We start from the raw sequence: 72,089 nt of genomic DNA on the forward strand, positions 1-72,089 counted from the left end.
AAGAAGCAAATTCAAACACACATTTAAGCCTAACCCATTTCCTATGAAAAGGAATCTTGTACACAAATAAATTCATGAAGAACAAAGTGAATAGCATAGGAAGATAAAACACGAGTAACTTCAAAATTCTCAACACAAAGAGGGGAAACTTAATATTATTAAGATGCATATAGCCATGTTTCCCTCTCTCATAATAACTTTCAGTGGCATCATGAAAAAACTCAACAATATAAGTATCACATAAAACATTCTTATTCACATGCATGAAAGTATCATTACTCTCCACATAAGCATAATCAATTTTATTAGTTGTAGTGGGAGCAAATTCAACAAAGTAGCTATCATTATTATTCTCATCAAGTGTAGGAGGCATAGTATAATCATAATAAAATTTACTCTCCATAGTAGGCGGCACCAAAAGACCACTATCATTATAATCATCATAAATAGGAGGCAAAGTGTAACATCCCTGTTTTGCTAAACCCTAATTAGGAATTGTTTGTGCATTCATGAGCATCATCTAAAATGCATTAGGAAAAAAATTGCATTTCTAGATGAAGTGTAAACCTTAAATTCCAAAATTCTACCTCTATTTGAAATGTTTCAAACATTCAAGATCTTATTATGTGGTGTTTATGAATTGTTCAAAGAATGCCACATAATATTTGTATAAAGTTTGGAGGGTTTCTGGGTTTTCAAAATAGTCCAAAACAGCAAAATATAAGTGATTTTGCCCTGTTTTTAAAAATTCCAGAGAAACTCTAAAACCTAGGGGGTTATGGGCAATTTTGCCCTTGTCCTCTTCTTCCTCACACGCAGGCACCTGCGTGGCTGCACCCGAGCAACCTCCACGGCCACCTCATGCTCGCCGCCTGGACGAGGACACCCTGGAGATCCCCTCGTCCCTCCCTCCCTTCGTCCTCATCCTCTCCCCACCCCGGCGCTCTCCTCCTCTCGCTCTGAGCGCGCACGGCCAAACCCTACCCCGGCCGGACTTCACCGCTCGCCGACGTTCTGCTCCTCCCCGCGCCCAGCCGTGACCACCAATCGCTCCGCCCCGCCTCCCTGAGCCTCCTCGTCGAAGGAATCGACGGGGGAGGGCCAGAATCGACGCCATCGCCTCGTTCTTCTCCGCAACCGGCCAAGCTCGCCATGGCCGGAACGGCGCCTCCAGGCCTCCTCCGGCCCCGCCGTCGACTCCACGAGCACCGTGGTGAGCTCCCGGTGCCCCGGCGCCCCTCCGTTCGCTCCCCCTCTCTCTGCAGCATGCCCGCGACGCGCGGCCCCGTCCGCCGCCGTTCGGCCTCGTCGCCGGCCTTGCTCCGGCGGCCAAATCTTGGCGGCGCCACCGCCATGTGGTCGCCCGCGCTCGTGCGCGTCTGCCGCGCCGAACAGCGCCTCCAGGGACGCCCTGGAGCGTCCACTCCGTCGGTCGCCGGCGCCGGTCCGCCGTGGTCAACCACCGGCGGTTGACTCCGGTGGGACCCGGTTGCCAGGTGTCTTTTCTTTTCTTTTCTTTTATTTTTGTTTTATCATTTTCCGTAATTCAAATTAATATGACAGGTGGGGTCCGTTCGTCAGAAATTTAATCATTTCCAGTATTTTAGATAAAGAATAAAACTATGACAGTGGGCCCCTATGTCAGAATTTTAATAATTACTAGAATTTCAGAAAATGGATAAAACTTGTAAAATCCATAACTATTTCATTTTAATTCAGAAAAATGTGTATAATATATCAAAATCTTCAGAAAAATGAGATCTACACTTTAGTATCAAAAGCATGCATTGATAAACAACTTCAAATCCTATTTGTTTTAGAAGAACTAATTGTACCCCTCTGAGGTCTCCGGAACTGCTAACCCTAGTTCCGTCAAACCCCAGTTAATCTGATGATCATGTCTTAGGATTAATTCAATATCTTTAACACGTCATATCATCATTCTTGTATGCGCATTGCATCGATGCCATGTATTGAATGTTATTTCTCTCTTTCTAGTATCTGCTTCTTCGCGATCGATAGAACGCGAGTCCGAGACGATGAAGATCGACATCACCGAAGGTCAATAATTGTCCACCGACGAACAAGTCAAGCATGGGATCTTCGAAGATCCACATTGGTTTGTCAGGGACAAAGGCAAGCCCTAGCCTGGTTCATATTAGTTTTACAAATGCTTTTACTCTGGTTCCTACATATTGCATACGATTCAACTGTCTTTTATCGATAGGTAGAGTTATCCTATCTATTGCATGTTCCACCCTTGTAGCCTCAAATACTTGATCCACTGCTCCTAGCATAACTAGGTTTGGCACGTGTGCGTCACGAGAGCCTTTATCTCTTTATGCTTAGCCATGCTTAGTTTGTTACGCTACTACTCCGGTCTTCGGACTGGAGCCTTACAATGAAATGAAAATAGCATGACAGGTTGACGTGGTAAATATAGAGATGTTGATAAACATGATTAAAGGCTCAGACGAGAGGCCACATTGGGATGTGGTGGGTTGTTTCGTTTCTGCCGACCCTAGGAACCGAGTTCTCGCCTCTTGAACCAAGACTGAGCGTACAACCACGCGAGGCCCTATTATGGTACCCTCTCGACTCACTAACTTGCCTAGTAGATTCCATGAGTCACATAGTTTGCGTGTTATTTGGACATATGCATCGAAAACGTTTGTGAAAAGGTGCATAGCATACAGGTAGGTAAGCGTGGCCGTGGTGGCTGGGGTTAGAGTCCCTGGGGAAACCCACCTCGCCTCACATCGTTAAGGACCGACTTCGGGACTTGACCCGTTACGGCGGAACAATCCTTAGCGCGTGACTCATGGTCTCGGCGACAGCAAGGTAAAGGTCGTGGTCAACCACTCTCTGCCGGCTTTCCAAGGAAGAGAGCTAATGTACTGGCACTAAGAATCGGTTGGCGCGTGTGGGTAAAGTTGTGCACCCCTGCAGGGTAATGAATCTTTTCGAAAAGCCGTGTCCACGGTTATGGACGACTTGGGAACGGACGTGGAGATCATAGAGAACTTTAACCTGATCGTAAAACTTGGCAACCAATGTGTGTTTACGGATACCTTCTTCGGGTGTTGAGGGGGTAATCCGAGGATAGTGGTTCGAGATGATGAAGATTGGTGGATACAATATGATGATCAGTAGAGCTAGAGATGTCGCTCTCTTATCCCCTTTCAAAGGTTCTGAGTAGTCGAGCTTCTCCTCTCTCTCGTCTTACAAAGGAAAACTAGCTTTACGCAAAAGAAGCTCCACAGAAAGCCTGCATACCCGCTTTGCTAAAAGGTTGTACTAAGTCTTGCTGAGTCCCTGTACTCAGCTTTGCATGCTTTTGTTTCGCACGAAGTCGCTCCAAAGAGATGGTGGTTTCTAGTCGACATCGACGAGTAGCTTGGGGTTCCTGTGTGGCAGCACGGAATCTATGGGCTGGGACGTCGCCGTTATGCTCCTGGCCTCTTAGGCCTTTTGCTATCTTGCTATGTCTAATAGCATAACTTCGCTTCCGTTGATTGATGTTTGCCAGGTCAGTGACCTCTGCTTGTAATACTTTGGTTCTTCGCTCAGGTATGAGCTTGTATTACTTTTTGAGTCGTAGAGTCACTGTTGTGTTACCGATTCTCTCACTGTATTCTCTCGAGCTCTAGGTTAGGCTTTTGTCAGACGAAGATCTGGTATTTGTCTAACCCTGATCCCGGGGGTGCCACAGGTTTTGGTATCAGAGCAGGACTGCCTGTAGGAAAACCCTCTCTAATGGTCGATGTTGAGTCTAGTGTTTGCGAAAATTATTTGAAAGCTAAAAGTATTTGCAAAAATCTGATTAGGCTTCTTTTTACTCCTTATCTGGTATCGCTCTAATTCTAAGGTGCCTTACCTTGTGTTGATTTGAAAGTTTTTCTATCTCTTCTAGTCTTTCAAACTTAGGTGCCTCAAAGGCATGTCGTTTCTAAACCAGTTGACCTAGTGCAGAGCTCTCTAGAGTCGTGTGTGTTCTGTGCTTCCTCTTTGTTTTGTTTTGTTTTGTTTTGTTTTGTTTCAACAGAGAGATTTCTTTCCATCCTGATCTCTCTATTTTGTGGGTTCCACATCATTCTGTTCTAGGCTTCGAGGTTTCCTTTCGCCTTGTATGCCCCCTTCTGATTTGCTTGGGTAGTTTGGAAGTTTTGTGTCGCTTCTAAAAGCTACATCGTGATTACTACCTCGTAGTGTCCTTTGTGTCACTCATTTAGTAGTTACTCCTTTTTCGGTTTTTAACTCTTGGACTTGAACCGAAGGTCCCCGATTGTGCTGGATTCTACTGAATCTTAGTACATGAAGCTGGCCTTTAACCCAAGATCCATTCCATTAAACACTGGTGTTAATGTTCAAACATTACATCAGGATGGTTAAATTCAAATCAAGCTAGCCTTAAAGCTTGTGCTTATTGTCGTGTTGAATTGCGGCAATAAAGATCTTTCCCTTCAACTAGCTATCACAGAGGTTCTTTCATCAAACCAAAGGGATCACGACAAGAGTGCTCTCTAAGAGTCTCATATCTATGTCGGTGACTCCACCACACCTCCCTTTTTAGCATGAGTTTCCCTAAAGTGTTATCTTGTGCATCTACATCTCAGGAATTCTGATCCTGATAGTGTTCTTTCTCTTTAGTTGCTTTTCGACCTTTGTCTACTAGCTATCAGCCAAGTTGTAAATGTGCATTGGTGTTCTCCAGTGTATATTACTCTTGTGGTTCGTCAAGACATTCCACTTCAGTATGTCAGGAGAAACAAACTCCAGTACCTCGTCTATTTCTAAGACTTGGTCAAAGTTTTGTAATCCGCAGATTAAGAAGTCTCGTTAGCTTCTGTTCTGTTCTACCTTAGACTATCACCCTCTTCTATATCATGAGATCGTGTTGTATCATGACCTTATTGATGAAGTGATAATCTTACATATCTTTACTCACCCTTTCTCCGAGCTGTCTATGCTTGGGAATGTTGGGGTGTTTGTATTGATGTGGCTATCCGAGATTCTTAGCAATTGATATTGCTTCGAGATTCAAGGACATTTGTGTCATTCTTAGCAGGAATTGTTCGCCAATTATTAAGTGAAGTTTTATTGTGCTGCCAAGTCCATTCGTTCAGGCGCACATCTTCGGTCAAAGAGTTAGGTTTATGCCGAAGCTCTCAAGACCATATCATATTGCTTTGTAAAGCAAGATCCCCTCTCGAACTCAGTGATATCGGTGGTTCGTGATATTCTAGTTGTCTTGCTAGAAGTATTACCATGTTGTTACATGACCGTGTTATGGAGTTCATGAGTTAGTTAGTTCTGTGAACTACTCCTTTCTCCAAGAAACCGTACTGGATATCCTGGACTATTTGGTTGAGCTTAAACAACAACTTGGAGAGTTGAAAGACAAAAGCTCCATCGAACTTTGTTCCTTCATAAAGGGATGTCTAGTGTTGTTTGTGTTGAAGTCAGGAAGTATCTCCTTTATGGATATGCTACCTTTCCCATATTTGATTTGAGTTTGGGCTATCGTCAAATCATACTCAGTTCCAAGGACTATCTGGATGATGTTTATACTCATGGTGTCTCGTCTGAGTATACCTTCATGTCCTTTGATCTGACCAATACTTCTGCCTCGTTCATGCAAAATATGAGTTCCTCATTGGAGTATCTTGATAAGTTTGTTATTGAGCCCCTCAATGATATTCTTATTTCCTCCATGTTCAAAGAGGTTCATATTGAACAATTGGCACTAATGTTGGAAACTTTTGAGAACCATATTCGTGTTATCATGAAGTATGTGTTCTGGATGTTGGAAGTGACCTTCTCTAGTTCACGTGCACTTTCTGAAAGATGTCGTCGTGGATGTGAGTCGAGTTCCCTTTGTTATCCTCGGGAATCATCATAAGTCGGTCAGGCATGTGCGAAGTATTCTTGAGATGGAAGGTTGTTACCTCCATTCCTTGAAAAGTTTCTCGATGCCCACCAAGCCACTGATTGGTTTATTAAAAGAAAAGAAGCTTAATAACTTCATTATCTTCTTTGATGTCCCCACAATGACTTAAAGGTGTTACATTGCAAGTTCATATGCGCGCAATTTCCTTTGGTAGTCGCAACCATATGGATTACGCAATTTGGCTCAATCTTTTGGAGCTCGATATTATAGTCTATATCTTGAGAATCTAGCAACTTTACCTTGGTGGTAGTTGTTGCAATTTCTATTCATACATTCTGAGTCTGAAATATCTTTACACCTAACCTAAGCTTAATCTCAAGCGGCAATGATGGTTAGTGTTTCTCAAGGATTTTTGACATAGGTCGCTTGGTAAATCCGACAAGATTGATGTCGTGGTTAACACAATTAGTCGGAAGGCCTAATGCCATAATCTCTTGAATCATCAAGAATAACCACTCTCCATAAGGATCTGGTGCGACTTATTCTAGGAGTTGCCCTTATGATGTCTTTTCAATTCCGAAGTCTAACCTTCACTTGATGACCTATTGAAGGCTAGTCAATAGCCTAATATTGGTGTCTAGAACATCAAGAAGAACCTTATAATCGGAGTTGCTAAATATCTCCCGGTCAATCCCTCGAAATCATTACTCCGGTGACAGCAACTTGTTCGGAGAAATTTCACTCACCGGTGATCATTGACACTTGACTAGCTAGTTCTCCTCCCCTTCCTGTTGTTTGTACCTGAAGGTCCAATCGATTCATACGTTGTGTGAATTCGTCAGTCATCTAGGCCACAACCTTTTGAGTAGACTCTAATCATTTCTTGTCCTATGCCAAAAAAGTGACTATGATTCTTAAATCCAAAGTTGCTATGGTTGGATAATCCTTTTTGCTTCCACGAGTCACCCTCTCTAAGAGTGCCACGTCATGGTATAAAAGGAAGTTTAACTCTTCGCTACCTTGTCTCTTCATAATTCTGTCAAGCATGGAGAAAATTGCCTACCAAATTTTGAAACTTCTTTTGTCTCTGCCATTACCTTGATGTGTCTCATGTTTTTCAGCTCAAGAGTTGTTTCCGAACACTCCTTCATGAGTTGATCATGAGATACTCGATCTTTGTAAAGATCCATCGTCCAGAGTTATTCCCTCTTTTCTTTAGATTGAAGAAAGCAAAATGAAGAGTTCTTCATGGTGATGTGGGCCCACTTCTTCATGGTGTCGTGGATGAACTTCCTCAACAAAGAAGATCGGCGTGGTATCAACAAGCTCGTTGAAGACCATCGTAGTCCTTGTTACCTTCTCTTTTCCTACCTAAGGAATCTCGGGGACGAGATTCTTGTAAGGGGGATAGAGTTGTAACATCCCTGTTTTGCTAAACCCTAATTAGGAATTGTTTGTGCATTCATGAGCATCATCTAAAATGCATTAGGAAAAAAATTGCATTTCTAGATGAAGTGTAAACCTTAAATTCCAAAATTCTACCTCTATTTGAAATGTTTCAAACATTCAAGATCTTATTATGTGGTGTTTATGAATTGTTCAAAGAATGCCACATAATATTTGTATAAAGTTTGGAGGGTTTCTGGGTTTTCAAAATAGTCCAAAACAGCAAAATATAAGTGATTTTGCCCTGTTTTTAAAAATTCCAGAGAAACTCTAAAACCTAGGGGGTTATGGGCAATTTTGCCCTTGTCCTCTTCTTCCTCACACGCAGGCACCTGCGTGGCCGCACCCGAGCAACCTCCACGGCCACCTCATGCTCGCCGCCTGGACGAGGACACCCTGGAGATCCCCTCGTCCCTCCCTCCCTTCGTCCTCATCCTCTCCCCACCCCGGCGCTCTCCTCCTCTCGCTCTGAGCGCGCACGGCCAAACCCTACCCCGGCCGGACTTCACCGCTCGCCGACGTTCTGCTCCTCCCCGCGCCCAGCCGTGACCACCAATCGCTCCGCCTCGCCTCCCTGAGCCTCCTCGTCGAAGGAATCGACGGGGGAGGGCCAGAATCGACGCCATCGCCTCGTTCTTCTCCGCAACCGGCCAAGCTCGCCATGGCCGGAACGGCGTCTCCAGGCCTCCTCCGGCCCCGCCGTCGACTCCACGAGCACCGTGGTGAGCTCCCGGTGCCCCGGCGCCCCTCCGTTCGCTCCCCCTCTCTCTGCAGCATGCCCGCGACGCGCGGCCCCGTCCGCTGCCGTTCGGCCTCGTCGCCGGCCTTGCTCCGGCGGCCAAATCTTGGCGGCGCCACCGCCATGTGGTCGCCCGCGCTCGTGCGCGTCTGCCGCGCCGAACGGCGCCTCCAGGGACGCCCTGGAGCGTCCACTCCGTCGGTCGCCGGCGCCGGTCCGCCGTGGTCAACCACCGGCGGTTGACTCCGGTGGGACCCGGTTGCCAGGTGTCTTTTCTTTTCTTTTCTTTTCTTTTATTTTTGTTTTATCATTTTCTGTAATTCAAATTAATATGACAGGTGGGGTCCGTTCGTCAGAAATTTAATCATTTCCAGTATTTTAGATAAAGAATAAAACTATGACAGTGGGCCCCTATGTCAGAATTTTAATAATTACTAGAATTTCAGAAAATGGATAAAACTTGTAAAATCCATAACTATTTCATTTTAATTCAGAAAAATGTGTATAATATATCAAAATCTTCAGAAAAATGAGATCTACACTTTAGTATCAAAAGCATGCATTGATAAACAACTTCAAATCCTATTTGTTTTAGAAGAACTAATTGTACCCCTCTGAGGTCTCCGGAACTGCTAACCCTAGTTCCGTCAAACCCCAGTTAATCTGATGATCATGTCTTAGGATTAATTCAATATCTTTAACACGTCATATCATCATTCTTGTATGCGCATTGCATCGATGCCATGTATTGAATGTTATTTCTCTCTTTCTAGTATCTGCTTCTTCGCGATCGATAGAACGCGAGTCCGAGACGATGAAGATCGACATCACCGAAGGTCAATAATTGTCCACCGACGAACAAGTCAAGCATGGGATCTTCGAAGATCCACATTGGTTTGTCAGGGACAAAGGCAAGCCCTAGCCTGGTTCATATTAGTTTTACAAATGCTTTTACTCTGGTTCCTACATATTGCATACGATTCAACTGTCTTTTATCGATAGGTAGAGTTATCCTATCTATTGCATGTTCCACCCTTGTAGCCTCAAATACTTGATCCACTGCTCCTAGCATAACTAGGTTTGGCATGTGTGCGTCGCGAGAGCCTTTATCTCTTTATGCTTAGCCATGCTTAGTTTGTTACGCTACTACTCCGGTCTTCGGACTGGAGCCTTACAATGAAATGAAAATAGCATGACAGGTTGACGTGGTAAATATAGAGATGTTGATAAACATGATTAAAGGCTCAGACGAGAGGCCACATTGGGATGTGGTGGGTTGTTTCGTTTCTGCCGACCCTAGGAACCGAGTTCTCGCCTCTTGAACCAAGACTGAGCGTACAACCACGCGAGGCCCTATTATGGTACCCTCTCGACTCACTAACTTGCCTAGTAGATTCCATGAGTCACATAGTTTGCGTGTTATTTGGACATATGCATCGAAAACGTTTGTGAAAAGGTGCATAGCATACAGGTAGGTAAGCGTGGCCGTGGTGGCTGGGGTTAGAGTCCCTGGGGAAACCCACCTCGCCTCACATCGTTAAGGACCGACTTCGGGACTTGACCCGTTACGGCGGAACAATCCTTAGCGCGTGACTCATGGTCTCGGCGACAGCAAGGTAAAGGTCGTGGTCAACCACTCTCTGCCGGCTTTCCAAGGAAGAGAGCTAATGTACTGGCACTAAGAATCGGTTGGCGCGTGTGGGTAAAGTTGTGCACCCCTGCAGGGTAATGAATCTTTTCGAAAAGCCGTGTCCACGGTTATGGACGACTTGGGAACGGACGTGGAGATCATAGAGAACTTTAACCTGATCGTAAAACTTGGCAACCAATGTGTGTTTACGGATACCTTCTTCGGGTGTTGAGGGGGTAATCCGAGGATAGTGGTTCGAGATGATGAAGATTGGTGGATACAATATGATGATCAGTAGAGCTAGAGATGTCGCTCTCTTATCCCCTTTCAAAGGTTCTGAGTAGTCGAGCTTCTCCTCTCTCTCGTCTTACAAAGGAAAACTAGCTTTACGCAAAAGAAGCTCCACAGAAAGCCTGCATACCCGCTTTGCTAAAAGGTTGTACTAAGTCTTGCTGAGTCCCTGTACTCAGCTTTGCATGCTTTTGTTTCAGACGAAGTCGCTCCAGCAGATGGTGGTTTCTAGTCGACATCGACGAGTAGCTTGGGGTTCCCAGGTGGCAGCCTGGAATCTATGGGCTGGGACGTCGCCGTTATGCTCCTGGCCTCTTAGGCCTTTTGCTATCTTGCTATGTCTAATAGCATAACTTCGCTTCCGTTGATTGATGTTTGCCAGGTCAGTGACCTCTGCTTGTAATACTTTGGTTCTTCGCTCAGGTATGAGCTTGTATTACTTTTTGAGTCGTAGAGTCACTGTTGTGTTACCGATTCTCTCACTGTATTCTCTCGAGCTCTAGGTTAGGCTTTTGTCAGACGAAGATCTGGTATTTGTCTAACCCTGATCCCGGGGGTGCCACACAAAGTATCATCAAAGAAAATTTTCTCCTCAATGCTTGGGGGACTAAAAATGTCATGCTCATCAAAACCAGCTTCCCCAAGCTTAGAAATTTCCATAGCATTAGCAAAATGGTGTTCAAAGCATTCATACTAATAACATTCCCATTAGCATGCATATAAAGTTCCATGGGTTTTTTAATTCTCTCTTCAAACACATCATGTCCTAATTCAAGATAAATACTATAAAGATCTCTAATATTTTTGTTGTTTTCCATTAAGCCTAACTAGTGAAGTCACACAACTTAGTGTTCTCAGGAGTATTGATTTTAACAGTAGTAAATAAAGCAAACTAAATAAAGTAAGTGCAAGTAACTAATTTTTTTTATGTTTTTAATATAGAGAACGCAAAGAAGACAGTAAATAAAGTAAAACTAGCAACTAATTTTTTTGTGTTTTGTTTTAGTGCAGCAAACAAAGTAGTAAATAAAGCAAGACAAAAACAAAGTAAAGAGATTGGAAGTGGAGACTCCCCTTGCAGCGTGTCTTGATCTCCCCGGCAACGGCGCCAGAAATTTAGCTTGATACGCGTAAAGCACACGTCCGTTGGGAACCCCAAGTGGAAGGTATGATGCGTATAGAAGCAAGTTTCCCTCAGTAAGAAACCAAGGTTTATCGAACCAGTAGGAGCCAAGAAGCACGTTGAAGGTTGATCGTGGCGGAGTGTAGTGCGGCGCAACACCAGGGATTCCGGCGCCAACGTGGAACCTGCACAACACAATCACAGTACTTTGCCCCAATGTAACAGTGAGGTTGTCAATCTCACCGGCTTGCTGTAAACAAAGGATTAGATGTATAGTGTGGATGATGATGTTTGTTTGCGAAGAACAGTAAAGAACAATTGCAGTAGATTGTATTTCAGATGTAAAGAATAGGACCGGGGTCCACAGTTCACTAGTGGTGTCTCTCCCATAAGATAAACAGATGTTGGGTGAACAAATTACAGTTGGGCAATTGACAAATAAAGAAGGCATAACAATGCACATACAAATATCATGATGAGTACTATGAGATTTAATCAGGGCATTACGATAAAGTACATAGACCGCTATCCAGCATGCATCTATGCCTAAAAAGTCCACTTTCAGGTTATCATCCGAACCCCTTCCGGTATTAAGTTGCAAGCAACAGACAATTGCATTAAGTATGGTGCGTAATGTAATCAACACAAATATCCTTAGACAAAGCATCGATGTTTTATCCCTAGTGGCAACAGCACATCCACAACCTTAGAACTTTCTGTCACTGTCCCAGATTTAATGGAGGCATGAACCCGCTATCGAGCATAAATACTCCCTCTTGGAGTCACAAGTATCAACTTGGCCAGAGCCTCTACTAGCAACGGAGAGCATGCAAGAACATAAACAACATATATGATAGATTGATAATCAACTTGACATAGTATTCAATATTCATCGGATCCCAACAAACACAACATGTAGCATTACAAATAGATGATCTTGATCATGATAGGCAGCTCACAAGATCTAACATGATAGCACAATGAGGAGAAGACAACCATCTAGCTACTGCTATGGACCCATAGTCCAGGGGTGGACTACTCACACATCGATCCGGAGGCGATCATGGCGATGAAGAGACCTCCGGGAGATGATTCCCCTCTCCGGCAGGGTGCCGGAGGCGATCTCCTGAATCCCCCGAGATGGGATTGGCGGCGGCTGCGTCTCTGGAAGGTTTTCCGTATCGTGGCTCTCGGTACAGGGGGTTTCGCGACGAAGACTATATGTAGGCGGAAGGGCAGGCCAGGGGGCGTCACGAGGGGCCCACACAGTAGGCCGGCGCGGCCAGGGCTTGGGCCGCGCCGCCCTGTTGTGTGGCCACCTCGTGGCCCCACTTCGTTTCCTCTTCGGACTTCTGGAAGCTTCGTGGAAAAATAGGCCCCTGGGCGTTGATTTCGTCCAATTCCGAGAATATTTCCTTACTAGGATTTCTGAAACCAAAAACAGCAGAAACAAAGAATCGGCTCTTCGGCATCTCGTCAATAGGTTAGTGCCGGAAAATGCATAATAATGACATATAATGTGTATAAAACATGTGAGTATCATCATAAAAGTAGCATGGAACATAGGAAATTATAGATACGTTTGGGACGTATCAATGTCTCGCAACAACAATATTCCTGGGATTGCGATGTATGGCATAACAGGCATCTGGACTTAAAAATCCGGGTGTTGACAAGTTGGTATCAGAGCCATTATTTGACCTTAGGAGACCCTAGTTAGAATGGACGTCTAAAAAACTTAGTTTCCAAAACAAATGAAGGGAATATTTATGAAAACTTATTCTCACTCTTAGCTTTGAGATCCTTTTTGAAATAAGAAGCCATGCTCTTCCTTATGAACCTACATAAAATTTTGTCACACTTGTTCACATCTCTAACTTACTCATCCAATTCTCTTTCAGATGGCGTTGCCCCACAACACCAAGTTTTACCGGTTGGGGAATGGTGGCAACATGCGCTTCGAGCAGGACTTAGACGCTTTGTCTGAGTATCTAGGACGCCCGCACCCGGAGTTCCTTGGAACTCAAATGGACCACCAGCCCGGAAGGGAACTGCAGTGGGTTATCACTGCGGATCTCAGAGGCAAGAAGGAGTCTCCTATTTCTATGAGGATCCATTTCTCTGTCATGGAAAGCAACTGGCTAGATGGACTAGCTAGAGCCATGCAGGAAGCACTTGCCCGTCTGTGTGAGCAGCATGTGACTGCGCTTTATGGGACTCGCTTTGCTCACTTTGCAAGGCATGACTCCATTGGAGGACCCAGGGCACTGTCACCCCACCCGGAGCTGAAATATCACGTGGAGCACCTGGATACTATGCTGCACGACACCCAGAAGGAGCTGGACAACTATCGCATCTACGCCAACCAGATTCGCGTCCACCTAGCACGGCGGACTGATACCGTCAGGATCCTTGCCTATGAGCGCAAGACACTTTGCAAGCAGCGTGCCAAGAAGGACGCTACCATTGTGCGCCTCCGCGCAAAGATAGTATCCTTGGAGGCAATTGTCAAGGCCCAAGAGGACCAGCTGATGGAGCTAGCAGAAGAAGGTGAAGACATTCAGGGAGGAGCAACCTTCCTGAGTGATGAGGAGGACTTCGAAGAAGATGAGAACACGGATATGGAAGACTACGAGTTTCTGGAAGCCGGAGAGGATGACCACATCCCGATAGAGGTGGATGATGAGTAGTAGTTTCACTTGATCACTTGAGTAGGTGTGAGTTTGTATCAGGATCCCCTTGTATCGTAGAGCGAATGAATGGTTCTTAAAACCAACGGTGTGTTAGCTTTGTAATGTGTCATGTTTGGTATGAATGAAAAAGTGTTGCTGGTTTTTACCCCCTCAACACTACTCAAGTTTTCAAGTTTTGAACTTTTTGAACGTTAAACCAAACAAACCCTAGAAATTTCCCTCTTATCTTATCATCTACCTCGATGTTCAGATGGCCCCACCAACCCGCAACAACTCCCGTGCCCAGGCCAACCAGCTGCACATTGAGCACGCCAAGATCATTGACACCATCAACATTCTTGCAATGGAGCGCAAGGCACTTTGCCATCAGCACGCCAAGAAGGACTACTTCATTGCTCGCCTCCGCGTGAGGATAGCAACCCTGGAGCAGCTCATCCCAATACCCAACCATGCCCCCAGAGACAAGTCCATGGTGACTTGCTATGCATGTGGTGTTACTGGTCATTACTCTAAAAAGTGCCCGATGAAAGCCGCCAACAATGCCCCAAGGACTGGAAGCAATGCTGTACCCATTGCCCAAAAGGACAAGTCAACGGTAACCTGCTATGAATGTGGAACTGTAGGTCATTACTCCAATGAATGCCCCAAGAAGTTAGCCAAGATTGCCGCCAACACCGCTACACCTGCTCAGAACCAGCGCCGCTTTGCCGCAAGAAGGAACCAGAACAACAACAACGGCCGCCTCTACAACATGACTGCCACAGAAGCCCAAGAAGCACCTCAGGCCATGCCAAGTATGTTTTTCTGTTCAATCATATCGCCCAATCTCTCTTAGGAACCTAACTTTTCTTAAAATCTCGGGACGAGATTTTTTTAAGGGGGAAGGGTTTGTAACACCCCAAATTTTAAAACAAAGAGAAAATGAATTTCCTTTTTTCCAAAAATGAGAACCAACAAAAACTTTTCTTACATAGAGTGCTCATACCTAATACTTGTGTTTTGCCATGATGAGTGTTATTATGCTTATGTGCTAAACCCTAAAACCCTAAAGTGATCAAGTGAAGATCACCAACCAAATAAAATAAAAGAGAAAGAAATCAAATAAGAAAAAACCTAAACCCTAACCTTCTCAAAAAAATCTTTTGGATCTATGTTGAGAAACCAAAATAAAAAGACATATGTGGGCATGTAGCCTTAATGTGTAAATTTTTAACCCTACCTTTCTTACTTTGCTAAATGGTGGTGAACCATTGCAAAACTTACCAAACCCTAAACCTCATCCCCCTTGTCACCAATCTTTGAAAAACAAAGTAAAAAAAGAAATGGTCTTAATTAAGAAAAAGGCATATGCAAGCCTATGGCTATGTTTTTTGCAAATGCTAAAACTTTGTTTGTCTACCTTGGTAGATGGTTTGGAAATACCTCAACACACTCAATCAAGTACTTACCAACCAATTCAAGTGAGAAACAAAATAAAATCAAACATATGCATAGAGGTATATGTGGCACTTAGCCAAAATATCAAATATTAACCTAGGCACCCCCATTGTCCTAAATTGGTTTGAACCTTTTACCCAACTCAATCTAACACCAACTAAACCTCACTCTTTTCAAAGAGAAGACAAGGAGAAGAAAAGAATAAAAGTTAGAAAATCACAAAACCCTCACATATGGCTTATGCCATCTTTCCAAATCTTGGACTTAGACCAATTTGGCCTTCACCATTAGTTGTATTATGCTACTAAACACATATTACAACTTTTGGAATCAAAGAAACACAAATCAAATCAAATTCAAATTCAAAATTGGCTCACATACAATAATAGTCAAATCTGCCATTTATATTCTGGTCACTACTTTGAGCCCTTGCATTTCAAGTTTTTCAAACTAAACTTTCCCAATTCTTTGCATGTCATCCAAGAACACATCAAGGTGAACAACTTTGGTAAAGACCACCATGCCAAATTCATCTTGGATCAAATTCTGTACTCATGCAAAGTTGAGACTTTTTATCAACTACAACAATCTCACTTTGCCAATTTTTGCTATTCTTTGATTTTTTAAAATTCCACCACCACACATGTTTGTCTCTGGTCAATTGCAACTTATCCAAATCCTCCATTTTCAAATTTTTGAACCAAAGTGCACAAACCAAATTTTGACAAAACTTGCAATTTGCAAATAGGCATAATTGCAAACACTATTTGAAATAGTGTTTCTTGTCCAACCTTGACCACCACTAGGCCCCTACCTGTTCCCCTGTCCCCTCTCTCCCTACACCATGCACAGAAACCCTAAGAGGAGGCCACACCTAGCCATGTCCATGCCATGCCGGCCCCCTTGCAAGTGCACATGCCTCTCTCCCTCTCCCTCACCACCAAACCCTGCCACCATGTCAATTTGACTCCCCTTGATCCCCTGATCGTGCTCATGGGCGCCAAACATCAAATGGTGGACCACAATGCCCATGCCCGCGATGTCCTGGCGCGACACGAGCGGCATGGCCATGCCATCCCGTGTCTGCCGGCGCGCACCACGGCCACGCGCCGCCCCATCCCTTTGCGCCTCCCCCGGACCCCCATGTTGCACGTCGAGCTTCGCCGCAGCGACACAAGACCGCCAGACACGCGCCCGTGCTCTCGCGCCGCCTGGCGCCGACGACCACATCGCCGTTTCTCCCGCGCCCGTGCCGCTAGAGATCGTCATCACGCTCGCTCGCCAGACCGTCCCCCACCTAGCTAGCTAGCGCCCTAGCACCGCCCTGACATCGTCTACCTAGCGCTGATCTCGCCGACCCCCTTCCCTCGCCGGAGCCGCCGCGCCGCTGTTGACCACGCCGCACACCCCACGGCCACCTTGCGCACCTATAAAAGGAGGACGATCCCACCTCCATTTCTCACACCAATCAATCTCCCTCCTCTCTCTGATCCTCCTCCACCCCTTACCTCACCGCATTGTCGCCGGTAGCTCCTCAATTCCTCGCTCAAGTCCGCGGCGGAGCTGCAGAGGGCGCCGTCGATTTCGTCCATCCCCGGAGCTCCCACGACCACCGTTGAGCTCGCCGTCGTCGACAACGTCGCCTCGCGTCAACGCCGCCGCTCGCCGGAGCCCAGGATCGCCGCCGACCCCCTACTCCGCCGTGCCAGCACCGCCCCTCTCGTCGACGACGACGACGACGATCGGCCGTCGGATCTTCCTCTAATCCTACGGCTCACGATCACCGGTACCGTTTCGGTAAGAGTAAGTCGCTGACGTGCGGGCCCCTTTGTCAGCTGGCCCGCAGCGCTACTAGGCTGGTTTCCTCAGTTTCAAACCAAATCGGCCCATTCCTTTTCCCGCCTAGCCCATTAGCAATTTTCAAATTAAATTGTTTCAGTGAGATTTCAATACTGACCTTTTGCCATTTTTTGAATAGTTTCAAATCTACAAGTCCAAATTTAGTAAATCAAAATGTTCTGGATGCCTTATAAATTTATCTAACTAACCCCACTGGATTCAATCTTATAGCTTGTGTAGATTTTGAATAGAAAAAATAACAAGGCAGGGACTTTTGTGACTTCAAATAAATCTTAAAAATCAACCAATTTGAATTTTGAAGTAAATCCAATGGCTATAATTCACATTTCACTTACACTAATTGTTTATGCAAAAATATGGTATGGTTACCTTGAGTGATCATGGCCCAAATTAAATAAAGGACTATATGGCTATTTTAGTTAGTTGATATTGTCCAAAACTATTATGCAAATTATATGAAGTGTTTCACTTCATTTAAATCTTGTCCCAAGTACTTTCATATGAAGTTTGGACCCCTGGTCGAATACTCTCACATGAAATACTTGGAGATTTTAAATCATATTAAGCATTGTTAAATAGTATGAGGTATTCTACCTCATTTAAATCATTTTCTCAAAGGATGATGATGAATGGTTGACTTAGGTCAACATTATTTCATGCCTGATTGTTTGAGAAATTAAATCTTAAGAAGATTCAATGAGAGGAAATTATTCCTCAAAAACTAAATGGAAACTATCATTTACAAATTATAATGAGAGGAAATTATTCCTCAAAAACTAAATGGAAACTATCATTTACAAATTATAATGAGAGGAAATTATTTTTCTTTAAAATAAAACAAAGTAAATCACCATGCTAATGAGATGTGATGCTAGCATAGGTTTGTGTGAATCTTTAGTGTGTTTAGTCTAGCATGCAAGTTTTGTGTGGTGATTGTATCCTCGTATTCGTTTATAGACGCTAGTACCGAAGGCTACGAAGGAGACGACGAGAACATCTACGGAGAAGAAGGAGGAACATTTTGATCATTACACCAACCAAGGCAAGCTAACATCATTGCAAGCTCTATTGTTGTAAGCTAATATTCTTGCAAAGTGCAAAGCCCTTTGGGGCAAGGCACCATGATTCTTACCTTTCTTACCACAAGCCCATCCCAAGTTTTTACTTACAAGTTTTACTTTACAAGTTTTATTTGGTTTTAATTTATCAAAGTTACTTTTTGATTCATGATTCACTTGGTCTAGAGTAGAACAAGATCATCAAGGTTAGCCTATGGCCATCAAAGCTAGTTAGCACCCCTCATGACTAGTTGCTAGTGCTAACAAATAAAATTGACTACTCTAGATGGGAACAGGTGAAAGGAAATGACTTTGAAAACCTTGGAATGATGATTCATTCTATTGAAAGATTTTGAAGGTGAATATGACTGGTGAATGACATGGTGAACTTTACAAAAACTGATGGTTGGGTTCGGATGCGATACCATTCCAATTTACAAGTACCCCCACAATACCTGATTATGGGTAGGGCTTAACTGGAAGTTTATGTATCTTAGTATGGGTTCCCTCTAAACAAGCGTCATCGGGGTTATGCCGAAAGCTGCCTCTACAACAAAAGAAATGATGAGAAATGATGTGAAACGAGGTGAATGTCCGGCCCAAGCCCTGTGCAGTTCCCAGGTTGACAGTTGGTCTTCACTGGGAGGCCAAGCTCATGGGGAGAGGTGCCTATACTAGGATATGTAAGTGAAAGGTTATGGTTGATGATCCGCGTACTGAGTTACGATTATTCAGGGTTATTCCTGACGGATGTAATCAAATGTTGTTGCACAAGTGTGCAACCTCTGCAGAGTGTAAAACTATTCGAATAGCCGCGTCCACGGTTATGGACAGTTGGAAAGGCCATACTGTTCCGTCATCAGACCATTTTCAAAAATGTGACATATGATTTGTGACTTGAACTGGAAAGGTGAATGGTGAATTTGACTTGAATCACAACAGAGTTGTGGGAATGACACTAATGTTCCCACTTGAGTTAGTTAGCACATGAAGAGTCTTTATTTCAAACACTTGTGAACTAAAATTGGCTTTATGCAAAAGAAACTAGAGCTTAGCACCCCTTTACTAGAATTGATAGTACTTACACTAGTATTAGTTTGCGAGTACTTTAAAGTACTCACGGCTGTGTCCCTGGCTATTCAAATGGCCATACTATGAAGAGGAGCAGCAGTATGAAGATGATGGACAGCAGGACGTCTACGACAACTAGGACTACTCCTGACGTCAAGCGTTGGCCTGTGGACTATAGAGTCCCCTTCTATCTACGCTTCCGCTATGTATTTGTGATGTTCGTTGATCAATAGATCAACTATTGTGTAATATTGAATCATATGATCTATTTGTAAGACGACTATGGTATGTAATGAATGATGACTTATGATATTCAACTGTTATGTCTCGCAACAACAATATTCCTGGGATTGCGATGTATGGCATAACAGGCATCTGGACTTAAAAATCCGGGTGTTGACAACACCTAATACACTTGTCAGATGTATAGGTGCACTAGTTCGGCGAAGAGATAGTGAAATAAAAGTAATATGGATGAATATGAGTGGTAATAGCAATCTGAAATAAAGATGGCAGCGAGTAAACATGCAACAGAACAGTAAATAAACGGAGTTTCAGTGCTTGGAAACAAGGCCTAGGGATCATACTTTCACTAGTGGACACTCTCAACATTGATCACATAACTGAATAAACAAATACTACTTTCTCTACACTCTCTTGTTGGATGACAAACACCATTCATTGTGTAGGGCTACAAGAGCACCTCAATGCCGGAGTTAACAAGCTCCACAACATTCGATGTTCATATTTAAATAACCTTAGAGTGCATAATAGATCATTGCAATTATACCGAGTACTAACATAGCATGCACACCGTCACCGACAGACTATGAAAGGGGGAATAGATCACATCAATACTATCATAGTAATAATTAACTTCATAATCTACAAGAGATCACAATCATAAACTACGCCAAGTACTACATGATGCACACACTGTCACCATTACATCATGAAGGAGGAATAGAGTACTTTAATAACATCACTAGAATAGCACATAGATGAATAGTGATACAAAGCTCATATGAATCTCAATCATGTAAGGCAGCTCATGAGATCATTGTATTGAAGTACATAGGAGAGAGATTAACCACATAGCTACCGGTACAACCCTTAGCCTCGATGGAGAACTACTCCCTCCTCATGGGAGACAACAGCGGTGATGAAGATGGCGGTGGTGTCGATGGAGATGCCTTCCGGGGGCACTTCCCCGTCCCGACGGCGTGCTGGAACAGAGACTCCTGTCCCCCAGATCTTGGCTTCGCAATGGCGGCGGCTCTGGAAGGTTTCAAATTATTCAAGACATTATACTAATTACCACATGCAGCATTTTCCGTTTCCAACCATATCTCAATGAACGAAGTAGTTCAACCTTCGCAATGAACATTAAGAATAAAGCTAAGAACACATGTGTTCATATGCAACAGCGGAGCGTGTCTCTCTCCCACACAAAGAATGCTAAGATCGGATTTTATTCAAACAAAAACAAAAACAAAAACAAACAGACGCTCCAAGTAAAGCACATAAGATGTGACCGAATAAAAATATAGTTTCAAGAGAAGAAACCTGATAAATTGTTGATGAAGAAGGGGATGCCTTGGGCATCCCCAAGCTTAGATGCTTGGGTCTTCTTGAAATATGCAGGGATGAACCACGGGGGCATCCCCAAGCTTAGACTTTTCACTCTTCTTGATCATAGTATATCATCCTCCTCTCTTGACCCTTGAAAACTTCCTCCACACCAAACTTAAAACAAACTCATTAGAGGGTTAGTGCCATACCTGGGCATGTGTCGGGCCGGGCCGGGCCTCGGGCCGGCCCGAGGTAGGCCCGACGCAAAAAAATTCGGCCCAAGCCCGGCCCGGCCCGGCCAAAAACACACCAAGCCCACCGGGCCGTCGGGCCGCGGGCCGGGCCGTAGGCTTAATCTCACTTTTCGGGCTACCCAGGCCCGGCCCAGCCCGGGTCTCGGGCCAACATATCTCGGCCCAGGCCCGAGTTTTTCGGGCCGGGTCGGGCCGGGCCGCTCGGGCCGGGCTGCCCATGGCCAGATCTAGTTAGTGCATAATCAAAAATTCACATGTTCAGAGGTGACACAATCATTCTTAACACTTCTGGTCATTGCCCAAAGCTACTGGAAGTCAGTGGAACAAAGAAATCCATCCAACACAGCAAAAGAGGCAATGCGAAATAAAAGGCAGAATCTATCAAAACAAAACAGTCCGTAAAGACGAATTTTTTAGAGGCACTGGACTTGCTCAGATGAAAATGCTCAAATTGAATGAAAGTTGCGTACATATCTGAGGATAACGCACGTAAATTGGCAGATTTTTCTGAGTTACCTACAGAGAACCCTGCCCAAATTCGTGACAGACAGAAATCTGTTTCTGCGCAATAATCCAAATCTAGTATCAACATTACTATCAAAGACTTTACTTGGCACAACAATGCAATAAAATAAAGATAAGGAGAGGTTTCTACAGTAGTAACAACTTCCAAGACACAACAAAACAGTAGCAAAATAAAGACATGGGTTATCTCCCAAGAAGTGCTTTCTTTATAGCCATTAAGATGGGCTCAGTAATTTTAATGATGCTCTCGCAAGAAATAAGAGTTGAAGCAAAAGAGAGCATCAAAAGCAAATAAGAAACACTTTTAAGTCTAACCCACTTCCTATGAAAAGGAATCTTGTACACAAATAAATTCATGAAGAACAAAGTGACAAGCATAAGAAGGCAAAACACGAGTAACTTCAAGATTCTCAACATAAAGAGGGGAAACTTAATATTATTAAGATGCATATAACCATGTTTCCCTCTCTCATAATAACTTTCAGTGGCATCATGAACAAACTCAACAATATAAGTATCAAATGAAATATTCTTATCATGAGCTATATGCATAAAATTATTACTCTCCACATAAGCATAATCAATTTTATTAGTTGTAGTGGGAGCAAATTCAAACAAAGTAGCTATCATTATTATTCTCATCAAGTGTAGGAGGCATAGTATAATCATAATAAAATTTACTCTCCATAGTAGGCGGCACCAAAAGACCACTATCATTATAATCATCATAAATAGGAGGCAAAGTATCATCAAAGAAAATTTTCTCCTCAATGCTTGGGGGACTAAAAATGTCATGCTCATCAAAACCAGCTTCACCAAGCTTAGAATTTTCCATATCATTAGCAACAATGGTGTTCAAAGCGTTCATACTAATATCATTGCTACTAGCATGCAAATAAGATTCCATAGGTTTTTTAATTTTCGCAGCAAACAATCCATGTCTTAACTCAGGAAATAGAATAAAAAGCTCACTGTTGCTTTCCATTATGCCTAACTAGTGTAAACAAGAAACCAAAAGATGCAATTGCAGGATCTAAAGGAAATAGCTTCGAGCACTCACACACCGGCAACAGTGCTAGGAAATAGCTTAGTAGTCGGAGGATGTGAATACCTTTTACCTTACCTCCCCGGCAACGGCGCCAGAAAAGTGCTTGATGTCTACGTGTGCTTCTATTCATGTAGACAGTGTTGGGCCTCCAAGAGCAGAGGTTTGTATAACAGCAGCAAGTTTCCCTTAAGTGGATCACCCAAGGTTTATCGAACTCAGGGAGGAAGAGGTCAAAGATATCCCTCTCAAGCAACCTTGCAATCACGATACAAGAAGTCTCTTGTGTCCCCAACACACCTAATACACTTGTCAGATGTATAGGTGCACTAGTTCGGCGAAGAGATAGTGAAATACAAGTAATATGGATGAATGAGTGGTAATAGCAATCTGAAATAAAGATGGCAGCGAGTAAACATGCAACAGAACAGTAAATAAACGGAGTTTCAATGCTTGGAAACAAGGCCTAGGGATCATACTTTCACTAGTGGACACTCTCAACATTGATCACATAACTGAATAAACAAATACTACTTTCTCTACACTCTCTTGTTGGATGACAAACACCATTCATTGTGTAGGGCTACAAGAGCACCTCAATGCCGGAGTTAACAAGCTCCACAACATTCGATGTTCATATTTAAATAACCTTAGAGTGCATAATAGATCATTGCAATTATACCGAGTAGTAACATAGCATGCACACCGTCACCGACAGACTATGAAAGGGGGAATAGATCACATCAATACTATCATAGTAAGAATTAACTTCATAATCTACAAAAGATCACAATCACGCCAAGTACTACATGATGCACACACTGTCACCATTACATCATGAAGGAGGAATAGAGTACTTTAATAACATCACTAGAGTAGCACATAGATGAATAGTGATACAAAGCTCATATGAATCTCAATCATGTAAGGCAGCTCATGAGATCATTGTATTGAAGTACATAGGAGAGAGATTAACCACATAGCTACCGGTACAACCCTTAGCCTCGATGGAGAACTACTCCCTCCTCATGGGAGACAGCAGCGGTGATGAAGATGGTGGTGGTGTCGATGGAGATGCCTTCCGGGGGCACTTCCCCGTCCCGGCGGCGTGCCGGAACAGAGACTCCTGTCCCCCAGATCTTGGCTTCGCGATGGCGGTGGCTCTGGAAGGTTTCTCGTACCGTGGCTTTTTTCGTATCGAAGATTTAGGTCAGGGAGGCTTATATAGGCGAAGAGTCAGAGTCGGAAGGGCCACGGGGGACCCACACAGTAGGGGGGCGCCCCCCCCTCTGGTCGTGCCGCCCACACGTGTGCCCCCCCCCCCCCCCAGGGCTCCCCTCTGGTGCCTCTCCGGTGTTCTGGAAGCTTCGTGGGAATATAAGATCTTGGGCCTTGATTTCGTCCAATTCCGAGAATATTTCCTTACTAGGATTTCTGAAACCAAAAACAGCAGAAAACAGGAACTGGCACTTCGGCATCTCGTTAATAGGTTAGTTCCGGAAAACGCATCAAAACGATAAAAAGTGTGAACAAAACATGTAGGTATTGTCATAAAACTAGCATGGAACATAAGAAATTATAGATACGTTTGAGACGTATCACTGTTGCCAAGTGTTGTACTTATGTTGAGAATTTCTTCAATAATTGTAATCTTATTGTAACCACCATTGGTGATTCTTTTAAGAGAAAGGGCTAACTTCTCCAAGACCACCATGAAAAACTTGTGGAGAAATTGGAGACCGGTGAAACTTTTTCAGGAAGAGCAAAAACCCAGCGACAAGTCTTGCAAGGCCCAGTGACACACGATGGGGTACACATCACAAAATTTTGGTTCGTCTTCAAATAATGTGGGCCTAATTATTGGAGGTATCAAAGAATATTTGTGAAGATGGAGAGAGCGAGCAAAAAACTAAAGCATCATGTTTGATAGAAAGGTTGGAACACTTTGAATTTGTTCTTATAATGCAACTTATGATCAGAGTCTTGGGGAAGACCCAAGAATTGTCACAATTCTTACAAAGGAAAAATCAGAATATTGTTCGTGCTATTGGATTGATTGGATCATTATTGACGAATATGAATAATATGAGGGCAAATTATTGTGCCGAATATGGATGATACAATACCACTTAGAGGTAACTGAAGGGGGTCGCGGAGCAAAGTTAGTAAGTTACTATCATCATTTTCATCATGTCATTTTCAGTGTTGTACTTGATTACATTCTATAGTTGACTTAAACCATCGCTTTGCTGAAAAATCAACTTAGTTGTTGAGATGTATTACTTGCATTGATCCTAAGAATTCTTTTGCCAACTTTGATGGAGACAAACTAATTGAGCTTGCCAAGATTTATGCCGCTGATTTCTTAGAATATGAGCGCGTTACCTTAAGGGATCAACTCGCCACATTTGTTGTTGACGTGAGAAGTGATGAAGAGTTCTAAAGGTGTAATGATCTTGGTAATCTTGCTATAAAGATGGTTCAAACTGATAGACACACATGCTACCCATTAGTGTATCACCTCATCAAACTTTCCTTAATTTTGCCTGTTGCCACCGTAATAGTTGAGCGGGTTTTCTCAGCTATGAATATTATCAGACCGAGTTGAGAAATAAGATGAATGATGAGTGGGTGGATCATAGCATCGTGTGCTACATTTAGCGGGGCATTTTTGCGTACATTGAAGATGATACTATTTTTCGGCGCTTTCATGGTTAAAATAACCGTGCATGCCAATTACACAAAGCCATTAATATGCGAGTTGTTGGTGTGTTATTTGTTATCGAAATTTAGTTTAGTACATACCATTTCTCAGTCATATTTATGATGTTTGATTTACATTGCAGATTGATGTCTCAAGTGGATGGTTCATGAATCATGGTGATGAATTGTCAACTACTCAACTACGGGATATCTTAATGTTATGATTGTATTTCTAGGGAGGGTGCAATAATTTGTCTTTTTCCTTCATCAATTACTGAATTAGCTTTTTTTTGTCTACCCTAGCAATTAATGTACTTTTACTGTGGTGAGTTTTGGTTGCAATCGAGTAAAAAAACAGGTATGCGCATTAGTTAGCCCCCCTATTTCTCTGTTTCCGGCTCCGCCACTGCCCCGAATCATCTTCACATCGCTTGAGGCATGATCACCAGATCTCCCGAGCCTGGAGCAAGTCCGATGAAGGTTGGATAAAGATCAATGTAGAGGTAGCTTGAATAATTTCAAGAGAGCCTGGGTTGGTTTTCCCACCCTACAACCATCTTGGCGAGGTGGTAATCGCCGGCGTAAGATCAGTTCAAAACTGTCTGAATATCGAGGAGGCAGAGGCAAGGTCTTGCGCTGTGGGTCTGCAGGTGGTTGCCAGCGACTAGCATAATCCCATTTCCTCGAGTCTGACAACGCCCATGATGGTAGAACTCTCAGGGGGTAAGTGCAACCTGGTTTGGTCATGTACCTAAAACTTTGTATGATCTGATCATAAGTGACTCCGTAAACGCTGGTGTTATGAATGAAACTCCCCATTCCCTCAAAGAAAAATTGAAGCAGCAGGGTCATGTCATCTATGCATGCACCCAACACAAACATTTTCATCTCACATACATCCCTGCATTTCCAAATGATAGCAGGCTAAGCACATAAATAGATGATAAGATAGATACAAATCCATAACAGAGTAGCAGGAACTAAGCAAATCAGCATCCATTACAAATCGACACACTACTATGACCCTGTTATCTCTAGGGTCGGATAGTACGGATACATATTGATTCTTAGGAAAGGAATTTAATAGAAGCTAAGCAAACTCGGAGAGGAGCGCCCTGAGAAACGGAGGGGCTGCAGCTGATGATCATCTGCTCCAAGAGGTAAGGCGGGAAAAGTGTAGGCAGCTATGTTTCTGATTCTGTGAACTCCATGCACTCCTTCAACCAGGAGCAGCGTGTGCGCCGAGCCACGCCAATAATGTCTTGCACAGTGGTCTCACGTATGCAACGACTGGCCAATATCTCTTCACAGATGGACTTAAGCCCTCCGAGACCATACTTTTCCGCGGCTTCAAGCAATTCCAGCAGCCAAGCAGTTTCTCCTTCCACATCTTCCGGTTCATCCACTGCAAAGTTGACCATCTTGAAGTTGGGCATTGCGCCTGTGTATATGAAAGTAAGCAAGCGCATGAAGACACTTGCTTTGATGCCATTTATCTGAACGACGCTTGGCGCAGTAACCCCCTCATCCATTGTGCCAAAGTGCCCTGAAGACCGCAGATCGGGCTGCAAGCACACACCGGTGAGCAGCAAACTTCACTCCGCCAACCTCAAAGGTAATGTCAGAGCCCTCCTTGCTAAGGAGGAGACTGCTGAAATGGCTTTGTATGGTGCCGGCGCTCTGCTCCTTGGTTTTCTGGACGACAGCAACATCACAAGGGATGGTGAAGCTTCCATACAACATATGTCTGGATCTTTCCAAAACATCCACATTTGCGAACAGTTTAAGTCCGTAACGTTGATGTCCTGCGAATTTCTGGCTTCGACGGTTCCTCATTGACTCTCGCAACTCTGGCTGGTCAATGAAACTGAAAACGAACCGAGCGTCCACACTCACTGATTGGTCAAGGACAAGGCAAACCGACATAAAATCCCGCTCCTTATAGTTTCTAGGGTAAAACTCGAGACACGAAAACCCTAGCTCCTGGTGTCGCCCCCGCGGGCGACCTAGGAGCTCCTTGGCGGCGCCCCTCCCTAGCCCCTCCACACCCTTCCTCCTCCTCCTCGCCGCCGCCTGAGGGCGTCGCCGGGCAAAGCCCGCGCGGCGTCGGCGGCGGCGGGGCTCCTCTGCTCCCTCGCGCGGTGGCGGCGGCGCGGGTCGTCGTGGCCGGTGAGGGCGCCGTGCTGGTAGGGCGCGGCGGCGAGGTTGCGCAGCAACAGCGTGGCGACTACGTGGTACCGGCGTGCCCGCGGCGGCGACGGTTCTCCGGAGCGGTCTGAGGCGGGCGGCGCGAGCTCGGAGGTGCGGCAGGCTTGTGGAGGTCGTGGGTGCCGCGGACGAGGCCAGGGGCGGCAGTGCGCGGCCGGTGGCAGCGTTCGCCCACCCCGTCACGGAGGTTCCCGGCGAGGTGCTGGGTAGTGTGGCCCAGATCTCGATCTGGCCACCTCGAATCGGGCCGAGGCAGGGGCCCACGCCCCATTCGACCCCATCCGCCTCCGCCCCAGATCTGTGGGCACCCGCAGCCATGGGGGCTGCTGGTTGCCGATCTGGCTGGTGGTGCCCTCCCGGTGTGGCGGCGGTGCGGCGGCGTTCCGGATCTGGTTAGATGGGCTCTCTGGCCGCCGCGATTGCGGGCCTGGGCAGGGGCCCAGGCTTTGGCCCAATCCATCTCCAGGTTTGGCGTGCCCGGCAGCCACGGGGGTTGTCGGTTTGCAGCTCCTCCCCCTCGCGATGTGGTGCATGTCTTCTTCGGTCTCGCAGCAGGAAGAGCTTGGATGCCGGGGCGGCGGCCCTGGAAAGGTGGGAGCTTCGCTGGTTGGCGGGCGAGCCAGGAGCTCAGGAGCTGGTCGGTGCCACGGTCGTGAGGGCGGCGTGGTACTCGGCGAGCAGTGTTCTGTGGCAGTGGCGCGGGGGCCGTCTGGCGGTGGCCCGTTCCCTGTGCAGGAGGTGTCGAGGTTTACCGAGGGGAAACCCTCGCCCTCTCTTGGGCCGTGGTGTCGGCGTCTGCGGACGTCGTGGCCTTCTTGAAGGCGCCGTCGTGGTAATCTTGACCCTCCTCGTGCTTCGGGTGAAAACCTAAGATCCGAGGATCAGGCGGTGGCGACGCTCTTGTGTCGTGCTCTTCTTGAAGACACCGTCTTGGAGCTCACAGTTCGCGGCTCTCCGTTGGTGGTGGGGAGGCACGGTATTCGTCGACCTTTGTGCTTCGGGTGAAAACCTAAGATCCGCGGATCGGGCGGTGACGGCGCTCTCGCGTCGTGTTCTTCTTGAAGACGCCGCCTTGGAGCTCACTGTGTTTCTGCGAATGATGTTGTCTCTTTGCTTGGCGACCATCGGCAAGGCTTGCGCCGTCCCCTGCGTCTTCGTCGAGTTTCCCGGGTGCTGCTTGTTGGGGTCCGAACGGCGGTGGTCGATGCACAGTGGTGGTCGGTCACTGGTGGCGCTGCCCGCGGCGGGGAGTTCTGTTGACGGCGTGCGTGTTCGATGGCTCTCCCTTGGGTGAGCCCCGGCCCGACACTGTTGCTGTCCGGTGTCTTCTCCGAGTCTTCGTAGGCTTCGTAAGGGTCGTGATCGTCGTTCGAGGTTCCGGTTGTAGCCGTTTGGCAGCTCGTGTGGGTGTGTGGGTGTGTGTTGTAAGCTGGGTTCAGCTCCTTGTACCTTGTCGCCGTTGAGGGCGTTATTAATTTAACGTCGGGCCTTTGGCCTTTGATCTAAAAAAAAAAAACTCGAGACACCAGGTATGGCCTCCCACAATGAAACGACGAGACCGGACACAGTCAGTATATTCTAGGTCTATGAAGCTTTCAACCACGAGCAGGTGGTAGCCGCTGTCGGCTTCAGTTTCGACCGAATCAGACTCGCAACACTTGCCATCAACAATGTGCCACCAGCAAAAGCCATGGTCGGCAAGCCTCTGAGCTGCGAAGACTGTAATGAACATATAAAGGATATATGACAACTGTGAGATGGGTTGCCGTACTGTTAGAGAAAGGACCAAATACCCAGATTTATATATATAGAAAGCTCAAATCTCCTTGCTGGAGATACCAGCTACAAACCAAAACAAGAGAAACACAAAAGGACATGCAATAAGTCTTTCAGCTACAGAAGATAGAAAGAGCTCTTTTACGGTACACACACAAAGTCCTTATGGGCCGTCCGTTTTCTCAATCCATTGGTCAAGATTAATCTCCACAAGTCCTCAACACAAGTAGTGGTACTGGGTCCATGATTAAACCAAGAAACAAGTGTTTCCAAATTACAATCTACTCAGTTATCATCATCCTGGTAGGTTTCAAATGTTATGGAAATTACGTTTTATTATTTATTCATTCTATCTATTATACGCTTTTGCTTCCGTACGCACACTCTCCAAACTCGCCAAGTCGTCAAAACACATGGACGGTCAGGATGCAGCGATACGTGTTCGTGTCTGGGGGCAGGATCGTCCTCCGGAAAACTACTGCGGGTTTGGCTGGGTTCGTACGGCCTACGTAGAAGCCCGTATAACGCGAAACGTTGTGTATTATACGCGTACGTCTACACACGCCCACAACCGAACCGCCGCTCCTATATATTACTCCCTCCATTCCTTTCTATAATGCCTATTGTTTTTTCGCATTTGTTTCATAATATAAGAGTAAAGCTATGTTTTTTTTGCAAAGAACCCCTTCCACCGAACAGGTAAGTCCAGAAAATCGATCTGGTCATGTATTTCTGAGATCTGTTTTTCAGTTTCCTATTTTGTCTGTGATATCGCTAGGGGGTTTTGTGTGAAAAAATGGCTCGCGCTAATTTCCGTGCCAAAAAACAATAGGCACTATAGAAAGGAACGGAGGGAGTACTTTTTTCCCAGTCCTCTTCTGTCGAAACTACTCCCTACCAAATCAATCCCCAAATCGGGAAAAAAATCCTAGGTCACGAATAGCAGAGCACTCTCTTTTGCTTTCGCTCTCGCTCGTCAATGGAGAAGGGGCAGGCGGAGAAGGGAAAGGGGAAGGAGGCGGCGTCTGAGGAGACGAAGTGGGCCGCACCGTCGGCGGCCGGAGCTGCCGCAGATCTGAGCTCCTCTTGGGGCCCGTCGCGATTCGGCTCCGCGGTGGCTGCCCCGGCCAAGAAGAAGCGTCCGTACGAGACGGAGGTGCAGATCCGCCGTCTCAAGAAGAAGAACATGAAGAACAAGGAGAGGCAGGAGAGGAAGGCGGCGGGGCTGAAGATCAACAGCCCGGACGACGTGCCGACGTTCAACGAATCAGACTCCGACGACAGGTCCGAGGTATATTTCTCAACTTCTCAACCAATTTTTTGCTTTAGATCTCAACTCTCTTGCCATGGGGAGGGTTTTTTAGATCCACAGGGGTGCTCAAAGCCGGTTCCATTTCGTGCTTTGTTGGTTCGTCTTAGGGTTTTTTTTTGCTCTAGTGCGTTTTAGTTTAGGGGACGACCACGGTGAGGTATGTTGGAGGATTTATTTGGCTGTGGCTTGGATTGTTTTGTGTTATTGCTAACGTAGCAATGAACTAGTTTATGTTAAATGAAATTGGGGTGCATCCATTTTCATTAATCTTATCATCAGAGCTTATGCTGCATGTATGCAAGGGGTTAGCACTAGGTAAAAAATTATGTAACCATGTGAGTCCCTTTTTTCTCCTTGCATAAGGTTTAAAATTGCTAGCCATGAGCATGGATACTGAATTTGCTAGGTTTGATCAGACAGAGTTGAGCAACAGGGTTGTCATAATAAGGGTTGTCATAATAAGGCACTGCTCCATTGTTTAACACTGTCATGATATGTATAAAAGAATCTTGCTAATTTTGCGCAATTGAACTTTCTGTTTATGACATTCTTCATAGTTGTATTAATTTTTCAACTGAATAAGCATGTTTACTGCGGCCATTAGTTGGTATATGATTTCCAAAAGGAAGGTTAACGAATTTATTTAACCGTGTGATTAAGAGATGCTTATCATATTAATTTAACACTTATTTGCATCAATTCGAACAAAAGTTGTTAACTGGTTAATTCACATTATTGCTATAATGTCATATTTATACAAGTTTTAAATTACAGATGCTATCTACAGTTAGTAACTAATGTGCATTATTGCTTTACTTACTTATTTATACAAGATTTAAATTAGATATGCTATCTATAGTTAGTAACTAATGTGCATTTCTACAAATAACTAATTTGCATTGTTTTCATTCCATTTCTATTTAAAGTCATTACATTGTTTGTATGCAATAGCAGCTAATTAACCTACTTTACTTCATTTAACAGGAGGATCCTTCGGATGATGTTTGTTCAGACCGGGATGTTAGGCACCAGAAGAGCAGGCACGTTCTCCGCAAGCTTAGGGTTGGGGCCATTCCCTACCTTCTTGGTTCAGGGAGGTTCAAGTGCTCCTGGTGCAACCGCAAGGTACTGCTGTCGGACTTCCTCGGCATGTACCAGCATGCCACCTACACCGGTATTGGCAACGAGCAGACAGCCGCACACCTCAGGGCCAAGCATGCCGCCTATGGCCTGTTCCTCAAGAAGTACGTCCCCAGCCAGTAGGAACATAGTTCAGACACAACATAATAAACATCTAGCAGGTAGGCAGGTAGCGGCAACTAAGAGAAGACAGCATCCCCGCATGTTCCTACTTACTGGGGACGTACTTCTTGACAAACAGGCCATAGGCGGCATGCTTGGTCCTGAGGTGTGCGGCTGTCTGCTCGCTGCCAACACCGGTGTAGGTGGCATGCTGGTACATGCCGAGGAAGTCCGACGGCAGTACCTTGCGGTTGCACCAGGGGCACTTGAACCTCCCTGAACCAAGAAGGTAGGGAATGATCCCAGCCCTAAGCTTGCGGAGAACGTGCCTGCTCTTCTGGTCTCTATCCTCCCGGTCAGAACAAACATCATCCGAAGGATCCTCCCGTTAAATGAAATAAAGTAGGTTAATTAGCTGCTATTGCATACAAACAATGCAATAACTTTAAATAGAAATGGAATGAAAACAATGCAAAGTAATTATTTGTAGAAATGCACATTAGTTACTAGCTATAGATAGCATATCTAATTTAAAGCTTGTATAAATAAATAAGTAAAGCAATAATGCACATTAGTTACTAACTGTAGATAGCATCTGTAATTTAAAACTTGTATAAATAAGACATTATAGCAATAATGTGAATTAATCAGTTAACAATTTTTGTTCGAATTGATGCAAATAAGTGTTAAATTAATATGACAAGCATCTTTTAATCACACGGTTAAATAAATTTGTTAACATTCCTTTTGAAAATCATATACAAACTAATGGCCGCAGTAAACACGGTTATTCAGTTGAACAATTAATACAACTATCAAGAATGTCATAAACAGAAAGTTCAAGTGAGCAAAATTAGCAAGATTCTGTTATACATATCATGACAGTGTTAAACAATGGAGCAGTGCCTTATTATGACAACCCTGTTTCTTAAATCTGTCTGATCAAACCTAACAAATTCAGTATCCATGCTCATGGCTAGCAATTTTAAACCTTATGCAACGGGAAAAAAAGAACTCACATGGTTACATAATTTTTTTACCTAGTGCTAACCCCTTGCATACATGCAGCAGAAGCCCTGATGATAAGTTTGATGAAAAGGGATGCACCCCAACTTTATTTAACAGAAACTAGTTCATTGCTACATCAGAAACAGCATAAAACAATCCAAGCCGCAGCCAAATAAATCCTCCAACATACCTCACCGTGGTCGTCCCCTAAACTAAAACGCACTAGAGCCAAAAAAAAAAAACCCTAAGACGAACCAACCAAGCACGAAATGGAACCGGCTTTGAGCACCCCTGTGGATCTAAAAAAAACCTCCCCATGACAATATAGTTGAGATCTAAAGCAAAAAAATTGGTTGAGAAGTTGAGAAATATACCTCGAACCTGTCGTCGGAGTCTGATTCGTCGAAACGTCGGCATGTCGCCCGGGATGTTGATCTTCAGCCCCGCCGCCTGCCCCGCCACCTTCCTCTCCTGCCTCGCCCGGGATGTTGATCGATGAGGAATTTAGGTCGCTATTTATGGGGTGAGATTTCGGAGATATGTGTGGTTCAATTTCTTTTGTGCACATTTGTGGAAGGTTGCTATTACAGGGTTGTCTTATTGCAATACTGGAATTATTTGGTTGCTTTTAGGTGTGAGGAACTAACTTAGCTAAAATGTTTTCTTTGCCATATAGTTTTTTTGTATTCTCTAGCAAGTGTATGTGCTATGAAATTAAAGGTTCTTGATATGTTGATGATACAAGCCATATTCCCCGGTTATATGGTTTACTTCAATTTTCATCAGCCAGGATAAGGTCATATAGATCCTCTCCCACACTAAGATTAGGTTGTTTAGGAGCATGAAATCAAAGTTTAGTAGTCCTTTGCTCTCATCATAGTTTGTGTAGATTAAGTTGTTCCGGGGGTATCCTATAACGTGAAACTAAAGTTAGGAGCATGCATGGGAGCTACCTAAGATTCAGTTTGGGTCACTGAATCTTCTGTTCTAGGTTCAGAGGAAGTGTCAAAACATACTACTAAATTTGTTTTTCATCCTCCAAAATCGACAAATGCCATTCAAAGGATCGCATGCAGTAATAAAAAGGAAACTGTAGTATCTATCTTACCAAATTGTGGGCCAGTGCAGGTCAATGGATGTACAATTTTTCTCCTAGTAATGGTGTTCTCAAGAATGTAAAGTCTGAAGCCACGATTCCTTCAGTTGGGCCTGTTAGCAATGTAAAGGATACTAAAACGATGGTTTCTTCAGCTGGCCCTATCAGCGATGTAAAAAAGACTGAAGCTCCAGTTCCTTCAGCTGGTCCTATGAACATTGTAAAGAAGAGAGGAAACTACGACTCTTTCACCTGCGCCTGCCAAGTATATAAAAACTCCGAGGGTATATATTGGCATGTCAAACAAGAATGTAAAGACTGAAACTGATGTTCACTCACCTTGTCCAATTAACATTGTAGAGAAGACTGAATCATGTCAAGAGTATTAGAAGTTCAACACCACTTGGCATGCCATGGTTATACCATGATGGGATCAAGTGCACACACATCAACAGTTCATCTATGCGAGTAACTGATAATGAGAGCACAAGTGTTTGATGACGTATTATTGTAGCTCAATGTGTGCACTTGACCCTCAAGTCGTACAATCTGAACAAAAGGCAATCATGGAAAGCCTACAAAGTACTTCCTCTGTTCACTAATATAAGACATCATGGAGTAGCTCAATGAGTCTGGCACGAGCTTAAACAGCGAAGTCTATCCTAACAAGCCATTGCTTCTCACAGTTTGAAGAATACATGAAATATATGTTTCCAGAATGCTACTCCCTCCTAATATAAAACGTTTTGTCAGGCTAATTTTGCTAGCCAAAATGTCTTATATTAGTGAACAGAGGAAGTACTTTGTAGGCTTTCCATGATTGCCTTTTCCATGATTGTACTTTGTAGGCTTTCCACTTGGCATGCCATGGTTATACCATGATGGGATCAAGTGCACACACATCAACAGTTCATCTATGCGAGTAACTGATAATGAGAGCACAAGTGTTTGATGACGTATTATTGTAGCTCAATGAGTCTGGCACGAGCTTAAACAGCGAAGTCTATCCTAACAAGCCATTGCTTCTCACAGTTTGAAGAATACATGAAATATATGTTTCCAGAATGCTACTCCCTCCTAATATAAAACGTTTTGTCAGGCTAATTTTGCTAGCCAAAATGTCTTATATTAGTGAACAGAGGAAGTACTTTGTAGGCTTTCCATGATTGCCTTTTGTTCAGATTGTACGACTTGAGGAATCGGAGTATACCCAAGGTACTACTACTAAACGAATATGTTTCATGGTTTGTCTCTGCTTATTTCATTCCTTTGTGTTTTGAATAATGCTTCCATTTTAGGTTGGCCACCCTTGAGTGCGTTTTGTTGACATATTTCATTGACTTTTTTTTCCGAATATTGCCATTTTAGGTTGGTCACCCTACTTTGAGTGTGTTCTTTGAGCTCATCTCTCAATTTGATGTGTTTGATGAATATATGCTCTGCCAAGGTAAGTGTCGTCGAGGTTTTGCCGGGCCATTAGATTTGAACTTAGATTTGTGAACTGTGAATGTTAATTGTTTGGCAGTTCCGATAGTTATGCTTGGTTTGTCCTTGGGTGTTGGTTGTGTCTTTTTCTGAAATTGGCGCTTCTTGCTTGCAGGTTTGGTGTTAAAAGGCTGGTTTTTGGAATCGCTATTTCAGCCACTAGCAATCTAACACTACATTGCTGGATGATCTTTTTTACTCAATTACTCTATTGAACCAATATACAGATCATAATTCAAACGAAGGACGAATTCGAAGTAACAGCCCTCTTGCGTCTACCCAGCGCGCCGCCGGCGCCCGCCCGATCTCCCTGCTCCCACCACCCCGGCGGCCGGCGAGACCAGATCCGGAACCCCCTCCGTCCCCTCTATCCTCTACACCAGCTGGTAGGCCCAGGCTTCGAGCGAGCGGTCGGCTTCATCACCTCCAACCTCATCCTCTACCGGCTTCAACTTCGCCTCCGCCCCCGTGTGGCTCGTCAGGGCTGCAGCGGGGCGTCCCCACTTTGCGTCGCGCTGCCCTCCTGCTCTTGACCTCCTCACCGCCGTCGTCGCTGGCTATCGCCACAGCGGCAGCGGGGCCCGCCCCAAAGGTGGCGTGGTGGTGAGAGCTCCTGAGCGGAGGAGCACCTTTCCTTGGCGTGGGCACGCAGGGGCGGCGGCCCCTAATTCCCTCCTGTCGGCAGGCGGCCCTGGTCGTGGTGGCCGTTGCAGGTGGTTGGTGGCAGCGTCCTGGCCGTGTGGGCGGCAGGGCGTCTGCGGCCGTCGATGGCGGCGGGTGAGGCTCGGGCTCCTTCAGCAGCGCGGAGCGGTGGTCCAAGGCCAAGGCAGAGCTGCTCGGGCATCTGGCGGCTTCGGCTACCATGGCTGCTCGGTGCAGCGTGGCGACGAGTAGGCACGGGCTTCCCCGACGGCTCGTCCGGCTTGGTGTGGTGGGGTGGAGGCCCTCCCTCCAGGCTCTGGTGGTGGCGCTCTACGGTAGTGGCCAGAGTGTAGGGCTCCCGCGGTGGCGCGTCTGTGGGTGGTTTCGAGGGGCCGCCAATCTGGTCGGGGTGCTCGCATTTCTGCGGCCGCTGGCTCTACGTATTGGATCTCCGTGTTGGCGATCATCGAAGCCCCCTCTCTGTGGCGGTTGGCGGCGCCCGTGGCGCTCTGCTTTGGTGAGCTCGGCTGACAGCTGTGGTGTGGCTCGGCTTCAACCCCGCGTGGTGCGGGCGGTGGCAGCGGAGCTCGCTGAGCTCCTCGGTCTGGTTTGGCGGCGGTGGCTCCTGTGTGGCGGTGGCGCTGTTGCCGCACAAGAGGTGTGCATCCGTGGGGTGCGGGCTGGCGGCGCTTCGGTCTCCGTCTTGCTGTCCGGCCGCGTGGGGATGTAGAGGCTCGTTTGCTCCGGGCGAAAGCTTGACCGCGCGACGTCCGTGGATGTCGCCGTCCTTCTTGGGGGCGGTCGTGGAGCTGTTCGACCTTTGCTACCCTCGGTTTCACGGCTCCGGGTGAAAGCCTTGATCCCGCTTTGCAGGATTGGACGACGATGTTGTTTCATCGTCGTTTCCCCTCTTGAGGGCGTCATCTTGAAGCCGGTGATCCTCTTCGCGCGCCCCGGCGGGCTGGACGCACACGACATCTAGGTTGGCAGGAGGTCGACCGGAGATGCGGGGTGGAGGATTGTGAGGCAACGACGATGGTGGTGACCAAGGTTTGGTAGCGGCAAGATCATGTTAGTCGGCTCCGTTCCGGCCTGTTCAAGTGTCTTCGGGTTGGTCTCCTCTCGCTGTGAAGTCGAAGCTGTCTTTGGGTGGTGTACGACGACCTTCTTGGGGCGGTTCGGTGAAGGTCCTCTACTCGACGCAGGTTTGCGCATCTCCTCTCCGGGGCTCGTCTTCAGAATCCAAGCTTCCGGTCTCTCCTCGAAGAGCCATCTATTTGGCATACGCCGACTTGAGCTTCGCCTTTGTGTGGCTTTTGTGGGTAGTCAGGGTGGCTAGGTGTGCCCCTTGTGGCAGAGTGTGTGTGGTTGTGAGTGTGGCTTTGGCCCGGTTGTTGATGGTTTTCGTTTGGTTTTTTCCTAAAAACTGAGCACCTTCTACTTAATTAATGAAAGGCAAAGCTTTAGCCTCGGTTTCAAAAAAAAAAAAAATACAGATCATGTTGGCGCATGTCAAGTAAATCAAGTTTGCAATCTTTATGGTTATAAACTGTAATGTTGTGAGAGTGTCCTAGACATATTATGCCGAGTGCGCCGGCCACGTTGTGTCAGCATCGGATGCAGGCGGCGAGGCGAAGCTCGCCTCTTCATCTAGTATTAGATAACTGCATCAAGTGCAAACGTAAAACAGACCATATGGACACACGACATATAACAGGTTTGATAACTGCATATCTCAACATCCAATCGAAAACTAATACACCAGTCGCTACTAGACCATCATCTAAAAAAAGAAGTAGCTACTAGACCATCGACACATGCACTACTATGACTCTATGATTAAAAAAAAAATACTATGACTCTATGATATCAGGGCTCCGATAGGTATCTTGAGAAGTTCAGGTAGCAAACTTGGAGAGGAGCTCATTCAGAACGGAGGGGCTGCAGGTTCTGATGATCTGGTCCAAGCTATCAACCGTGAAAACGGTGTACAGGCTTGAATGTGATTTGATGAGCTCCACGCACGAATCCTTCAACAAGCGGCATTGTCTCCGCTCAGCCACAACAATAATGTCTGCCACCCTGTCCATGTCTGTGTATTCGACCAACTGCTCGGCACAGATCAACTTTAGCCTTTGGAGAGCATACCTATCTGCAGCTTCAATCAACTGCAGCAGCCACATTGCATATTCATCAGCCAATTCATAACCCTCTTCCTCTTCTCCTGATTCGTCGTCTTCTTCGTCTTCAAGCCGGTCCCAGTCAGGAAACGAGTCGGTGTAGATGAAAACAAGCAATGCATAGAAAATTTCAGCTTCCATGTCATTTATCTCTACAATATTTGACTTTGTCACAGTAGTGGCACCAAAGAGTTGTTCCTTGAAAACGCTAGATCTGGCTGCAAGCACGCAGCGGTGTGCAGGAAACGTCTGGCCGCCAACCTTAAACGTAATGTCAGCGCCCTCGTCGGACAGGAGAAGGTTGCTCAGATGGCTTTGCATATCCGACGGCGGCGTCTCGCCAGCCACCTTGTCGGTGCTGGCGTCCGCAGGCGCATTGATGACAACAACGTCGCACCGGATAATGAAGCTATCGTCCTTAAGATGGCTTGATGCTTCCAAGGTGTCCCTTCTAATGAATTGTTTTTCTCCATGACGACGATGAGCTGGTATCTGGCATTTACGGACGCGTGTTGACATTCGAAACTCAGGCTGGTCAATGAAACTGAAGACAGCCTGAGCCTTCACTTCCTGACCTTCGACATCTTCATCACGGACAAGAAAAACAGCTATAAACTCTTCGTCGTCCTCGTCAAAACCATTAGGGTAGTAATCGATACGCCAACGATGGCCTCCAACCAGGAAAGGACGAGACTTGATGTACTCCCCGGTTGGTGGCGTGTCTTTGCTACGCGAGTAGCCTTCGATGACGAGCATGTGGTACCCTCTGTCCGCACGGGCGTCGATGGGCGCCATGGTTTGGTCGCACAACTCGCCGTCCACGATAAGGGACACGCCGGCGAAAGCCATGTCCGGCAAGCCTCCTTCCGCAGATCTATGAGTACAGGATATCACGACTTTGTCCAGACTCCAGAGGCACAACCTCTCGCGTCCATATATAGGTTGGGCTTATATACACGCCGAACCTGGACAAACCAAGACCTACTCGGTATGCACCTCTAAACGTATGCGGCCATGGCTATTCTTTTGAAGCTGCTGACTCGATTAGACTTAACCTGAAACAAACTATTACTACAGTATTACCTAAAAAAAAACCTAGTACTGCTGAACCCTACTAGGGTACGAGTCGGCCGGCTAACCATACTAGGCTATTAGGCTGACATGGCTGCCTCGTACGTGTAGGACCTGGACACACAAAAGTATTACGTATGCAATGTGGAAACTAACTTGATTATAACTGCTAGAGTCATGATTCATGAATTGACGCCGGAAACAAACCTCTCTTCACATGAGGTATACAATATTGTTGAAGTAAAACAACGGATAATTAAGGGGTGTCTCGAGTGACGTGGTCAAGTAGTGAGTGTTTATTCGCTAGTATGGGGTGTGTACGCTAGTCGTCCTAGACTATTCGAGACTTGACACAACAATATTTTTTTTGAGTATGTTGGGCCTCACTAGTACAAATCAGGCCTTCACATGGTTGAAATGGCTCGTCCCATACGGTAAACCTAACCGGCACAAGGCGAGAGTGGGTGATATGGCAAAACAAATCACACGTTTTGAAATCGTGTGCGATGGGGTCCAATGTTGCACATGGTTCATTAAGCGAAATCGTGTGCGATAGGTTGATTACTCACACACGGTTCTCCCTATTCGACCGTCAACAGACTGGAAGATCGCACACACTGTTGTTAATTTAGGCGTATGCGTTCCACAGAGATGTCACACGTTCATTTTAACCAGCCATTTGGTTTCTTCCAGCATCGCTGATGTTTCATATATGCAACAAGCAATGCACAACTGTCCCCAATAGCCCATAACTCAACATTGCCACGACAAAGTAGCAAAACTCATTTATATTTGATGTACATTTCATACACCACATATACACATGTGTATTTCGACATAGATTAACTGCTAGTTATAGACATGAGAGTTCTATAGAAGTAGTTCTTCGTTACGTCGTTATCTCCATGCAGCAGAAGATTTTGTTGCAAATGGTTAACCTTTATTGAGAACCATCAGTTGTCTTCTTGTCACCTTTGTGATATTCTGGCAACACTGCATATAATGCACTCTTAAATAAAAAAGTGTATTATGCAGTGCACCAAAACATCTCAACATTGACGGTTTGCAAATCCTAACGACAAGATGCTGGTATCTCATTCGAAACAAATTAAACTTCACAAGAAAATCTTTGTAGTTAGAATATGAACATACCAAACACATGGTACCTAGACTTAAACTAGTTAAGAAGAAATGATTTTGGGTTTTACTGACTCGGAGTGAAACATGAGACACCATTGGTCCTAATCACCCAATCAACTTCTTACGCAGTATCGCCAAAATACAATTCCTGTTATAGGATGATAGCTATAGTTAACTATATGAAAGAAAATGAAAAAATAATAATGTGTAGATCTAACAAATGAAATTAATTGTGCTTACACAATGGATCCTGTGAAGCAATGCTATACACATAAACATATAGATCAAACAATACACAATGAACATAAGTGGTGAAAAATGCTACAATTTAACAAAGTATTTAATCCAGTTAGAACATGGTGCATCACCTAGCTAAGAGTAGATCCGACACTACATACAACATAACATATAGAACATGGTATATTACGCATCCGATGACACAACATCCCGGTTTAACAATATTCTAATGAAACCGGACTTGCTAACTGTGGTAGTGATTAAAAAACCAAAACTCACCGATCCCAACACAATATTCTAATGAATCCGGTCTTACTAACTATGTTACACATCAGATCCGTTGTCAACTTAAACAAAAAAAGCATGAGATAGAAGGTATACCTCCAGGAGACGGTGGAGTTGGGCGAGAACGAGACAGCTTGACCGGCATTATCGGAGTTTGATAGAAAGGTTTGGCCGGGGCGAACAATGAAGAAGCCATCGGTGACGTCATCTCCATTCCGGTGAGGCATGACTGCAAAAACTAGTAGCAGCTTCCGCCACGCCGACTAGGAGCTGAAAGGGAGCAAGGTGACATGCGGCTACCTAAATCTCTAGTGGCGGTGTAGTGGTGGAGTCAGTCCGTACAAGGACCTGGTGGTCCTCATATATCCCAAAAATAGGGTAGGGTTGCGTTCGATGAAATGGGCTCCTAAGGGCATCTCCAATAACGGGCGACTCAAATCGGACGAGTTGGCCAGTCTGGATGGGCCGTTTGGGTGGTCGTACGGACACGCGGACAGGCGGACCTGGCCGTCGGTCCGTTTGGGTCGCGCACTCCCCCCAACGCGCGGACGCATTCCAAATGTTAAAATAAAAAGTAAATAAAAAAGGAAAACAAAAATAAATTAAATTAAAACTACAGTTCATTAAACTTAGCCCTATTTTGGGCAATTTTTTTAAAAAAGAAAGCCCTATATGGGCTTTAAAACTAAAAAAAGGACGAAACCCTAGCCAGGGTTTGGGACGCGGTGGCCACTGGTGCACCACCCTATTTCCAGTAGTACTCGTTGTCGTCGCCGTCGATGAGGATGATGCCCCCCGGCAGTGACGCGCTGTTCCGGCTGGACACGCCAGAGGGCGTCAGGGACTCCGGCCAGGGCGACCACTGCGCCCTTTCCCAGGCGGAGTGCGGGTTCAGAGGGCTCGTCGGCCTGCGCAGGAGTGCTAGCCGCGCCGCCTCCTTCTGTCGGTTCTTCGCCGCAACGGCCTGCAGCTCCGCCTTGTGCCGTAGCGCATCCTGGCGCCCCTCCTCCTCCCGGAGCGCGGCCTAGCGCGTGGCCTCCTCCCGGAGCGGGGCCTGGCGCATGGCCTCCTCTTGCCGGCGCGCCATGGCGAGGAACACCCACGCCTCAGCCTCGGCGTCCTCCTGGGCCTTCCTGGCCATCTCCTCCAGCGCGGAGGCGCGCAGCGCGAAGGCGAGGTGTGGCCATTTGGCTAGCTCCTCGAGGTTGTTGAGCTTGCGGGACGCCGCCTGCGCGGCCTGCAGCTCGGGGTCGTCCTCCTCCTAGGGCTGGGGCTGGGGCTGGGCCTGTGGCGCTTGCGCTGGCGCCGCCTCGGGCTCGTCGATGTAGAGGCCGTCAGGGCTGCAGCTAGCCCGCCTAGAAGGCGTGCGTGCAAGGCCTCGCCGCCGCCGAGGTGAAGCATGTGTGTCGGCGCGCATCGTGCTCCACCTCTAACCACAAGTCCCAATTGGGACTTGTGTCACCGTAGGCGGGGTCCTCCCGGAGGTCCGCCAGCAGCTGCGCGCGGTGCCGCCGGATCTCCGCGACGCGGGCGCGGCCGAAGACTGGGATCGGCAGCACCGAAACCCGATCTGGGCTCAGGTGCCAGCCGTGGGGGAGGTACACGTCGCCCCACGGCATTGGGACGCCGGCCTCCCAAAATATTTGCGCCACCGCTACGGTGACGTAGATCCAGTCGCGGATGGGAGGAGCCGGAAGCCCCATGGCGAACGCCGCTGGCGCGGTTCGCCGGCTGCTGTCGGCCTCGTGGGCGTTGGCGGCCGGCTCGAACGCTCGCTTCGGGGCCATGGCGGTGCGGAAGGTCGAGCTCGTGCGGCCGGAGTGGAGAGTGGGGACTGGATAGGGACAGTCCCCCTCCCCACTCCACATTTAATAGGACTCCCGCCCGCCGACAACTGGGCCCAGAGAGGCGAGCAGGCGGACGCGGCCGGACTCGCGTGCCATCCGCGGCCACGCAAACTTGCCCCAGATATGGGCAGGGTTTGGGTCGCCCCGGACACCGCAGCCATCCGCATTTGCGATGTGTGGCTCCATTGGGCCTTGGTTTTGTCCGTTTGGACCCATCTGGACACGCGGACGCGGGATGGGTCGCCGCGTTGGAGATGCCCTAATCGCACACGGTTTGCGAAAGGAAAGTGTGCACCTTCGCACACGGCCATACTGTGCCATGTCATATGGGTTCTTCGCACACAATTGCTTTACACATGCACCTCCACATGCTCTAAACACGATTTATTTAAACTGAGCCGTTCGCTCTACATTTGCACCTACATAAGTTTAGATCTCATACAATTCATCTTTGAAGAAGAGTTCATAATATATTTAGGATTAGACCAGAGGGAAACAAATTAATGAAACATGGTTTCCCTTCTTGTTACGAAAAGACCAGCGTTAACTTCACATTACATACATATATAGTGCCTAATAAAGCTGGTAATAACTATGTCATGTACTAAACATCCTCCTCGTCACCAGAGGAGATGTAGACGACACCGGTGTCTAATGCATCTTCATCGTCGATAGCTATGCCCTCTCCAAAGGCTGATGCCTCGGCAACATCGGTGCACTGGCCGCTAGTGACTGATGCTTTTGCTTCAAAGGCGGCTCTGCGCCTTGTCAGCACGGTCATCCACAGCTCAGCAAGCTCGTCGTAAGGAAATTGTAGAACACGCACTGCACGGCCGGCCTTCTTACCTTTTTTCTTGGCGTGTACCCATGCACGTACCCCGTCCTCGCGGAGATTCTCGAAGGAGTCCTCCACCACGTGATGCACATCTTCTTCCTCATGCTGCACCGCGCCGACTCGGTGGACTTCTCTAGCACCATCTGCTCCTCCATGCCCTCCTCCATCCCGACCAGATCCTCCTCCTCTGCAATGTGCTCCTCCTGCTCTGGAGCATGCTCCTCCACCGAGTCGACCATGTGAGATCGACAATACTTCCCCCAACACCGACGTGCTGTGAGGAATGGTCCTACTCCGCAACTGACAGCGCAAGGTCGATGCAACCTAGAGTGGATTGTCAGGGAGGCATGGTGCAGAGGTGGGTAGGCTGTCGGAGGGAAAAATGAGCGACGCATTTTATAGGAGAGGAGGTAAACGGCACAAAGATTTGTATTTTCTATTTCGAACAAAATCGGTGAACTTGTGGAAATATTTCACGACCAAAATATTCGCAAATGATTTTGCATAAAAAATCGTTTGCGCAGTATAGCTGACACCGTTTGCGGTACCTTCCTCCGCATATGATTTTTTTTGAACAAACCGTTTGCGATATTTGGTAGCTGTCGTGCAGGTATTTGGCAGCCACAACATTGTTGCCCATCTCTACCATGTAGGTTGATAATCCTCCATGTAGAACAATAGATTCTAATTAATGAGAAGGTAAAAATGATAAACTTTATGTTCATAATGATGCACTCATTCATGAGAGTCATATAATATTCTTTAATTCTCCTAGCCCTACCACAGAGGATAAATATGCTTTAAATATATAGAAAATATATGTGTAGTTTACAATTGTCGCTATATCAAAACCCTTGTCACAGCCATGATTTTAAGGTTGATTTTAACTCCAACAACTATTTTGAGAGAGGAAATAATGTTTTTTTATGAAATTGATTGATCATCTTCGTGTGGCAAATATTTGTTTCATCCTTTAAAAGGTTGTATTGCTGAGTTTGATCCTAGTGCTTAAAACTACTATGCCAAACGAGGTGATAGACCCCTTCTTTATTTTTGGATAATTGTAAAGTTCCAAAACCATACTATTTAAATGCACTGGTCCACTCATACTTATTATGATTTTTCCATATAAAAATGCCTATGGTTGCCTTTTTGTGCTTTGTGTTCTCTCTTGCATGGTTGAATGTGTTCATTATTTTGATTGGACTAGGCACACCTTCTGACCCTGGTATTTGGTATAATTTTACCCAATGTTTTTAAATTTGAAAAATATAAAATAAAGTGCCAAGTTTACCCATTTGGATCTTATTTGATGTTCAATGCCATTTTTTTTTCAGCACATTGTTGTTCACTGTAGGATTTATAATTTTATGAAAGGTCCTAAAATCATGAAAAATTCACATATTGAACATATTTTAGTCCTACAGATGTTCAATTTTTTTTTTACATTTCCATGTAGTAAAAAAATCATTTTTTCCTGCTGCTGTTATTTCAAATCAAAATCTGTCTTTTGTTGCAAGAGTCTGCCCTTTAAAGATTAATTTGATTCAGTTTTGGTCCTTAAAATATATTTTGAATGTTAGCCACTTATGCATAACTTCTAGACTTTCAAATAAAAATTGTTTTGCGGATTTGGCGGTAGCATAGGAATATTATCTATGGCACTAATGTCTTCCCATAGAAAATGAATGGAAGAGTTTTTGTGGTAGAATTTCACCGTAGGGAATGAAGGAACACAAAGTTGAGACATATAAGATAGGTGAAAACCTTAAGCTTGGGGATGCCCCACACCCCCTCTAAATCAACAACACCTCGCTTTTCAAAATTTTAAACTTAGTTTGTTTAGCACGATGAAATCTTTAGCACCTCATTTTTTTAAAATTTCGTTGATGTTATTTTGCATCTTTTTTTAGAAGACCAAAATGAATAATGTGCTGTTATTATAATATCTATCAAGAGTTGATCAAAGACATGTAGATTTTTTTTTGAAATATGCATTAAAAGAAAAGGGAAAAGTGATAAATAGCTACTAGTTGAAGTATGATCACCTGTAGTTTATTCTTGATTGTTTTGTGATGGATAGTGAGTAAGTGTAATATTTGGTACTAGTTACCATTATACTGATGTTTTAAAAGTAGCAATTGATATTTTAATATAGGATTGTATTGTGGCATTGGTGCATTCTCTCTTAATTAGTTTGTCAACTTCCGCCCTTTGCTAGACTTTCATGTACCAAGCATGATATATAGTGGTTGTGCATCCAAATCCAGTGAGCTAGTATATTTTCTACATGTGTCCACTATGACTACCTATTATGTGGTATTTCAATAACACTCCAAGTAAATTTTCATGAGCTATATTTGAAAGTTCAAAAAAAATTATGTTTTGTGTCTACCCACAGTTCATGAAGAAGTAGATTATGGGGTGAACCAGGAACTAGAAATGCACAACCACCCTTTAGAATAGAAATAAATGTTTGAACGAAGATGAGAACACAAACCCTACTATATATGTATCAATGGTGGTAAAGAATAATGAAAAATAGAAAATAATAATAATAATAATAATAATAATATGAGGAAAACTTGATATATGAGGAATGAATGTGAGTTTGGAACTAACATAAAGATGCAGTTGTTACTGAATCTATGCTGACATATATGGAAGTGTTCAATTGATGCGAATCAAAGAGCCTGTTAGGCTTTAGGGTTTGGACTATAGTTGCATCCAAAACGATGGTACAGATATATTCGCCTGAAGTTTCATTCTATTTTCTGAACTTGTGAAGTTAAATACTCAATTAAGTCACTAGATGAGCGCGAGAGGATTCTGCGCATTTTCTTGTATATCTTTTGTTGAAGTCATACTAGCTAGTTGCTACCTTTAGATTAAAAATCCATTAGTTTCAAAGCTAGTACCAGGAACTCCAGTTCCGCATGGGCCATGGGGTGTTAGGTAAAAAAAAACGCCAACGGTCCAAACTATATCACATCAGCAGAGAAGAATGAAGCTTCTTGTATGCTAAGTATTGCAAAGTTGCGATGCATTTCTCACCTATATATGAACTGAATATATATAGAGAGATGGTTGGGAGGGAAGGTTCATGGCTTATTAGCTAGGTAGCATTTTGGACCAGTAGCTGTGACAATTTCAGCAAATCTGCCTACAAATTCAGCAGTTCATTTGATATGCTAACTTTGCTCGCACTATTTTCTGAGGAAACGCGTTCCCACAATGAGATCAGTTTTCATTACTTTTTTTTAACGAAAAAGGACATATTTTTGTGCATGCCTGATCCTTTCGGTGTCTTGAGCAATCGGCAAGAAAAAACTGGTAAGCGTGTGGGGGAGTAGGCTGTTGAATTGTGCAGGAGCTATAGGTGCTTAAGGATTAAGGCACGTACCTATTTTCATTTTAAAACCATTTATAGGTGGCTAGCGGCCATTTGACAAGAGTTAAAATTAGCTACCGTACGTCCATGCAGGAGATCTGATATGACAGTGACCTGTTTGACGTAATCTCGAGCAGATAACTAGAAGGGGTTTTGACTTGTCCTTAGGTTAGCTTTGTCCCTCCGTCGCGCGCGCGGCGTCAAGCTCCGTGCGCATTACCATGGTGACCGTTGGGAGACTCCATGGATCGGAGGAGTTCCGGTCTCTTCTCAGGTTACGCAGCTTGCTGGAACTTCCTTAGACGCGTTAGCATTGGGTGTGTAAAAAAAATCGTTTTGTTGTCAAATGCAGACGTAGGCTAGCTTCTGAGTTCTGACCAACAGTCAACAGACCTACCTCGATGAACTGTGAGAGTCCCTTTCACTACAGTTGAAGGTTCCAGCTTCGATCTTGTGACTATAAAAGGCATCGGTACACTGCCAGAATTGGCACTCAGCTTGATCCAAACAAACTAGTATAGCTAAGAGAAATTGGGGTGGAGCAGCATGTCTCTCATGGCAGCAGCAGCAGCTGCTGCCCTCTTGGCCGCCGTCGTGGCCATAACAGCAGCCGAGGCTGCCCTCGTGGAGCACACATTCGTTGTGAGTAGTGCATATATCTAGTTATGCATGCATGTAGCTAGTATCTCTCGCTCGTATGATTATGCAAGCTTCGCCTGATCTAATTATCGTCCTCCTATGCGTGCAGGTACGGCAGATGCATATGCAACACTTGTGCAAGGACACGCTGGTGACGCTGGTGAACGGGCAGTTCCCAGGCCCAGCTATCGAAGCTACGGAAGGGGACACGGTGGTCGTCCATGTCGTCAACGAATCCCCCTACGGAATAACCATTCACTGGTAGAGTAGTCTCGATCGCACTCGCGTTTTCCCCCCAAATTATGACGGAATGTACCCTCGGCTATTTCAGAATGTACGTAGGAGTGTATTTGACTGTACAATTCATGTGCAGGCACGGTGTGAAGCAGCGGCTCAACTGCTGGGCGGACGGAGCAGGGATGGTAACGCAGTGTCCCATCCAGCCAAACGCCACCTTCTCCTACGGGTTCAACCTGACAGGGCAGGAGGGCACGCTGTGGTGGCACTCCCACGTCTCCAGCCTCCGCGCCACCCTCCACGGCGTCATCATCATCCGCCCCAAGTCCGGCGCCTACCCGTTCCACAAGCCGGACATGGATGTCCCCATCATCATAGGTTCTTCTTCTTTCTTGCTTGATTTCTCCTCTGCGATCGAGAGATCGCTTTGGTTTTGACATCTCGCGTGGCATGCATGCAGGTGAATGGTGGCACAAGGATCTGACGGAGGTGGACAAGGTATACCTGAACAGCAACGACAACGACCCGGCCGCGGCCACCATCAACGGGAAGCTCGGAGACCTCAGCAACTGCTCCGGTAAGGCGGAGGAGAGCTACGTCCTGGAGGTGGAGCCCGGTAAGACCTACCTGCTGCGCCTGGTGAACGCCGCGCTCTACTCCGAGTACTACTTCAAGGTGGCCGGCCACAGCTTCACCGTCGTCGCCTCCGACGCCAACTACCTCAGGCCCTTCAGCACCGACGTCGTCGCCGTCGCGCCGGGCGAGACCATGGACGTGCTCATGGTCGCCGACGCGCCGCCGTGCCGGACGTACCACATGGTCGCACTGGCCATCGAGGCGCCCGAGCCCGACCCGCAGCTGCCCCTCTACATCTCCCGAGGCCTGGTGCGGTACAAGAACATAGATGTCCAATGTGGCAGCAACCAAGGTGCCGTGATGCCAGAGATGCCTGACCACCACGACACGACCACGACGTTCCACTTCCACGGCAACCTCACCGGCGCCGCGCCCGGGCACCCGTTGCTGCCGCAGGTACGAGGCCCCGTCGACGAGCACCTGTACATCGCGCTCGGCCAGGGTTCCGTCTGCAGAGGGAACAGGACGTCGTGCAAGAGGGGAGGGAGCAGCGAGTCCATGCTCGTCGCCTACATGAACAACGTCTCCTTCCACCTCCCTGACAAGGTGGCGCTGCTCGAGGCACGCTACCGCGGCGACGCCTCCTTGTCCATGGTGGAGGAGCTACCGAGCAGGCCGCCGCCGAGGGCGTTCAACTACACGGACCCGGCGCTGATACCGGTCGCGCCCGGCGGGAAGGAGGAGGCCATCGAGCCGACGCGGAAGGCCACGACGGAGCGCCGGTTCCGGTACAACGCCACGGTGGAGGTGGTGTTCCAGAGCACGGCCATGATGCAGAGCGACTCCAACCCGATGCATCTCCACGGCCACGACTTCTTCGTGCTCGCGCAGGGACACGGCAACTACGACGCGGCGAGGGACGCGCGGAGCTACAACCTGGTCGACCCGCCGGTGAAGAACACGGTGCATGTGCCGAGGCTCGGCTGGGCGGCCATCCGGTTCGTCGCCGACAACCCCGGCTCGTGGTTCCTGCACTGCCACTTCGAGTACCACATCGCCCCAGGCATGGCCACAGTGGTCGTAGTCGACAACGGGCCGACGCCGGAGACGACTCTCCCGCCGCCACCTACCCATCTTCCAAAGTGTTCAAAGATGCAGGAATAAAGAGTTTCACCTCATAGAAATAGAATACACAGGCACGCATACACTTTTTTCCTACGGCGATATAGACACGAAAGGTGCTGATCGAGTTTAATTTGTAACATCGGTCGGTCTCACACACCGTGTTGACACGGCGCATTCCAAAGCATCCATCAGTCTAATAGTACCTTCTTGATGTACACCAATTATAGTAACAAAATTGACAGAGTTTAATAAAAACCTTTTTGCTAATTCTAGGTCGGCTACGATTTAAATCATGGACGCATCTAAATCTCAGTTCACTGAGAATTACTGATTCTCAGACCAACCTCAACCAGTGTTGATTGTCCCTCCCTTCCCCCATTATTTCTCGATCAGATTCAGGAATCAATTTTATTTCTGCCTTCAGAATTTTCCCCATTTTATCCAATTACTGCTTGCGTTTGGCCTTCCAATTGATGAACTTTTTTCAATATAAATTGTTGCAGCTATTCTCGGTGAAAGGATTGGACTGGTTCTACTTGCTTGGTTTACAAAATTATATAGCTCACGAGTCGCAATGGTTAATGGCCAGGTAATCTTATCTTACGTGTGCATATAATCTGTAGATTTCATTGATATTGTCTGTTTTTTTTTTTTTACCATTTTGTCTGTGTGTATAGTGGATGAAACAGCTGAATACTTTTCTTGCTGTATGGAGAAGGTTATTAGGAAATATATCAAAATACATACCTTCTTGCCGGGCGGTGATGCCATCGGAACCTGCATCCACAAGTGCACGGGCAGTTCCAAGCAGATACAGAACAACGTCTACTTGTCTTCATAGTTCACACTACTCTGCTGGTAATATTTTGTGGGATGATTGCTAGCTATGTAACTAATTGAGCCTATTAAACTGAAGGCTACCACTAGTAAACTTCCATGCATGGGCGTCGATGGAGAGGGAGACTAGATAAGTGCCAGCGACGGAGGAACATAAATCATCGCCATCAGGGCAGTTCCCTCCGTTGTCTCTTTTCTGCCCAAGACCAGGAGATCGAGCAATGGCACCGGCCTAGTTGCCGCATGTATGGTGCTCCTCCGCTTGTAGGTGGTTGCCGGCGACAGTTGTGCCCCATTTGTTATTATTAACTCCACCACTACAAATTATGTTCATTGACATGTCAATCCTAGTACTAACCCGAAAATATAGAGCTCCAGGGCGTGGCATCGTAGAGCCACATTTTCTTTCTATCACCACCTCGCCTGTTGGTAAAAAAACGTATTTCTTTCTACGTTTTTTTCCTTTTATTCTTCGACGGTAACATTTTAAGATAACTTTTCAGTTGTTAACCACAGTTTCATAGATAATGTACTTCCTTTATGAAATTTGGCTCACCCATGGAAAGTTTGTTCTGCTGGAACTCTTCCTTTAGCAACTTGAGATGCTCCACCATGGTAGAACTGAATATCATCAAAAAAGACCAATATCCATTTCCAACATATCTCTTTTAAAAACAATATTCATGAGTTGTTTTGAAAGGTTGCCGGTGCATCACATTGAATTCAAAAAGCCTGTCCTTCATATTCTCCTACAACAATATAATATTTCCTCTTGTTCTTTTTCTATTCTTTCTAGTACTTACCCAACGGTGCTTCCTTGATGGTGAGTAATTCTTCGACAATAATTTTTAGACTATAGTTCTTCAGCAGTAATATAATATTTATTTTTATTATTTTACTGTTATTTCACAATAATTTGTTGACACAATTTTCCTGCCGTGATTTCACCATGGTAATTTTGAAGGTGATTTGTTGACTACTTTGATGTCTATTTCTCGACACGGATCTTCGACCTTAGCAGTCATTATTCGACATTAATTATTCGTCAGCGCGCCGATAGTTATTCGACGCAAATCATCAATCTCAACACTAATTTTCCTAGATAATTATTTAATAGTACTTTTTCAATGACGTGTAATTTTTGCCGTAATTTCTGAAGGTGCACTAGCAGCAATTTTTAGCGGTAATTTTTAGCCTTAATTTTCAAAGGTTCATGGGAAGCAATCTCCAACAATAATTTCTCTATCATACGTATCTATTTGTAGTTGCCTTTTTCTCTAATAGCTTCATGGTTCTTCTATCATAACTACGAAAAATAAAATGCTCCGCTATTCGTCGCTTCTTTTATTCAAAAAATATATTAATACATTATGTATATCGCCTCACGATCACTGATACGTCCAAAACGTATCTACTTTCCCGAACTAACACGGACTAACGCTGTTTTCAGCAGAATTGCTCTGGTGTCTCGTTTTTGTGCAGAAATCCAACTTTCGGGAAAATCCCCGGAATTTATGTCGAAGGTCTTATTTTTCCAGAAGATTTACGGAGCCAGAAGGGCAAGCCTGGTGGAGGCCCGAGGCCCCCACACACTAGGTCGGCGCGGCCCAGGAGGGGGGCGCGCCGCCCTACTGTGTGGCCGCCTCGGCCAACCTCTGACGCCCTCCTCTGGACTATTTAAGGGTTTCGATCTAAAAACGCGAGACGAGAAGTCGAAGTCGCCAGAAACCCTCCAGAACGCCGCCACCGTTGCGAAACTCCGTCTCGGGACCAGAAACTCCGTTCTGGCACTCCGCCGGGACGGGGAATTGGAGGAGATCATCGCCATCATCACCACCGACGCCTCTCCATCGACCAGCAATGTTTCCCCCATCCATGTGTGAGTAATTTCCCCGCTGTAGGCTGAAGGGGATGGTAGGGATTGGATGAGATTGGTCATGTAATAGCATAAGATTGTTAGGGCATAGTGCCTAGTGTCCGTAATTGGTACTTTGATGATATTGTTGCAACTTGTTATGCTTAATGCTTGTCACTAGGGCCCGAGTGCCATGATCTCAGATCTGAACATGTTATTGTTTCATGATGATATGCATTGTTTTATGATCTTACCTGCAAGTTGTATACACATGTTGTTGTCCGGAACCCGAGGCCCCAAAGTGACAGAAATTGGGACAACCGGATGGGAAGGCAGTGATGTGAGGATCACATGTGTTCACGGAGTGTTAATGCTTTGCTCCGGTACTCTATTAAAAGGAGTACCTTAATTTCCAGTAGATTCCCTAGAGGCCCGGCTGCCACCGGCTGGTAGGACAAAAGATGTTGTGCAAGTTTCTCATTGCGAGCACGTACGACTATATACGGAACACATGCCTATGGATTGCTTAGTACTTGGATACCGTTTTATTACTATCTGCAAATGCCCTGCTTTGATTGTTACATGAGTTTCTCTCATCCATGCAACGCCCGTCATCCATCCCTGTGCCTACAGTATTTTAATCCTGTTGTTTACTATAATCATTACTGCTGTCTTTGTTACAGTGCTGCTGTTATTTCACTACTGCTACTGCTATAAAACTGTTACTACTGATAAACTCTTGCGAGCAAGTCTGTTTCCAGGTGCAGCTGAATTGACAACTCCGCTGTTAAGGCTTTCAACTATTCTTTGTCTCCCCCTGTGTCGAATCAATAAATTGGGTTTTACTTCCGCGAAGACTGTTGCGATCCCCTATACTTGTGGGTTATCAAGACTATTTTCTGGCGCCGTTGCCGGGGAGCATAGCTTTATTTGGAAGCTCACTTGGATTGATATTGTTCGCTGCAAATTCTCCATCATGGGTAAATCTCGCGATTCTAAAGTCGCCATATTACCATCCACTACAAGAAAAGGTACAACTCTGAGTACCTCTGCTGCTCTTGATTCACCATCTGTGATAGGTCAACTTGTTTCACCACCACAAGCTTCACTTGCTGGTACTTCTGCTGAATCTGAAAACTCTTATAATATTGATGATGTTTCTGATGTGCTTGATGATAGTGGTTCGTTAGGATCCTTTCTAGATGCTACAATTTCTAGGTCTAGACAAATTGAAAATACTGAAACTCCTAATGAAAATACTGCTACACCTGTTAATTCACCTGAGCTTGAATACTCTAGTGATGATCCTGATGAGGATTATGTGGAACTTGATGATGATTTTATTGATAAATGCAATGCTACTACTGATGCAAGAAAACTTAAAAAGTTTCTTGCACAACATACTGTTAGATATAAGCTGTCTCCTGATCCTAAATTTGCCACATCTCCTATAAACATTAAGGATAAGGATTATGATTTTTCTCTTGATCTATCTCATATAGCTATTGTTGAGAAAACACCCTTTTGTGGTACTGAAAAAGAAAGTGATGTAGAACACATGAATGAACTTTCTACTTTGAGTAGCTTGTTTTCTGATGATGTCAAGATGCGTACTTACTTTGTTGCTAACTTTTTTCCTTTCTCATTAAAGGATGATGCTAAAACTTGGTATAATAGTTTGCCTCCTGGTTCTATTAATAGTCCAGGTGATTTGCTTGATGTTTTCTTTCGGAAATATTTTCCTGCTAGTGCTCAACATATTGCTTTGCAGAAAATTTATAGCTTTGACCAGGAAGATGGAGAGAAATTGCCTGAAGCTTGGGCAAGATTTTGTTCTCTTATCAGAGCTCGACCTGGACATGATTTGGAGAAGCATGATTTACTTGATATATTTTATAGTGGACTGACCATTGAGTCTAGAGCATATTTGGATAGTTGTGTTGGTTGTGTTTTCAGGAAAAGAACTCCAGACGAAGCTGAAGAATTATTGGCTAAAATAGGCCGGAATCATGATGATTGGACTACACCTGAACCAACTCCGACGCCGATATTGAAGAAGAGGGGTTTGATTAAATTAAATGATGAAGATATGAGGGAAGCCAAGAAATCTCTTAAGGAGAAAGGTATTAAATCTGAAGATGTGAAGAATTTACCTCCCATAGAAGATTTATGCAAGATAATTCCCCCTTCATCCATGATTGAGGTAAACTCTCTTCAACGTTTTACTAGGGAAGATATTCCGTATTCAAAACCTCCTGCTCAATGCTTAGATGAGTTTGATAATTATATTGTTAAGCAAGAAAATTTTAAAATGAGAGTAGAGAATCATCTAATGGAAAATTCTCAAGCTATTAGTAATTTGCATGATATTGTGGAGAGAACCTCCAATGATGTTAAGATGCTTGTTAAACATTTTCAAATGGTTCAAACTCAAATTGATCAACTCACTAAAGTGCAAAATGACTTGTTAAAAAATAGTTCTAAAGAAAAACATGCTTATGAAGTAACAACTAGAGGCGGTGTTTCTACCCAGGATCCTCTATATCCTGAAGGGCATCCCAAAAGAGTTGAACAAGATTCTCAACGAGTTGAAACTAGTGCTCCTTCTAAGAAAAATAAGGAGAAACATAAAAATGTTGTAGAATCCTCTGAACCTGTTAATGATCCTAATAGTATTTCTATTTCTGATGCTGAAACTGAAAGTGATAATGAACATGATAAAGATAATGATAAGAATGATGCTTCTGATAAAGAAGAGGTTGAAGATGAACCTGAAAAGCATGCTAAAAATAAAAAGTATACTAAAGAATATTTTACTACTAAGAAACATGGTAATGAAAGAGAACCTTGGGTTCAAAAGCAAATGCCTTTTCCTGCTAAGAAACTAAAATCAAAGGAAGAAGAACACTATAATAAATTTTGCGATTGGATGAAACCTTTGTTCTTGCAAATCCCTTTGACTGATGCTATTAAATTGCCTCCTTATTCAAAGTATATGAAAGATATTGTCTCTAACAAAAGGAAAATTTCTAATGAGGAGATTTCCACTATGCTTGCTAATTACTCTTTCAATGGCAAAGTTCCAAAGAAGTTGGGCGACCCAGGTATACCGACTATTCCTTGTTCTATTAAGAATAATTATGTTAGAACTGCTCTATGTGATTTGGGAGCAGGTGTTAGTGTTATGCCTTTTTCTCTTTACAAGAGACTTTATTTAGATAAGTTGATACCGACTGATATATCTTTGCAAATGGCTGATAAATCTACTGCTATTCCTGTTGGTATATGTGAGGATGTTCCTGTTCAAGTTACTAATAACTGCTTGATATTAACTGATTTTGTTGTGTTGGAATTGCCTGAAGATGATAATATGTCTATTATTCTTAGGAGACCTTTTCTTAACACCGCAGGGGATGTTATTGATTGCAATAAAGGAAAAGTTACTTTCAATGTTGATGATAAGGAGCATACCGTTTATTTCCCCAAGAAGATTGATAAAGTATGTGGGGTTAATACAATTTCTAATGTGAGAACTATCAAAATTGGAGCTATTAATTGTCCTATATATGAGCCTAAAGAAGGATATCAAAATATTATGATTGGATCCATATCAATACAATTCAAGGTAACACGATTGATTTGAGGTTTATTTCTTCTTATGCTATGTAAAATTTATTTGGTGGCAAGACTTGATCAACCTTGTTAACAAATACTTTTTATATGCATAGAGGAGGTAAACAACATTTCTTTCTTCCTCCACTTGTTCTACTTGCTGTAGCATTTTTATTTTGCAAAGTTCTTTAGTCAATTAGAGATTTCAAAATCTTTTTCTGCCCAGTAATAATAAATTTAATACCCAGAAATGTGCATTTTTCAAAGTTTTTAAAAATTCACAAAAATTGTACCGTTGGTCTTATTTTTCGAAGAGGCGCCTGGGAGCACCTGGGGATGACCAGTGGGGTGATACGTCTCCAACGTATCGATAATTTCTTATGTTCCATGCCACATTATTGATGTTATCTACATGTTTTATGCACACTTTATGTCATATTCTTGCATTTTCTGGAACTAACCTATTAACAAGATGCCGAAGTGCCGATTCTTTGTTTTCTGCTGTTTTTGGTTTCAGAAATCCTAGTAACGAAATATTCTCGGAATTGGACGAAATCAACGCCCAGGTTCCTATTTTTCCCGGAACCATCCAGAACACCCGAGAGCCGCCAGAGGGGAGCCCTGGGGGCCCCACACCACACCCTGGCGCGGCCAGAGGGGGGGCCGCGCCGCCCTATGGTGTGGGCCCCCCAGAAGCCCTCCTGCGCCGCCTCTTCGCCTATATAAAGCCTCCGTCGCGAAAACCCTGATACGTTCGACGAAAACCACAGAAACCTTCCAGAGCCGCCGCCAACGCGAGGCCAAGATCTGGGGGACAGGAGTCTCTGTTCCGGCACGCTGCCGGAGCGGGGAAGTGCCCCCGGAAGGCTTCTCCATCGACACCACTGCCATCTCCACCGCCATCTTCATCACCGCTGCTGCTCCCATGAGGAGGGAGTAGTTCTCCATCGAGGCTCGGGGCTGTACCGGTAGCTATGTGGTTCATCTCTCTTCCATGTACCTCAATACAATAATCTCATGAGCTGCTTTACATGATTGAGATTCATATGAGTTTTGTATCACTACTATCTATGTGCTACTCTAGCAATGTTATTAAAGTAGTTTTATTCCTCCTGCACGTGTGTAAAGGTGACAGTGTGTGCACCGTGTTAGTACTTGGTTTATGCTATGATCATGATCTCTTGTAGATTGCGAAGTTAACTATTGCTATGATAATATTGATGTGATCTATTCCTCCTACATATGCATGAAGGTGACAGTGTGCATGCTATGTTAGTACTTGGTTTAGTCTGTTGATCTATCTTACACTACAAGGTTACTAAAATATGAACAGTAATTGTGGAGCTTGTTAACTCCGGCATTGAGGGTTCGTGTAATCCTACGCAATGTGTTCATCATCCAACAAAAGTGTAGAGTATGCATTTATCTATTCTGTTATGTGATCAATGTTGAGAGTGTCCACTAGTGAAAGTCTAATCCCTAGGCCTTGTTCCTAAATACTGCTGCGTTACTACTGCTTGTTTACTGTTTCACTGTGTTACTACTGCTGCAATACTACCACCATCAACTACACGCCAGCAAGCTATTTTCTGGCACCGTTGCTACTGCTCATATATATTCGTACCACCTGTATTTCACTATCTCTTCGCCGAACTAGTGCACCTATTAGGTGTGTTGGGGACACAAGAGACTTCTTGCTTTGTGGTTGCAGGGTTGCATGAGAGGGATATCTTTGACCTCTTCCTCCCTGAGTTCGATAAACCTTGGGTGATCCACTTAAGGGAAAACTTGCTGCTGTTCTACAAACCTCTGCTCTTGGAGGCCCAACACTGTCTACAGGAAAGGGGGGGAACGTAGACATCAAGCTATTTTCTGGCACCGTTGCCGGGGACCAGAAAGCTACACAACAGGGATTTCCTCCCTCGTCAACCACGTGCCAGTCCTGGACAGCATCAAGTATTTTCTGGCGCCGTTGCCGGGGAGATCGAGACACGCTGCAAGGGGAGTCTCCACAATCCAATCTCTTTACTTTGTTTTTGTCTTGCTTTATTTTATTTACTACTTTGTTTGCTGCACTTAAACAAAACACACAAAAATTAGTTGCTAGCTTTACTTTATTTATTTGCCTTGTTCTCTATATCAAAAACACACAAAAATTAGTTACTTGCATCTACTTTACCTTTTGTTTATTTCATCATGTTTCCTCCTAATTACACTCTAAAAAAAATACCGATAGGACTAGGGTCTATCATTGGAAGAGATAATATAGAAGCATTTTTCACCCATGTTAGTATGGATGAAGATTTTGAATATATACCATTATTAAAAGTTGCTCCTACTTATGAAAGTGCTTCTGCTTGTTTGGTACACATGTTGGAAACTAAATTTGTTAATCTTAATCCCATAATACAACATATGTTTCTTACACTTTCTGATATGGAGATGGGAGAAAAGAGAAATTTTGTTTTAAAAGTCCTTGCTAGAGAATTTGAAGATATAGTTAAAGAAGCTAGGAAAGTTTTTATCAAGCATAAGAGGCTCGGTATGTTCACTGATTTTAAAAGAACACTTGAAAAGATGGACATGGATAGAATAAGGTACACTAGTAATGTTAATGATGGTAAGGAAATTAAAGCACCGATACCTAGTAAGCTCCTAGGAATGCGTGAAGCTCTAGAAAATAATTATGCTTGGCTTGTTCCTGAAAATTTGTTTGATGAGAATAGTAAGCCTAAAAGCGTACAAAGAGGAGTTACTTATATAGACCAGATACAATGCATTGTTGAGGAAACTCCCAACACCCAAGGTAATGTCGATGCTTCATCTCTTGATAATACTTGATTCACACTTTCTGCGCCTAGCTGAAAGGCGTTAAAGAAAAGCGCTTATGGGAGACAACCCATGTTTTTACTACAGTACTTTGTTTTATATTTGAGTCTTGGAAGTTGTTTACTACTGTAGCAACCTCTCCTTATCATGTTTTTGTGCCAAGTAAAGTCTCTATGGTAAAGTTGATGCTAGATTTGGATTGCTGCACTGAAACAACATTGCTGTCTGTCACGAATTCGCGCAGAAGTCTCTGTAAAAAAATCAAAAAAATCTGCAAATTTACGTGCGTGATCCTCAGATATGTACGCAACTTTCATTAGTTTTGAGTTTTTCCGTTTGAGCAAGTTAAGTGCCCCTTCCAGGTTCGTCTTTACGGACTGTTCTGTTTTTGACAGATTCTGCCTTTTATTTCGCATTGCCTCTTTTGCTATGTTGGATGAATTTCTTTGATCCATTAATGTCCAGTAGCTTTGTGCAATGTCCAGAAGTGTTAAGAATGATTGTGTCACCTCTGAACATGTGAATTTTTGATTGTGCACTAACCCTCTAATGAGTTTGCTTGAAGTTTGGTGTGAAGGAAGTTTTCAAGGGTCAAGAGAGGAGTATGATATACTATGATCAAGAGGAGTGAAAGCTCTAAGCTTGGGATGCCCCGGTGGTTCACCCCTGCATATTTTAGGAAGACTCAAGCGTCTAAGCTTGGGGATGCCCAAGGCATCCCCTTCTTCATCGACAACATCATCAGGTTCCTCCCCTGAAACTATATTTTTATTCAGTCACATCTTATGTGCTTTGCTTGGAGCGTCTGTTTGTTTTTATTTTTGTTTTTGTTTGAATAAAATGGATCCTAGCATTCATTGTGTGGGAGAGAGACACGCTCCGCTGTTGCATATGGACAAATATGTTCTTAGGCTTTACTCATAGTATTCATGGCGAAGGTTGAATCTTCTTCGTTAAATTGTTATATGGTTGGAATCGGGAAATGCTACATGTAGTAATTCTAAAATGTCTTGAATAATTTGATACTTGGCAATTGTTGTGCTCATGTTTAAGCTCTTGCATCATATATTTTGCACCCATTAATGAAGAAATACATAGAGCTTGCTAAAATTTGGTTTGCATATTTGGTCTCTCTAAGGTCTAGATAATTTCTAGTATTGAGTTTGAACAACAAGGAAGACGATGTAGATTCTTATAATGTTTGTAATATGTCTTTTATGTGAGTTCTGCTGCACCGGTTATCCTTGTGTTTGTTTCAAATAAGCCTTGCTAGCCTAAACCTTGTATCGAGAGGGAATACTTCTCATGCATCCAAAATCCTTGAGCCAACCACTATGCCATTTGTGTCCACCATACCTACCTACTACATGGTATTTTCTGCCATTCCAAGTAAATACTTCATGTGCTACCTTTAAACCTTCAAAATGCTTCTCAATTTGTGTTAATGTTTTATAGCTCATGAGGAAGTATGTGGTGTTTATCTTTCAACCTTGTCATTTACTTTTGACAGACTTTCATAATGGACTAGTGACACATCCGCTTATCCAGTAATTTTGCAAAAAGAGCTGGCAATGGGGTTCCCAGCCCCAATTAATTACAACTTGCATTAATAATTCTCTTCACATGTTTTGCTCTGATTCATCAGTAAGCAACTTAATTTTGCAAATAGACACTCCTCCATGGTATGAGATTGATGGTAGGCACCCGAGGATTCGGTTAGCCATGGCTTGTGTAAGCAAAGGTTGGGAGGAGTGTCACCCATAAATAAATAAAAACTAAAATACATGTGTAAACAAAAGAGAAGAGGGATGATCTACCTTGCTGGTAGAGATAACGTCCTTCATGGGAGCCGCTCTTGAAAGTCTGGTTGGCGAGGTAGTTAGAGTACCCATTACCATTCGTTGACAACAACAAACACCTCTCAAAACTTTACTTTTATGCTCTCTATATGATTTTAAAACTTGAAAAGCTCTAGCACATGATTTATCCCTGCTTCCCTCTGCGAAGGGCCATTCTTTTACTTTTATTGTTGAGTCAGTTCACCTATTTCTCTCCACCTCAAGAAGCAAACACTTGTGTGAACTGTGCATTGATTCCTACATATTTGCTTATTGCACTTATTATATTACTCTATGTTGACAATATCCATGAGATATACATGTTATAAGTTGAAAGCAACAGCTGAAACTTAATCTTCTTTTGTGTTGCTTCAATACCTTTACTTTGAATTATTGCTTTATGAGTTAACTTTTATGCAAGACTTATTGATGCTTGTCTTGAAGTGCTATTCATGAAAAGTCTTTGCTTTATGATTCACTTGTTTACTCATGTCATATACATTGTTTTGATTGCTGCATTCACTACATATGCTTTACAAATAGTATGATCAAGATTATGATGGCATGTCACTCCAGAAATTATCTGTGTTATCATTTTACCTGCTCGGGACGAGCAGAACTAAGCTTGGGGATGCTGATACGTCTCCAACGTATCGATAATTTCTTATGTTCCATGCCACATTATTGATGTTATCTACATGTTTTATGCACACTTTATGTCATATTCTTGCATTTTCTGGAACTAACCTATTAACAAGATGCCGAAGTGCCGATTCTTTGTTTTGCTGTTTTTGGTTTCAGAAATCCTAGTAACGAAATATTCTCTAATTGGACGAAATCAACGCCCAGGTTCCTATTTTTCCCGGAACCATCCAGAACACCCGAGAGCCGCCTGGAGGGGAGCCACTGGGGCCCCACACCACACCTGGCGCGGCCGGAAGGGGGCCGCGCCGCCCTATGGTGTGGGCCCCCGAAGCCCTCTGCGCCGCCTCTTCGCCTATATAAAGCCTCCGTCGCGAAAACCCTGATACGTTCGACGAAACCACGTAAACCTTCCAGAGCCGCCGCCATCGCGAGGCCAAGATCCTGGGACAGGAGTCTCTGTTCCGGCACGCTGCCGGAGCGGGGAAGTGCCCCGGAAGGCTTCTCCATCGACACCGCTGCCATCTCCACCGCCATCTTCATCACCGCTGCTGCTCCCATGAGGAGGGAGTAGTTCTCCATCGAGGCTCGGGGCTGTACCGGTAGCTATGTGGTTCATCTCTCTTCCATGTACCTCAATACAATAATCTCATGAGCTGCTTTACATGATTGAGATTCATATGAGTTTTGTATCACTACTATCTATGTGCTACTCTAGCAATGTTATTAAAGTAGTTTTATTCCTCCTGCACGTGTGTAAAGGTGACAGTGTGTGCACCGTGTTAGTACTTGGTTTATGCTATGATCATGATCTCTTGTAGATTGCGAAGTTAACTATTGCTATGATAATATTGATGTGATCTATTCCTCCTACATATGCATGAAGGTGACAGTGTGCATGCTATGTTAGTACTTGGTTTAGTCTGTTGATCTATCTTACACTACAAGGTTACTAAAATATGAACAGTAATTGTGGAGCTTGTTAACTCCGGCATTGAGGGTTCGTGTAATCCTACGCAATGTGTTCATCATCCAACAAAAGTGTAGAGTATGCATTTATCTATTCTGTTATGTGATCAATGTTGAGAGTGTCCACTAGTGAAAGTCTAATCCCTAGGCCTTGTTCCTAAATACTTTGTGCGTTACTACTTGCTTGTTTCTTTGTTTCACTGTGTTACTACTGCTGCAATACTACCACCATCAACTACACGCCAGCAAGCTATTTTCTGGCACCGTTGCTACTGCTCATATATATTCATACCACCTGTATTTCACTATCTCTTCGCCGAACTAGTGCACCTATTAGGTGTGTTGGGGACACAAGAGACTTCTTGCTTTGTGGTTGCAGGGTTGCATGAGAGGGATATCTTTGACCTCTTCCTCCCTGAGTTCGATAAACCTTGGGTGATCCACTTAAGGGAAAACTTGCTGCTGTTCTACAAACCTCTGCTCTTGGAGGCCCAACACTGTCTACAGGAAAGGGGGGGAACGTAGACATCAAGCTATTTTCTGGCACCGTTGCCGGGGACCAGAAAGCTACACAACAGGGATTTCCTCCCTCGTCAACCACGCGCCAGTCCTGGACAGCATCATGGGGCACCCCAGGGTGGCACCCCACAGGCCGGCGTGGCCAGCAAGGGGGGCGCGCCACCCTGGCGTGTGGGTCTGGCCGCGCCACCCTGGCGTGTGGGCCCCTCCTTGCCCCACTACTTCATCTCTTCCTCCCATTCTCTTCTCTCTCCCGAAAAAACTCGCACCAGCTTTCTCTCACTCGTGTTTCTGCTCAAGAGCTCAAGATTTCTCGATCTCTTTTCTCAGCCCAGATTTCCGTCTGAAATTTGGCACATTTGCTATCCGGTATGTGACTCCTCCGATTATCCAAGTAGAATTTTGTTTGGTTGAGTATATCTTGAATATTTTGTTGTTGTATGTAACATGTTTAGTGAGCTTGCATGCTTGTTCTAAGTTGTAAAAACTAGTTTTGATGCATGATTAGTACTCTAGCAAGTTCCTATAGTAGTTCCCCTCAATTATATGTCACCAAATCAAATTTTATATTGTTTGTTGAAAAATTTCAGAAAATGGAGTGGAATAGCCATCATCTAAATCAACAAGAATTGGAGGTGCAACAAGTTATGAGAGTTAACCGCGAAGAGGGAGTATACCCCTCTTACTACCCGTGCACAGATTTCATGAGAAGTGCAGGAATCTTGCGAGATGTTCAGAATCTAATTTCTCGTGCAGGGTTGGATGATTTTGTTGTTGGTGAACCATGCCAATATGCAAAATTGACTATGTCTGTAGTGCAGGATTTTGAATTCAATTGGTCGCAATCTAACCCCATGGTTCGGTACAAAATTTATAATAAAACTGTCAACTTGCCTTTCGATGATTTTTGTGCAGCAATTAGAGTGCCGCAATGGGGATCATGCGAGAAGATAAGGGGATCGCCGCAAGAGCTCTTGAATCTCTACAAGATGATTTGTCATGGAAGAAGCTTCTCAGAGGATGGTGGTAAAATCAGTAGTATTCAACTCCCAGCTATTCGCTACTTTGCTTATTTCATCACTAAGTGCGTTCTTGCTAGAAAGAATGCAAGTAAATTATCTATCCAGGATTTAGCTTTTCTAGCTGCTGCATTGCAAGGTAATAAGACCTATAATTTGGGTGTTTTGATAGCCTATAGACTTGCTACTAACCGTGAGAAGGGCGGAATTTGTGGAGGTCTCATCGCCTCTCGTTTATTAGCTATGCATGGTGTAGAACCTCACCATCTTGATATTCAGCTTCCCATAGAGAAACTTGACATAGTATCCATGATTAAACATGAATTTGTTTCTGATTCATCTAATTTGGGTAACCTGTCTTACAAGATAACATTTTACAAGAAAACTTGGAGAACAACTAAGAAAACTGAAAAACTAGTAGGATTGCATGCACCTGTTCTATTTAACCTTGATTCCAGGGAGGATTGGTCAGTCACGGAAGGCGCACTGAATGCATACATAGGGGGAGGAGGCCATCGTGCAAGAGACGACACGGAGGAGGCCGAGGAACACCTCGACTCGTCATCCAATGCAGCAAGCTCTTCGCATCAACATTTTGGGCATGTGGAGCCTTCACCCTTTTCTTTTGCACCGGGACCTTATTATGACTACGCCATGTATGATCCACCGGCGTGGAACAGCGACCCTCACTGGGGTTGATCTCCACTTAGGCCAAAAGCCTAAGCTTGGGGGGAGGTATACCGGCATCACTCATTCTTTGCATATTATGATTGCTGGATACTTGTATATACTTGTTTAGCTTCTTTGAGTGGTTTTCTAATAAGAGGGAGATGATATTTGGGGAGGTGCTGCCTGAAAACAGATTCTGGACTAATACCAAAAAATTTCTCAAAAACAGCCAGAACGTTATTTTGCGAAGCCAATTTTTTTGCATGTTCCCCAGGTTGTTATCTAACTTTCATTAGTTGAACACTTTTCAATCTGAGTAGCGGAAGAATTTCTTAAAAATCGATTACTGTACTGCTGTCAAGTTTGACGAATTCCTGCTGCTTTGTGTTTATGTGACTCTTCTAGTTTTCATTTTCTTGTTTTTGCTTTGTTTCTTTCCTAAAACACAAAAAGACCAAAAATATTTCTGTTGTTTCTCTTCACCATTTACTTGTTTTGGTTTCTTGCTTTTATTTTTCTTTATTTGCTATCGTTGGTTTGCTATAAGAAAATCCAAAAAGATTTTGCTTTATTTGCTTGTTTCCTTTTGTTCTTGTTTCCAATTCGAAAACACCAAAAATATTTGCTGTTCTTCTTTGGTTGTAAAGTTCATTATGGAGTTCAATGGTTTTCGGTGGCTGGAGCGTGGTTTTCATTCCATATTATTCAAGCTACACAAGTGAAAGACAATAATGACGATCTACGATAATTCGACTGTGGTGAGAGGCTGGTATGAACTCTATTTTTTTCATTTTTGTACATATACTCATCCATGTGAGCATGCTTAGTTGGTTCATGTGAGGTACATGTCATTTAAGAAAGTCTATTAGTTCATGATCTCTCATGTTTAGCTCCAGTTTATTAATATGAGTAGCATGTCATGGATGTTTGCTCGCATTGTTTTATTCATAAATAGGTATGACATTGTGGTATCCTCCTCTGAATAATTCATTTGAATCGACTTGGCACATGCTCACGCATGCATATGACTGAACAAAAGTCAATTAAGCCTCGATGATTTACTTTGCCTCAAAGTTCTTGTATCACTTTTATGCCTCCGTTAATTTATTTTGCCGCAAGCATGATTATGATGGATGGCTCTCTTGATTGTCGCTCCCCAGTCTATCGCTAGCCTTCACTTGTACTGAGCGGGAATGCTGCTCGTGCTTCCAAACCCCTGAAAACCAAGTTATTCCAAAGTGTCCACCATAAATACCTATGCATGGCATTTCAAACCATTCCAAGTAAATTCTCATGCGCTACCTTTAAACCTTCAAAATGCTTCTCAATTTGTGTTAATATTTTATAGCTCATGAGGAAGTATGTGGTGTTTATCTTTCGACCTTGTCATTTACTTTTGACAGACTTGCATAATAAGAGCTGGCAACGGGGTGCCCAACCCCAACTAATAACTTCATTAATAATTCTCTTCACACGTTTTGCTCTGATTCATCAGTAAGCAACTTAATTTTGCAAATAGACACTCCTCCATGGTATGAGATTGATGGAAGGCACCCGAGGATTCGGTTAGCCATGGCTTGTGTAAGCAAAGGTTGGGGGGAGTGTCACCCATAATAAAACTAAAGTATGTGTGTAAACAAAAGAGAAGAGGGATGATCTACCTTGCTGGTAGAAATAACGTCCTTCATGGGAGCCGCTCTTGAAAGTCTGGTTGGCGAGGTAGTTGGTGTACCCATTACCATTCGTTGACAACAACAAACACCTCTCAAAATAATTTTACTCATGTTTTAAAAATGAAAAGCTCTAGCGCATGTTAATCCCTGCTTCCCTCTGCGAAGGGTCAATCTTTTACTTTCATGTTGTGTCACCATCCTTTCTTTGAGCACTTTCTTGAGAGCACAACTGTCATTCTTAGTATAATATGCTTGTCCCAAAATGTGATTGACTGTGGTATAAATTTGATGCTTTTATCTTTGACAATCTCTATTTCTAGTCTTTCCATGAACTTCAGAGGTGCCCGCGCATTTATGTTTTGTTGTACAAATATGGGGAAGCGAGATACCACTTTATCATATCCTTTTATGAACATTGCAATCCTGCTAATAGACATGATTCATGATGCTTATTATTAATTTGTTGGTACCTTTCCATGATTGACATAGCTACTAGATGATCTTATTTGCATGTATCTTATTATGAATTGTCTAAGTACTTGTCCATATCATGAGAATATTTACATCATATGAACAAATGTGTTCGTGAAAGTTCTTTTATCGCACTCAGTTGTTAACTGAATTGCTTGACGACAAGCAATAAGCTAAGCTTTGGGGAGTTGGTACGTCCAAAACGTATCTACTTTCCTGAACACTTTTGCTATTGTTTTGCCTCTAATTTGTGTATTTTGGATACAACTAACACGGACTAACGCTGTTTTCAGCAGAATTGCTCTGGTGTCTCGTTTTTGTGCAGAAATCCAACTTTCAGGAAAATCCTCGGAATTTATGTCGAAGGTCTTATTTTTCCAGAAGATTTACGAAGCCAGAAGGGCAAGCCCGGTGGAGGCCCGAGGCCCCCACACACTAGGCCGGCGCGGCCCAGGAGGGGGGCGCGCCGCCCTACTGTGTGGCCGCCTCGGCCAGTCTCTGACGCCCTCCTCTGGACTATTTAAGGGTTTCGATCTAAAAACGCGAGATGAGAAGTCGAAGTCGCCAGAAACCCTCCAGAACGCCGCCACCGTCGCGAAACTCCGTCTCGGGATCAGAAACTCCATTCTGGCACTCCGCCGGGACGGGGAATTGGAGGAGATCATCAGCATCATCACCACCGACGCCTCTCCATCGACCAGCAATGTTTTCCCCATCCATGTGTGAGTAATTTCCCCGCTGTAGGCTGAAGGGGATGGTAGGCATTGGATGAGATTAGTCATGTAATAGCATAAGATTGTTAGGGCATAATGCCTAGTGTCCGTAATTGGTACTTTGATGATATTGTTGCAACTTGTTATGCTTAATGCTTGTCACTAGGGCCCGAGTGCCATGATATCAGATCTGAACATGTTATTATTTCATGATGATATGCATTGTTTTATGATCTTACCTGCAAGTTGTATACACATGTTGCTGTCCGGAACCCGAGGCCACAAAGTGACAGAAATTGGGAAAACCGGAGGGGAAGGCAGTGATGTGAGGATCACATGTGTTCACGGAGTGTTAATGCTTTGCTCCGGTACTCTATTAAAAGGGGTACCTTAATTTCCAGTAGATTCCCTAGAGGCCCGGCTGCCACCGGCTGGTAGGACAAAAGATGTTGTGCAAGTTTCTCATTGCGAGCACGTACGACTATATACGGAACACATGCCTATGGATTGCTTAGTACTTGGATACAGTTTTATTACTATCTGCAAATGCCCTGCTTTGATTGTTACATGAGTTTCTCTCATCCATGCAACGCCCGTCATCCATCCCTGTGCCTACAGTATTTTAATCCTGCTGTTTACTATAATCACTACTGTTGTCTTTGTTACACTGCTGCTGTTATTTCACTACTGCTACTGCTATAAAACTGTTACTACTGATAAACTCTTGCGAGCAAGTATGTTTCCAGGTGCAGCTGAATTGACAACTCCGCCGTTAAGGCTTTCAAGTATTATTTGTCTCCCCTTGTGTCGAATCAATAAATTGGGTTTTACTTCCCGCGAAGACTGTTGCGATCCCCTATACTTGTGGGTTATCAATCACCTTAATGGAATACTACTACCTTTTACCACAACAACTTCTATAAAATATTACTCCCTCCGATCCAAATTAACTGTCTCTAATATAGATGTATCTAGGCATATTTTAGCTCTAGATACATCCATACCGGCGACAAGTAATATGAATCAGATGGAGTACTATATTTTTTTTTGGACACAAGATGGAGTACTATATTATCCATCGCCTCTTCTATTCGAGAAAAATTAGTACGAATAAAAAATAGTTATTCAAGACTAAAATCCCTTTAGTCCCAGTTGGTGTTAGGTTCTCTATCCTGACGGGCCTCCGCATGCCATGGATTTTTAACCCCAATTCACAGCACAGCCAACACTAAAGAGGGAGGCATTTAATCCTGATTCCGTAGTTCTGGTTGCAAACCCAAGACTAAAAACCCTTACCAACCATGACTAAAGCCCTGAAGCCCCTCGTGTAACTGGTATCATCTCCCTAAACACACCCAGAGGTCTTGGATGCAAGTGCTCACGGAGTTTGCAGTTGCAGCTGCCATGGACATCTAACAAGTGCTTCCAACCAGATGGATGTTGTAGTAATGCCTGCTAAGGACATGGTCGGAACTACCAAAGGATTTTTAGTGGTTTAGTAATATGTTTCCATTAACACCGAGAATAGCAGCCTATTGCAAACCGGTGGTTTCGACTAGCAAGACGTTTTTTTTACCCGGAAGCATATGTTCCCTATTTTTAAAATGACTTTCGAAAAAAGTTTACAATTTTAAAAAATTCCAAACAAATATTTGATTTGTACGTGTCAGACATATTGTGTGCTCATCAAATTGTTTCGTGGAAAACCAATATTTTGCCTGTTGTGTGCAAAAAACACAAATTTTGGTGCTTTAAAAAGCCTTTCCACGAAATATTTTCTTTATCTTTTCTACACGGAACACAAAAAATGTCAGTTTTTCGCGAAATCTGGCGTGCACATATATAATGTTGACATATAAGCATCATTTTTTTTTACTTTTTTTGACATTTTAAATACTTTTTTCTCGGATAGCAGGAGCATATGCTCCCATGTTCAGAAGTGGATTTCCGGTAATTCAGCCTTTACAAACCCGTTACCGTAACCAATGAACTCGAGATTCAATAATTGTTCTTTCTTCTAGACTGTAGTGCAGACTCATTTTATTGGTATGTTTTTTCGATACGGAGAATATATTAATACTTTGAAGATACCAATTACACTTAACATCTGCAACAAATCAATACCTTAATAGTAGTACGGATGCACACGTCTTAAGAAAGAAGGCAAAGCTAAAAATAGAAAAAGTTTTGCTAAAGTGCTATAATCCTTACAACAGCAGCAACACAAACACCAACAAAACAACACCTGGAGTCCAAATTTTCCAAACGTGAGTGCTAGAAGTGACCTATGATTAACCTGAACGTCGGCAGAAAGCAGTCAAACTTGAACCTAAAAACACTACATATATGCAAGATTACATCTAAATCTACCACACTAACATCTACATTACCAAGATTTTATCTAGATCTAATACAAATGCTTACAAATATGACTGACAATAGCAAAATTTTATGCAGATCTGCACAGCCAGCACACAAACTAAACATCGAGTGCAAGCTTAAACCACAACAATGGCTACACAAAAACAACGGCTAAGAACCTAGCAAAATCTACATATGGTGAGCAACATCGAGTAAATATTAGTACCAACAACCAACAAGTAGCCATATATCTACCAAATCTTCTTCTCTGATCTACGACATGCTCACAGATCCTACCTAGCTAGGGTTTGGAGACACCGCAACCGGAGAAAACCACTTGTCGAGCCTGGAGAAGAAGTGAAAGCCTGCTTGCCGCCGCCGTCCAACAACTATTGGGGTAGAAGCCGTCACTTACCTGACCGTTGGTGGAGCTCCACGCCAGGACGGAGAGCTCAAAAGGGGGGATGGAGGCGAGATTTTTATTGGTCAAGCGGTGATATATACAGTTCAAATCGACAGGAGTAGACGAAATTTCTCCCGTCTACTTTTCAAGGTTGTGTACGTGCTGGCGTCATCACCAAGCTTGCACGAACGGGACGTAACTTTTCCCCTTTCCGCCCGCTCAAAATCATGAGATGAACCGTACAACCAATCGTTTTCTAGGCCCTGTGAACGCGAGAAACCGAGCCACGAGCAACCAGTGATGCCTACAATATTGAATCCCCTTCACCACTAGAACTAAGAGCATCTCCACCGATGCCTCCCAAATAGGCGCCGGCAGGAGCGTCAGCACTGCCGTAGGGGGGGCGCGGCAGAGCATCCTCTATTTGGGGATGCTGCTCCCACACCGGCACCCCCATACGCCAGCCTCGATAGAAATTTAAATTTGGAATTATATTAAAAACCGAAATTCATATGAAGTTTATACAAAATACGAAATTTATACAAAATTTACTCGAATTTAAACCTAAATAAAATTTAAATTTAACCCTAATCTACTGGTTGTCGGTTAGAGCGCGCGATGGGCTTGCCTCGTCGTCGTTCTTCCCCTTTACCACCTATGTCTGTGCCCACATCTCCGATCTTGCTTCGCGCATCTGGCGGTGGAGCATGGCGGCTGGCATCGCAGGAGCTTGCCGGCAGCGTTGTCCCTGCGCTACCAGCCTTTCCTGTGAAGCCTCGTTCAGGGCAAGCTTCGATTGCTCGCGCGCGAACGCCTCGGCGTGGCGATGAGCGTTCAGCTCGATGAGCATATGGCGCTCCGCCGCCATGAGGAGGCGTCCCGCCTCCTCCGTGGCCACTCGCCGGCGCGAGATCTCAAGGACGTGCTCGAGGTTGGCGTCGTTGACGAACTCTCACTCCTCCTCATTCAACCTCCGGAATCGCTGCGCGTTCAATGACGCCAGGATCGCCGCCTACTCCGGGTCGGCGGGGGCCTGCGGCTGCTCATCCCACTGCGCCGCCTCCTCAGCTTCTGCGTCTGCGACGTAGGCCTCGTCCCACACCACGAACCGTGGGTCGACTGCGTTGTCGGAGTTGTAGTCGGCGCCGAGCTGCAGCTGAGGTAGTGGTTGAGGCGCCACAGGCAGCGCGTAGCCGTTGAGGCCAAGCATGGAGTACGTCGTGCGGAGACGGCACGACATTTTTGAGGTGGAGAGGAGAGACATGCGCGGTGGCGTTGGTGGAGATGAGAGAGGACAGCGTGGCTACGGTGGTGGAGATGAGAGGATAGCACAGTGGTGGTAGACAGCGTACGTACTAATAGGGGTGCCAACTACCCGTATTTACGGCGGCGTAGTGATGGCGTGTATTTCACACGTTCGTTGGGCAACCCCAAGAGGAAGGTATGATGCGCACAGCAGCAAGTTTTCCCTCAGAAAGAAACCAAGGTTTATCGAACCAGGAGGAGCCAAGAAGCACGTTGAAGGTTGATGGCGGCGGGATGTAGTGCGGCGCAACACCAGGGATTCCGGCGCCAACGTGGAACCTGCACAACACAACCAAAGTACTTTGCCCCAACGAAACAGTGAGGTTGTCAATCTCACCGGCTTGCTGTAACAAAGGATTAACCGTATTGTGTGGAAGATGATTGTTTGCAGAAAACAGTAGAACAAGTATTGCAGTAGATTGTATTTCAGTAAAGAGAATTGGACCGGGGTCCACAGTTCACTAGAGGTGTCTCTCCCATAAGACGAACAGCATGTTGGGTGAACAAATTACAGTTGGACAATTGACAAATAAAGAGAGCATGACAATGCACATACATATCATGATGAGTATAGTGAGATTTAATTGGGCATTACGACAAAGTACATAGACCGCCATCCAACTGCATCTATGCCTAAAAAGTCCACCTTCAGGTTATCATCCGAACCCCCTCCAGTATTAAGTTGCAAAGCAACAGACAATTGCA

General features: G+C 44.6%; 2 protein-coding genes across 2 annotated transcripts; one reads left to right on the forward strand and one right to left on the reverse strand.

The window, feature by feature from the left end:
* Positions 1–38,004: 38,004 nt before the first annotated feature.
* On the reverse strand, positions 38,005–39,135 carry LOC127310685 (BTB/POZ and MATH domain-containing protein 2-like). The gene has a single exon (XM_051341335.1). The coding sequence runs from the start codon at positions 39,133–39,135 to the stop codon at positions 38,005–38,007; it is 1,131 nt and encodes a 376-aa protein (XP_051197295.1).
* An 8,459-nt stretch (positions 39,136–47,594) lies between these two features.
* On the forward strand, positions 47,595–49,871 carry LOC127309766 (laccase-19). The gene is made up of 4 exons (XM_051340498.2): positions 47,595–47,734; positions 47,841–47,992; positions 48,105–48,346; positions 48,429–49,871. The coding sequence occupies exons 1-4, from the start codon at positions 47,639–47,641 to the stop codon at positions 49,706–49,708; spliced, it is 1,770 nt and encodes a 589-aa protein (XP_051196458.1). The 5' UTR covers positions 47,595–47,638; the 3' UTR covers positions 49,709–49,871.
* The last annotated feature ends 22,218 nt before the right edge of the window (positions 49,872–72,089 follow it).

Source organism: Lolium perenne, chromosome 6 (genome assembly GCF_019359855.2).
Source record: "Lolium perenne isolate Kyuss_39 chromosome 6, Kyuss_2.0, whole genome shotgun sequence".
Taxonomy (NCBI): Eukaryota; Viridiplantae; Streptophyta; class Magnoliopsida; order Poales; family Poaceae; genus Lolium; species Lolium perenne.

Coding starts and splice junctions, on each gene's coding strand:
- LOC127309766 (XM_051340498.2), top strand. CDS start 47,639: ATGTCTCTCATGGCAGCAGCAGCAGCTGCTGCCCTCTTGGCCGCCGTC. Junction 47,735..47,840: donor TCGTGGAGCACACATTCGTT/GTGAGTAGTGCA, acceptor CTATGCGTGCAG/GTACGGCAGATGCATATGCA. Junction 48,347..48,428: donor GGATGTCCCCATCATCATAG/GTTCTTCTTCTT, acceptor GCATGCATGCAG/GTGAATGGTGGCACAAGGAT.
- LOC127310685 (XM_051341335.1), bottom strand. CDS start 39,135: ATGGCTTTCGCCGGCGTGTCCCTTATCGTGGACGGCGAGTTGTGCGAC.